Source organism: Dermacentor variabilis, chromosome 4, assembly GCF_050947875.1.
Source record: "Dermacentor variabilis isolate Ectoservices chromosome 4, ASM5094787v1, whole genome shotgun sequence".
Classification (NCBI taxonomy): Eukaryota; Metazoa; Arthropoda; class Arachnida; order Ixodida; family Ixodidae; genus Dermacentor; species Dermacentor variabilis.
This window is the reverse complement of record NC_134571.1, coordinates 197,475,683-197,547,771: the sequence shown is the minus strand read 5'-3', so window position 1 is coordinate 197,547,771 and position 72,089 is coordinate 197,475,683.

Genomic DNA, 72,089 nt, shown 5'->3' with positions numbered 1-72,089 from the left:
GTTCAACTGGTAATGTCAATGCAGCCAGCGCTTTCAAATGATGACTCGCATATTTCTTGGGAGCAACTGCTATCCTTAAAAAAATTGCACGCGTACATAATTTTGGTCCAGTCATCAGGAAGGAGGAGAATGAGAAGGCGCGAGCTAGCCTTTGTCAAAGTACAAGCAAAATTGCGGTGAAGAAATAAACAAGGACGGAAGAAGGGTGGTTTGAAAATAACATAAGACCAGAGTGGGAGTACTGGTCTGACATTCTTTCGAAAATAATAGTGAAATAACTAAGAACGTTAAGAATACTTACACGCGCGCGGCCACTGCTAAGGCAATGTGCTTCGCTATCTGACAAAGCTGGCGCTATTCATATTTCCCCTCTGGAAGGCAAACTCAAACTTCAAACAAGAACTGACACAATGCCGTCGTCAGAGGAATCGCTGTCCGAATATTCGTCTTGCTGCGCCGCCAGTATTGATTCAAGCTTATCTACCATACACTTCACAAACACCTTAACACGAAGGCTTACTTTGCCACGATTTGATAACATTAGCTGCTGCTTTTTGTACAAAATAGCAAGGATCTTGCGCAAATTCTTCTCCATCGTGTCTGCCGTGAAGACGTCTTCGCTCTGAAAATAAACACGTCTTGTCGGCTGGCACACCAAAAGCAAAGTGAGAACGAGTTCTCCGCAAAGGAAATGGAGGGGTTAAACTGTGACGAATTTTTTAGAAACGAAAGGGGGGCCAGCAAATCGCTGACATTCCTTTGTTGCCAGCGGGTGTGTGAAGCCTTTGTTGAAGTGGTTGAGAGGTGTCAGCTCCACTGCTGCTTGGTTCATGCCTGAGGAACTGAAATCGCTGGGCCTGCAAAATGACGTTTATTGCAATGCCCATAACGCGGAAGGTAATGTGCAATATTGGTCGTAATCTAGTAAAAGTGGTGTTGCTTAACTATTTTTATAGGTTAGATTGCTGATATCTGCCGCAACATTATCTCGCAAGCTCAAGTGCGACCTATCGGAACCATCAGAGCAACTATAACGTTGTGATATGTTTCATATGCAGCTGTTCATCGGAATGTACCTGCTAATACAGTTTTTTTAATTATGAAAGAAACATTCATGTCACCGTTACACTAGCCATTTTCGAATGCTGTAAGCCCTGACACGTACGCTATTAGAAACTGTCGACAGTATATAACAATGAAAACGCATGCGTGTCTCAAAACTTGAAAATAAAAAAAGAAAACTAGTAACCACGCAACATGGACACGGAAATCGAGTAGTTCAACTGGTAATGTCAATGCAGCCAGCGCTTTCAAATGAGGACTCGCATATTTCTGGGCAGCAACTGCTATCCTTAAAAAAATTGCACGCGTACATAATTTTGGTCCAGACATACGGAAGGAGGAGAATGAGCAGGCGCGAGCTAGCTTTTGTCAAAGTACAAGCAAAATAGCGCTGAAGAAATAAACAAGGACGGAAGAAGGGTGGTTTGAAAATAACATAAGACCAGAGTGGGGGTACTGGTATGACATTCTTTCGAAAATAATAGTGAAATAACTAAGAACGTTAAGAATACTTACACGCGCGCGGCCACTGCTAAGGCAATGTGCTTCGCTATCTGACAAAGCTGGCGCTATTCATATTTCCCCTCTGGAAGGCAAACTCAAACTTCAAACAAGAACTGACACAATGCCGTCGTCAGAGGAATCGCTGTCCGAATATTCGTCTTGCTGCGCCGCCAGTATTGATTCAAGCTTATCTCCCATACACTTCACAAACACCTTAACACGAAGGCTTACTTTGCCACGATTTGATAACATTAGCTGCTGCTTTTTGTACGAAATAGCAAGGATCTTGCGCAAATTCTTCTCCATCGTGTCTGCCGTGAAGACGTCTTCGCTCTGAAAATAAACACGTCTTGTCAGCTGGCACACCAAGAGCAAAGTGAGAACGAGTTATCCGCAAAGGAAATGGAGTGGTTAAACTGTGACGAATTTTTTAGAAACGAAAGGGGGGCCAGCAAATCGCTGACATTCCTTTGTTGCCAGCGGGTGGGTGAAGCCTTTGTTGAAGTGGTTGAGAGGTGTCAGCTCCACTGCTGCTTGGTTCATGTCTGAGGAACTGAAATCGCTGGGCCTGCAAAATGACGTTTATTGCAATGCTCATAACGCGGAAGGTAATGTGCAATATTGGTCGTAATCTAGTAAAAGTGGTGTTGCTTAACTATTTTTATAGGTTAGATTGCTGATATCTGCCGCAACATTATCTCGCAAGCTCAAGTGCGACCTATCGGAACCATCAGAGCAACTATAACGTTGTGATATGTTTCATATGCAGCTGTTCATCGGAATGTACCTGCTAATACAGTTTTTTTAATGATGAAAGAAACATTCATGTCACCGTTACACTAGCCATTTTCGAAGGCTGTAAGCCCTGACACGTACGCTATTAGAAACTGTCGACAGAATATAACAATGAAAACGCATGCGTGTCTCAAAACTTGAAAATAAAAAAAGAATCTAGTAACCACGCAACATGGACACGGAAATCGAGTAGTTCAACTGGTAATGTCAATGCAGCCAGCGCTTTCAAATGAGGACTCGCATATTTCTGGGGAGCAACTGCTATCCTTAAAAAAATTGCAAGCGTACATAATTTTGGTCCAGTCATACAGAAGGAGGAGAATGAGCAGGCGCGAGCTAGCTTTTGTCAAAGTACAAGCAAAATAGCGGTGAAGAAATAAACAAGGACGGAAGAAGTGTGGTTTGAAAATAACATAAGACCAGAGTGGGGGTACTGGTCTGACATTCTTTCGAAAATAATAGTGAAATAACTAAGAACGTTAAGAATACTTACACGCGCGCGGCCACTGCTAAGGTAATGTGCTTCGCTATCTGACAAAGCTGGCGCTATTCATATTTCCCCTCTGGAAGGCAAACTCAAACTTCAAACAAGAACTGACACAATGCCGTCGTGAGAGGAATCGCTGTCCGAATATTCGTCTTGCTGCGCCGCCAGTATTGATTCAAGCTTATCTACCATACACTTCACAAACACCTTAACACGAAGGCTTACTTTGCCACGATTAGATAACATTAGCTGCTGCTTTTTGTACGAAATAGCAAGGATCTTGCGCAAATTCTTCTCCATCGTGTCTGCCGTGAAGACGTCTTCGCTCTTAAAATAAACACGTCTTGTCAGCTGGCACACCAAGAGCAAAGTGAGAACGAGTTATCCGCAAAGGAAATGGAGTGGTTAAACTGTGACGAATTTTTTAGAAACGAAAGGGGGGCCAGCAAATCGCTGACATTCCTTTGTTGCCAGCGGGTGGGTGAAGCCTTTGTTGAAGTGGTTGAGAGGTGTCAGCTCCACTGCTGCTTGGTTCATGCCTGAGGAACTGAAATCGCCGGGCCTGCAAAATGACGTTTATTGCAATGCCCATAACGCGGAAAGTAATGTGCAATATTGGTCGTAATCTAGTAAAAGTGGTGTTGCTTAACTATTTTTATAGGTTAGATTGCTGATATCTGCCGCAACATTATCTCGCAAGCTCAAGTGCGACCTATCGGAACCATCAGAGCAACTATAAAGTTGTGATATGTTTCATATGCAGCTGTTCATCGGAATGTACCTGCTAATACAGTTTTTTTAATGATGAAAGAAACATTCATGTCACCGTTACACTAGCCATTTTCGAAGGCTGTAAGCTCTGACACGTACGCTATTAGAAACTGTCGACAGAATATAACAATGAAAACGCATGCGTGTCTCAAAACTTGAAAATAAAAAAAGAAAACTAGTAACCACGCAACATGGACACGGAAATCGAGTAGTTCAACTGGTAATGTCAATGCAGCCAGCGCTTTCAAATGATGACTCGCATATTTCTTGGGAGCAACTGCTATCCTTAAAAAAATTGCACGCGTACATAATTTTGGTCCAGTCATCAGGAAGGAGGAGAATGAGAAGGCGCGAGCTAGCCTTTGTCAAAGTACAAGCAAAATTGCGGTGAAGAAATAAACAAGGACGGAAGAAGGGTGGTTTGAAAATAACATAAGACCAGAGTGGGAGTACTGGTCTGACATTCTTTCGAAAATAATAGTGAAATAACTAAGAACGTTAAGAATACTTACACGCGCGCGGCCACTGCTAAGGCAATGTGCTTCGCTATCTGACAAAGCTGGCGCTATTCATATTTCCCCTCTGGAAGGCAAACTCAAACTTCAAACAAGAACTGACACAATGCCGTCGTCAGAGGAATCGCTGTCCGAATATTCGTCTTGCTGCGCCGCCAGTATTGATTCAAGCTTATCTACCATACACTTCACAAACACCTTAACACGAAGGCTTACTTTGCCACGATTTGATAACATTAGCTGCTGCTTTTTGTACAAAATAGCAAGGATCTTGCGCAAATTCTTCTCCATCGTGTCTGCCGTGAAGACGTCTTCGCTCTGAAAATAAACACGTCTTGTCGGCTGGCACACCAAAAGCAAAGTGAGAACGAGTTCTCCGCAAAGGAAATGGAGGGGTTAAACTGTGACGAATTTTTTAGAAACGAAAGGGGGGCCAGCAAATCGCTGACATTCCTTTGTTGCCAGCGGGTGTGTGAAGCCTTTGTTGAAGTGGTTGAGAGGTGTCAGCTCCACTGCTGCTTGGTTCATGCCTGAGGAACTGAAATCGCTGGGCCTGCAAAATGACGTTTATTGCAATGCCCATAACGCGGAAGGTAATGTGCAATATTGGTCGTAATCTAGTAAAAGTGGTGTTGCTTAACTATTTTTATAGGTTAGATTGCTGATATCTGCCGCAACATTATCTCGCAAGCTCAAGTGCGACCTATCGGAACCATCAGAGCAACTATAACGTTGTGATATGTTTCATATGCAGCTGTTCATCGGAATGTACCTGCTAATACAGTTTTTTTAATTATGAAAGAAACATTCATGTCACCGTTACACTAGCCATTTTCGAATGCTGTAAGCCCTGACACGTACGCTATTAGAAACTGTCGACAGTATATAACAATGAAAACGCATGCGTGTCTCAAAACTTGAAAATAAAAAAAGAAAACTAGTAACCACGCAACATGGACACGGAAATCGAGTAGTTCAACTGGTAATGTCAATGCAGCCAGCGCTTTCAAATGAGGACTCGCATATTTCTGGGCAGCAACTGCTATCCTTAAAAAAATTGCACGCGTACATAATTTTGGTCCAGACATACGGAAGGAGGAGAATGAGCAGGCGCGAGCTAGCTTTTGTCAAAGTACAAGCAAAATAGCGCTGAAGAAATAAACAAGGACGGAAGAAGGGTGGTTTGAAAATAACATAAGACCAGAGTGGGGGTACTGGTATGACATTCTTTCGAAAATAATAGTGAAATAACTAAGAACGTTAAGAATACTTACACGCGCGCGGCCACTGCTAAGGCAATGTGCTTCGCTATCTGACAAAGCTGGCGCTATTCATATTTCCCCTCTGGAAGGCAAACTCAAACTTCAAACAAGAACTGACACAATGCCGTCGTGAGAGGAATCGCTGTCCGAATATTCGTCTTGCTGCGCCGCCAGTATTGATTCAAGCTTATCTACCATACACTTCACAAACACCTTAACACGAAGGCTTACTTTGCCACGATTTGATAACATTAGCTGCTGCTTTTTCTACGAAATAGCAAGGATCTTGCGCAAATTCTTCTCCATCGTGTCTGCCGTGAAGACGTCTTCGCTCTGAAAATAAACACGTCTTGTCGGCTGGCACACCAAGAGCAAAGTGAGAACGAGTTCTCCACAAAGGAAATGGAGGGGTTAAACTGTGACGAATTTTTTAGAAACGAAAGGGGGGCCAGCAAATCGCTGACATTCCTTTGTTGCCAGCGGGTGGGTGAAGCCTTTGTTGAAGTGGTTGAGAGGTGTCAGCTCCACTGCTGCTTGGTTCATGCCTGAGGAACTGAAATCGCTGGGCCTGCAAAATGACGTTTATTGCAATGCCCATAACGCGGAAGGTAATGTGCAATATTGGTCGTAATCTAGTAAAAGTGGTGTTGCTTAACTATTTTTATAGGTTAGATTGCTGATATCTGCCGCAACATTATCTCGCAAGCTCAAGTGCGACCTATCGGAACCATCAGAGCAACTATAACGTTGTGATATGTTTCATATGCAGCTGTTCATCGGAATGTACCTGCTAATACAGTTTTTTTAATTATGAAAGAAACATTCATGTCACCGTTACACTAGCCATTTTCGAAGGCTGTAAGCCCTGACACGTACGCTATTAGAAACTGTCGACAGAATATAACAATGAAAACGCATGCGTGTCTCAAAACTTGAAAATAAAAAAAGAAAACTAGTAACCACGCAACATGGACACGGAAATCGAGTAGTTCAACTGGTAATGTCAATGCAGCCAGCGCTTTCAAATGAGGACTCGCATATTTCTGGGGAGCAACTGCTATCCTTAAAAAAATTGCACGCGTACATAATTTTGGTCCAGACATACGGAAGGAGGAGAATGAGCAGGCGCGAGCTAGGTTTTGTCAAAGTACAAGCAAAATAGCGCTGAAGAAATAAACAAGGACGGAAGAAGGGTGGTTTGAAAATAACATAAGACCAGAGTGGGGGTACTGGTCTGACATTCTTTCGAAAATAATAGTGAAATAACTAAGAACGTTAAGAATACTTACACGCGCGCGGCCACTGCTAAGGCAATGTGCTTCGCTATCTGACAAAGCTGGCGCTATTCATATTTCCCCTCTGGAAGGCAAACTCAAACTTCAAACAAGAACTGACACAATGCCGTCGTGAGAGGAATCGCTGTCCGAATATTCGTCTTGCTGCGCCGCCAGTATTGATTCAAGCTTATCTACCATACACTTCACAAACACCTTAACACGAAGGCTTACTTTGCCACGATTTGATAACATTAGCTGCTGCTTTTTGTACGAAATAGCAAGGATCTTGCGCAAATTCTTCTCCATCGTGTCTGCCGTGAAGACGTCTTCGCTCTGAAAATAAACACGTCTTGTCGGCTGGCACACCAAGAGCAAAGTGAGAACGAGTTCTCCGCAAAGGAAATGGAGGGGTTAAACTGTGACGAATTTTTTAGAAACGAAAGGGGGGCCAGCAAATCGCTGACATTCCTTTGTTGCCAGCGGGTGGGTGAAGCCTTTGTTGAAGTGGTTGAGAGGTGTCAGCTCCACTGCTGCTTGGTTCATGCCTGAGGAACTGAAATCGCTGGGCCTGCAAAATGACGTTTATTGCAATGCCCATAACGCGGAAGGTAATGTGCAATATTGGTCGTAATCTAGTAAAAGTGGTGTTGCTTAACTATTTTTATAGGTTAGATTGCTGATATCTGCCGCAACATTATCTCGCAAGCTCAAGTGCGACCTATCGGAACCATCAGAGCAACTATAACGTTGTGATATGTTTCATATGCAGCTGTTCATCGGAATGTACCTGCTAATACAGTTTTTTTAATTATGAAAGAAACATTCATGTCACCGTTTCACTAGCCATTTTCGAAGGCTGTAAGCCCTGACACGTACGCTATTAGAAACTGTCGACAGAATATAACAATGAAAACGCATGCGTGTCTCAAAACTTGAAAATAAAAAAAGAAAACTAGTAACCACGCAACATGGACACGGAAATCAAGTAGTTCAACTGGTAATGTCAATGCAGCCAGCGCTTTCAAATGAGGACTCGCATATTTCTGGGCAGCAACTGCTATCCTTAAAAAAATTGCACGCGTACATAATTTTGGTCCAGACATACGGAAGGAGGAGAATGAGCAGGCGCGAGCTAGCTTTTGTCAAAGTACAAGCAAAATAGCGCTGAAGAAATAAACAAGGACGGAAGAAGGGTGGTTTGAAAATAACATAAGACCAGAGTGGGGGTACTGGTCTGACATTCTTTCGAAAATAATAGTGAAATAACTAAGAACGTTAAGAATACTTACACGCGTGCGGCCACTGCTAAGGCAATGTGCTTCGCTATCTGACAAAGCTGGCGCTATTCATATTTCCCCTCTGGAAGGCAAACTCAAACTTCAAACAAGAACTGACACAATGCCGTCGTCAGAGGAATCGCTGTCCGAATATTCGTCTTGCTGCGTACCAGTATTGATTCAAGCTTATCTACCATACACTTCACAAACACCTTAACACGAAGGCTTACTTTGCCACGATTTGATAACATTAGCTGCTGCTTTTTGTACGAAATAGCAAGGATCTTGCGCAAATTCTTCTCCATCGTGTCTGCCGTGAAGACGTCTTCGCTCTGAAAATAAACACGTCTTGTCGGCTGGCACACCAAGAGCAAAGTGAGAACGAGTTCTCCGCAAAGGAAATGGAGGGGTTAAACTGTGACGAATTTTTTAGAAACGAAAGGGGGGCCAGCAAATCGCTGACATTCCTTTGTTGCCAGCGGGTGGGTGAAGCCTTTGTTGAAGTGGTTGAGAGATGTCAGCTCCACTGCTGCTTGGTTCATGCCTGAGGAACTGAAATCGCTGGGCCTGCGAAATGACGTTTATTGCAATGCCCATAACGCGGAAGGTAATGTGCAATATTGGTCGTAATCTAGTAAAAGTGGTGTTGCTTAACTATTTTTATAGGTTAGATTGCTGATATCTGCCGCAACATTATCTCGCAAGCTCAAGTGCGACCTATCGGAACCATCAGAGCAACTATAACGTTGTGATATGTTTCATATGCAGCTGTTCATCGGAATGTACCTGCTAATACAGTTTTTTTAATTATGAAAGAAACATTCATGTCACCGTTACACTAGCCATTTTCGAAGGCTGTAAGCCCTGACACGTACGCTATTAGAAACTGTCGACAGAATATAACAAAGAAAACGCATGCGTGTCTCAAAACTTGAAAATAAAAAAAGAAAACTAGTAACCACGCAACATGGACACGGAAATCGAGTAGTTCAACTGGTAATGTCAATGCAGCCAGCGCTTTCAAATGAGGACTCGCATATTTCTGGGCAGCAACTGCTATCCTTAAAAAAATTGCACGCGTACATAATTTTGGTCCAGACATACGGAAGGAGGAGAATGAGCAGGCGCGAGCTAGCTTTTGTCAAAGTACAAGCAAAATAGCGCTGAAGAAATAAACAAGGACGGAAGAAGGGTGGTTTGAAAATAACATAAGACCAGAGTGGGGGTACTGGTCTGACATTCTTTCGAAAATAATAGTGAAATAACTAAGAACGTTAAGAATACTTACACGCGCGCGGCCACTGCAAAGGCAATGTGCTTCGCTATCTGACAAAGCTGGCGCTATTCATATTTCCCCTCTGGAAGGCAAACTCAAACTTCAAACAAGAACTGACACAATGCCGTCGTCAGAGGAATCGCTGTGCGAATATTCGTCTTGCTGCGCCGCCAGTATTGATTCAAGCTTATCTACCATACACTTCACAAACACCTCAACACGAAGGCTTACTTTGCCACGATTTGATAACATTAGCTGCTGCTTTTTGTACGAAATAGCAAGGATCTTGCGCAAATTCTTCTCCATCGTGTCTGCCGTGAAGACGTCTTCGCTCTGAAAATAAACACGTCTTGTCAGCTGGCACACCAAGAGCAAAGTGAGAACGAGTTATCCGCAAAGGAAATGGAGTGGTTAAACTGTGACGAATTTTTTAGAAACGAAAGGGGGGCCAGCAAATCGCTGACATTCCTTTGTTGCCAGCGGGTGGGTGAAGCCTTTGTTGAAGTGGTTGAGAGGTGTCAGCTCCACTGCTGCTTGGTTCATGTCTGAGGAACTGAAATCGCTGGGCCTGCAAAATGACGTTTATTGCAATGCTCATAACGCGGAAGGTAATGTGCAATATTGGTCGTAATCTAGTAAAAGTGGTGTTGCTTAACTATTTTTATAGGTTAGATTGCTGATATCTGCCGCAACATTATCTCGCAAGCTCAAGTGCGACCTATCGGAACCATCAGAGCAACTATAACGTTGTGATATGTTTCATATGCAGCTGTTCATCGGAATGTACCTGCTAATACAGTTTTTTTAATGATGAAAGAAACATTCATGTCACCGTTACACTAGCCATTTTCGAAGGCTGTAAGCCCTGACACGTACGCTATTAGAAACTGTCGACAGAATATAACAATGAAAACGCATGCGTGTCTCAAAACTTGAAAATAAAAAAAGAATCTAGTAACCACGCAACATGGACACGGAAATCGAGTAGTTCAACTGGTAATGTCAATGCAGCCAGCGCTTTCAAATGAGGACTCGCATATTTCTGGGGAGCAACTGCTATCCTTAAAAAAATTGCAAGCGTACATAATTTTGGTCCAGTCATACAGAAGGAGGAGAATGAGCAGGCGCGAGCTAGCTTTTGTCAAAGTACAAGCAAAATAGCGGTGAAGAAATAAACAAGGACGGAAGAAGTGTGGTTTGAAAATAACATAAGACCAGAGTGGGGGTACTGGTCTGACATTCTTTCGAAAATAATAGTGAAATAACTAAGAACGTTAAGAATACTTACACGCGCGCGGCCACTGCTAAGGTAATGTGCTTCGCTATCTGACAAAGCTGGCGCTATTCATATTTCCCCTCTGGAAGGCAAACTCAAACTTCAAACAAGAACTGACACAATGCCGTCGTGAGAGGAATCGCTGTCCGAATATTCGTCTTGCTGCGCCGCCAGTATTGATTCAAGCTTATCTACCATACACTTCACAAACACCTTAACACGAAGGCTTACTTTGCCACGATTAGATAACATTAGCTGCTGCTTTTTGTACGAAATAGCAAGGATCTTGCGCAAATTCTTCTCCATCGTGTCTGCCGTGAAGACGTCTTCGCTCTTAAAATAAACACGTCTTGTCAGCTGGCACACCAAGAGCAAAGTGAGAACGAGTTATCCGCAAAGGAAATGGAGTGGTTAAACTGTGACGAATTTTTTAGAAACGAAAGGGGGGCCAGCAAATCGCTGACATTCCTTTGTTGCCAGCGGGTGGGTGAAGCCTTTGTTGAAGTGGTTGAGAGGTGTCAGCTCCACTGCTGCTTGGTTCATGCCTGAGGAACTGAAATCGCCGGGCCTGCAAAATGACGTTTATTGCAATGCCCATAACGCGGAAAGTAATGTGCAATATTGGTCGTAATCTAGTAAAAGTGGTGTTGCTTAACTATTTTTATAGGTTAGATTGCTGATATCTGCCGCAACATTATCTCGCAAGCTCAAGTGCGACCTATCGGAACCATCAGAGCAACTATAAAGTTGTGATATGTTTCATATGCAGCTGTTCATCGGAATGTACCTGCTAATACAGTTTTTTTAATGATGAAAGAAACATTCATGTCACCGTTACACTAGCCATTTTCGAAGGCTGTAAGCTCTGACACGTACGCTATTAGAAACTGTCGACAGAATATAACAATGAAAACGCATGCGTGTCTCAAAACTTGAAAATAAAAAAAGAAAACTAGTAACCACGCAACATGGACACGGAAATCGAGTAGTTCAACTGGTAATGTCAATGCAGCCAGCGCTTTCAAATGATGACTCGCATATTTCTTGGGAGCAACTGCTATCCTTAAAAAAATTGCACGCGTACATAATTTTGGTCCAGTCATCAGGAAGGAGGAGAATGAGAAGGCGCGAGCTAGCCTTTGTCAAAGTACAAGCAAAATTGCGGTGAAGAAATAAACAAGGACGGAAGAAGGGTGGTTTGAAAATAACATAAGACCAGAGTGGGAGTACTGGTCTGACATTCTTTCGAAAATAATAGTGAAATAACTAAGAACGTTAAGAATACTTACACGCGCGCGGCCACTGCTAAGGCAATGTGCTTCGCTATCTGACAAAGCTGGCGCTATTCATATTTCCCCTCTGGAAGGCAAACTCAAACTTCAAACAAGAACTGACACAATGCCGTCGTCAGAGGAATCGCTGTCCGAATATTCGTCTTGCTGCGCCGCCAGTATTGATTCAAGCTTATCTACCATACACTTCACAAACACCTTAACACGAAGGCTTACTTTGCCACGATTTGATAACATTAGCTGCTGCTTTTTGTACAAAATAGCAAGGATCTTGCGCAAATTCTTCTCCATCGTGTCTGCCGTGAAGACGTCTTCGCTCTGAAAATAAACACGTCTTGTCGGCTGGCACACCAAAAGCAAAGTGAGAACGAGTTCTCCGCAAAGGAAATGGAGGGGTTAAACTGTGACGAATTTTTTAGAAACGAAAGGGGGGCCAGCAAATCGCTGACATTCCTTTGTTGCCAGCGGGTGTGTGAAGCCTTTGTTGAAGTGGTTGAGAGGTGTCAGCTCCACTGCTGCTTGGTTCATGCCTGAGGAACTGAAATCGCTGGGCCTGCAAAATGACGTTTATTGCAATGCCCATAACGCGGAAGGTAATGTGCAATATTGGTCGTAATCTAGTAAAAGTGGTGTTGCTTAACTATTTTTATAGGTTAGATTGCTGATATCTGCCGCAACATTATCTCGCAAGCTCAAGTGCGACCTATCGGAACCATCAGAGCAACTATAACGTTGTGATATGTTTCATATGCAGCTGTTCATCGGAATGTACCTGCTAATACAGTTTTTTTAATTATGAAAGAAACATTCATGTCACCGTTACACTAGCCATTTTCGAATGCTGTAAGCCCTGACACGTACGCTATTAGAAACTGTCGACAGTATATAACAATGAAAACGCATGCGTGTCTCAAAACTTGAAAATAAAAAAAGAAAACTAGTAACCACGCAACATGGACACGGAAATCGAGTAGTTCAACTGGTAATGTCAATGCAGCCAGCGCTTTCAAATGAGGACTCGCATATTTCTGGGCAGCAACTGCTATCCTTAAAAAAATTGCACGCGTACATAATTTTGGTCCAGACATACGGAAGGAGGAGAATGAGCAGGCGCGAGCTAGCTTTTGTCAAAGTACAAGCAAAATAGCGCTGAAGAAATAAACAAGGACGGAAGAAGGGTGGTTTGAAAATAACATAAGACCAGAGTGGGGGTACTGGTATGACATTCTTTCGAAAATAATAGTGAAATAACTAAGAACGTTAAGAATACTTACACGCGCGCGGCCACTGCTAAGGCAATGTGCTTCGCTATCTGACAAAGCTGGCGCTATTCATATTTCCCCTCTGGAAGGCAAACTCAAACTTCAAACAAGAACTGACACAATGCCGTCGTGAGAGGAATCGCTGTCCGAATATTCGTCTTGCTGCGCCGCCAGTATTGATTCAAGCTTATCTACCATACACTTCACAAACACCTTAACACGAAGGCTTACTTTGCCACGATTTGATAACATTAGCTGCTGCTTTTTCTACGAAATAGCAAGGATCTTGCGCAAATTCTTCTCCATCGTGTCTGCCGTGAAGACGTCTTCGCTCTGAAAATAAACACGTCTTGTCGGCTGGCACACCAAGAGCAAAGTGAGAACGAGTTCTCCACAAAGGAAATGGAGGGGTTAAACTGTGACGAATTTTTTAGAAACGAAAGGGGGGCCAGCAAATCGCTGACATTCCTTTGTTGCCAGCGGGTGGGTGAAGCCTTTGTTGAAGTGGTTGAGAGGTGTCAGCTCCACTGCTGCTTGGTTCATGCCTGAGGAACTGAAATCGCTGGGCCTGCAAAATGACGTTTATTGCAATGCCCATAACGCGGAAGGTAATGTGCAATATTGGTCGTAATCTAGTAAAAGTGGTGTTGCTTAACTATTTTTATAGGTTAGATTGCTGATATCTGCCGCAACATTATCTCGCAAGCTCAAGTGCGACCTATCGGAACCATCAGAGCAACTATAACGTTGTGATATGTTTCATATGCAGCTGTTCATCGGAATGTACCTGCTAATACAGTTTTTTTAATTATGAAAGAAACATTCATGTCACCGTTACACTAGCCATTTTCGAAGGCTGTAAGCCCTGACACGTACGCTATTAGAAACTGTCGACAGAATATAACAAAGAAAACGCATGCGTGTCTCAAAACTTGAAAATAAAAAAAGAAAACTAGTAACCACGCAACATGGACACGGAAATCGAGTAGTTCAACTGGTAATGTCAATGCAGCCAGCGCTTTCAAATGAGGACTCGCATATTTCTGGGCAGCAACTGCTATCCTTAAAAAAATTGCACGCGTACATAATTTTGGTCCAGACATACGGAAGGAGGAGAATGAGCAGGCGCGAGCTAGCTTTTGTCAAAGTACAAGCAAAATAGCGCTGAAGAAATAAACAAGGACGGAAGAAGGGTGGTTTGAAAATAACATAAGACCAGAGTGGGGGTACTGGTCTGACATTCTTTCGAAAATAATAGTGAAATAACTAAGAACGTTAAGAATACTTACACGCGCGCGGCCACTGCAAAGGCAATGTGCTTCGCTATCTGACAAAGCTGGCGCTATTCATATTTCCCCTCTGGAAGGCAAACTCAAACTTCAAACAAGAACTGACACAATGCCGTCGTCAGAGGAATCGCTGTGCGAATATTCGTCTTGCTGCGCCGCCAGTATTGATTCAAGCTTATCTACCATACACTTCACAAACACCTCAACACGAAGGCTTACTTTGCCACGATTTGATAACATTAGCTGCTGCTTTTTGTACGAAATAGCAAGGATCTTGCGCAAATTCTTCTCCATCGTGTCTGCCGTGAAGACGTCTTCGCTCTGAAAATAAACACGTCTTGTCAGCTGGCACACCAAGAGCAAAGTGAGAACGAGTTATCCGCAAAGGAAATGGAGTGGTTAAACTGTGACGAATTTTTTAGAAACGAAAGGGGGGCCAGCAAATCGCTGACATTCCTTTGTTGCCAGCGGGTGGGTGAAGCCTTTGTTGAAGTGGTTGAGAGGTGTCAGCTCCACTGCTGCTTGGTTCATGTCTGAGGAACTGAAATCGCTGGGCCTGCAAAATGACGTTTATTGCAATGCTCATAACGCGGAAGGTAATGTGCAATATTGGTCGTAATCTAGTAAAAGTGGTGTTGCTTAACTATTTTTATAGGTTAGATTGCTGATATCTGCCGCAACATTATCTCGCAAGCTCAAGTGCGACCTATCGGAACCATCAGAGCAACTATAACGTTGTGATATGTTTCATATGCAGCTGTTCATCGGAATGTACCTGCTAATACAGTTTTTTTAATGATGAAAGAAACATTCATGTCACCGTTACACTAGCCATTTTCGAAGGCTGTAAGCCCTGACACGTACGCTATTAGAAACTGTCGACAGAATATAACAATGAAAACGCATGCGTGTCTCAAAACTTGAAAATAAAAAAAGAATCTAGTAACCACGCAACATGGACACGGAAATCGAGTAGTTCAACTGGTAATGTCAATGCAGCCAGCGCTTTCAAATGAGGACTCGCATATTTCTGGGGAGCAACTGCTATCCTTAAAAAAATTGCACGCGTACATAATTTTGGTCCAGTCATAAGGAAGGAGGAGAATGAGCAGGCCCGAGCTAGCCTTTGTCAAAGTACAAGCAAGATAGCGGTGAAGAAGTAAACAAGGACGGAAGAAGGGTGGTTTGAAAATAACATAAGACCAGAGTGGGGGTACTGGTCTGACATTCTTTCGAAAGTAATAGTGAAATAACTAAGAACGTTAAGAATACTTAAACGCGCGCGGCCACTGCTAAGGCAATGTGCTTCGCTATCTGACAAAGCTGGCGCTATTCATATTTCCCCTCTGGAAGGCAAACTCAAACTTCAAACAAGAACTGACACAATGCCGTCGTCAGAGGAATCGCTGTCCGAATATTCGTCTTGCTGCGCCGCCAGTATTGATTCAAGATTATCTACCATACACTTCACAAACACCTTAACACGAAGGCTTACTTTGCCACGATTTGATAACATTAGCTGCTGCTTTTTGTACGAAATAGCAAGGATCTTGCGCAAATTCTTCTCCATCGTGTCTGCCGTGAAGACGTCTTCGCTCTGAAAATAAACACGTCTTCTCAGCTGGCACACCAAGAGCAAAGTGAGAACGAGTTCTCCGCAAAGGAAAGGGAGGGGTTAAACTGTGACGAATTTTTTAGAAACGAAAGGGGGGCCAGCAAATCGCTGACATTCCTTTGTTGCCAGCGGGTGGGTGAAGCCTTTGTTGAAGTGGTTGAGAGGTGTCAGCTCCACTGCTGCTTGGTTCATGCCTGAGGAACTGAAATCGCTGGGCCTGCAAAATGACGTTTATTGTAATGCCCATAACGCGGAAGGTAATGTGCAATATTGGTCGTAATCTAGTGAAAGTGGTGTTGCTTAACTATTTTTATAGGTTAGATTGCTGATATCTGCCGCAACATTATCTCGCAAGCTCAAGTGCGACCTATCGGAACCATCAGAGCAACTATAATGTTGTGATATGTTTGATATGCAGCTGTTCATCGGAATGTACCTGCTAATACAGTTTTTTTAATGATGAAAGGAACATTCATGTCACCGTTACACTAGCCATTTTCGAAGGCTTTAAGCCCTGACACGTACGCTATTAGAAACTGTCGACAGAATATAACAAAGAAAACGCATGCGTGTCTCAAAACTTGAAAATAAAAAAAGAAAACTAGTAACCACGCAACATGGACACGGAAATCGAGTAGTTCAACTGGTAATGTCAATGCAGCCAGCGCTTTCAAATGAGGACTCGCATATTTCTGGGCAGCAACTGCTATCCTTAAAAAAATTGCACGCGTACATAATTTTGGTCCAGACATACGGAAGGAGGAGAATGAGCAGGCGCGAGCTAGCTTTTGTCAAAGTACAAGCAAAATAGCGCTGAAGAAATAAACAAGGACGGAAGAAGGGTGGTTTGAAAATAACATAAGACCAGAGTGGGGGTACTGGTCTGACATTCTTTCGAAAATAATAGTGAAATAACTAAGAACGTTAAGAATACTTACACGCGCGCGGCCACTGCAAAGGCAATGTGCTTCGCTATCTGACAAAGCTGGCGCTATTCATATTTCCCCTCTGGAAGGCAAACTCAAACTTCAAACAAGAACTGACACAATGCCGTCGTCAGAGGAATCGCTGTGCGAATATTCGTCTTGCTGCGCCGCCAGTATTGATTCAAGCTTATCTACCATACACTTCACAAACACCTCAACACGAAGGCTTACTTTGCCACGATTTGATAACATTAGCTGCTGCTTTTTGTACGAAATAGCAAGGATCTTGCGCAAATTCTTCTCCATCGTGTCTGCCGTGAAGACGTCTTCGCTCTGAAAACAAACACGTCTTGTCAGCTGGCACACCAAGAGCAAAGTGAGAACGAGTTCTCCACAATGGAAAGGGAGGGGTTAAACTGTGACGAATTTTTTAGAAACGAAAGGGGGGCCAGCAAATCCCTGACATTCCTTTGTTGCCAGCGGGTGGGTGAAGCCTTTGTTGAAGTGGTTGAGAGGTGTCGGCTCCACTGCTGCTTGGTTCATGCCTGAGGAACTGAAATCGCTGGGCCTGCAAAATGACGTTTATTGCAATGCCCATAACGCGGAAGGTAATGTGCAATATTGGTCGTAATCTAGTAAAAGTGGTGTTGCTTAACTATTTTTATAGGTTAGATTGCTGATATCTGCCGCAACATTATCTCGCAAGCTCAAGTGCGACCTATCGGAACCATCAGAGCAACTATAATGTTGTGATATGTTTCATATGCAGCTGTTCATCGGAATGTACCTGCTAATACAGTTTTTTTAATGATGAAAGAAACATTCATGTCACCGTTACACTAGCCATTTTCGAAGGCTGTAAGCCCTGACACGTACGCTATTAGAAACTGTCGACAGAACATAACAATGAAAACGCATGCGTGTCTCAAAACTTGAAAATAAAAAAAGAAAACTAGTAACCACGCAACATGGACACGGAAATCGAGTAGTTCAACTGGTAATGTCAATGCAGCCAGCGCTTTCAAATGAGGACTCGCATATTTCTGGGGAGCAACTGCTATCCTTAAAAAAATTGCACGCGTACATAATTTTGGTCCAGTCATAAGGAAGGAGGAGAATGAGCAGGCCCGAGCTAGCCTTTGTCAAAGTACAAGCAAAATAGCGGTGAAGAAGTAAACAAGGACGGAAGAAGGGTGGTTTGAAAATAACATAAGACCAGAGTGGGGGTACTGGTCTGACATTCTTTCGAAAGTAATAGTGAAATAACTAAGAACGTTAAGAATACTTAAACGCGCGCGGCCACTGCTAAGGCAATGTGCTTCGCTATCTGACAAAGCTGGCGCTATTCATATTTCCCCTCTGGAAGGCAAACTCAAACTTCAAACAAGAACTGACACAATGCCGTCGTCAGAGGAATCGCTGTCCGAATATTCGTCTTGCTGCGCCGCCAGTATTGATTCAAGATTATCTACCATACACTTCACAAACACCTTAACACGAAGGCTTACTTTGCCACGATTTGATAACATTAGCTGCTGCTTTTTGTACGAAATAGCAAGGATCTTGCGCAAATTCTTCTCCATCGTGTCTGCCGTGAAGACGTCTTCGCTCTGAAAATAAACACGTCTTCTCAGCTGGCACACCAAGAGCAAAGTGAGAACGAGTTCTCCGCAAAGGAAAGGGAGGGGTTAAACTGTGACGAATTTTTTAGAAACGAAAGGGGGGCCAGCAAATCGCTGACATTCCTTTGTTGCCAGCGGGTGGGTGAAGCCTTTGTTGAAGTGGTTGAGAGGTGTCAGCTCCACTGCTGCTTGGTTCATGCCTGAGGAACAGAAATCGCTGGGCCTGCAAAATGACGTTTATTGTAATGCCCATAACGCGGAAGGTAATGTGCAATATTGGTCGTAATCTAGTGAAAGTGGTGTTGCTTAACTATTTTTATAGGTTAGATTGCTGATATCTGCCGCAACATTATCTCGCAAGCTCAAGTGCGACCTATCGGAACCATCAGAGCAACTATAATGTTGTGATATGTTTGATATGCAGCTGTTCATCGGAATGTACCTGCTAATACAGTTTTTTTAATGATGAAAGGAACATTCATGTCACCGTTACACTAGCCATTTTCGAAGGCTTTAAGCCCTGACACGTACGCTATTAGAAACTGTCGACAGAATACAACAATGTAAACGCATGCGTGTCTCAAAACTTGAAAATAAAAAAAGAAAACTAGTAACCACGCAACATGGACACGGAAATCGAGTAGTTCAACTGGTAATGTCAATGCAGCCAGCGCTTTCAAATGATGACTCGCATATTTCTGGGGAGCAACTGCTATCCTTAAAAAAATTGCACGCGTACATAATTTTGGTCCAGTCATAAGGAAGGAGGAGAATGAGCAGGCGCGAGCTAGCCTTTGTCAAAGTACAAGCAAAATAGCGGTGAAGAAATAAACAAGGACGGAAGACGGGTGGTTTGAAAATAACATAAGACCAGAGTGGGGGTACTGGTCTGACATTCTTTCGAAAATAATAGTGAAATAACTAAGAACGTTAAGAATACTTACACGCGCGCGGCCACTGCTAATGCAATGTGCTTCGCTATCTGACAAAGCTGGCGCTATTCATATTTCTCCTCTGGAAGGCAAACTCAAACTTCAAACAAGAACTGACACAATGCCGTCGTCAGAGGAATCGCTGTCCGAATATTCGTCTTGCTGCGCCGCCAGTATTGATTCAAGCTTATCTCCCATACACTTCACAAACACCTTAACCTGAAGGCTTACTTTGCCACGATTTGATAACATTAGCTGCTGCTTTTTGTACGAAATAGCAAGGATCTTGCGCAAATTCTTCTCCATCGTGTCTGCCGTGAAGACGTCTTCGCTCTGAAAATAAACACGTCTTGTCAGCTGGCACACCAAGAGCAAAGTGAGAACGAGTTCTCCACAAAGGAAAGGGAGGGGTTAAACTGTGACGAATTTTTTAGAAACGAAAGGGGGGCCAGCAAATCGCTGACATTCCTTTGTTGCCAGCGGGTGGGTGAAGCGTTTGTTGAAGTGGTTGAGAGGTGTCAGCTCCACTGCTGCTTGGTTCATGTCTGAGGAACTGAAATCGCTGGGCCTGCAAAATGACGTTTATTGCAATGCCCATAACGCGGAAGGTAATGTGCAATATTGGTCGTAATCTAGTAAAAGTGGTGTTGCATAACTATTTTTATAGGTTAGATTGCTGATATCTGCCGCAACATTATCTCGCAAGCTCAAGTGCGACCTATCGGAACCATCAGAGCAATTATAACGTTGTGATATGTTTCATATGCAGCTGTTCATCGGAATGTACCTGCTAATACAGTTTTTTTAATGATGAAAGAAACATTCATGTCACCGTTACACTAGCCATTTTCGAAGGCTGTAAGCCCTGACACGTACGCTATTAGAAACTGTCGACAGAATATAACAATGAAAACGCATGCGTGTCTCAAAACTTGAAAATAAAAAAAGAATCTAGTAACCACGCAACATGGACACGGAAATCGAGTAGTTCAACTGGTAATGTCAATGCAGCCAGCGCTTTCAAATGAGGACTCGCATATTTCTGGGGAGCAACTGCTATCCTTAAAAAAATTGCACGCGTACATAATTTTGGTCCAGTCATACAGAAGGAGGAGAATGAGCAGGCGCGAGCTAGCTTTTGTCAAAGTACAAGCAAAATAGCGGTGAAGAAATAAACAAGGACGGAAGAAGTGTGGTTTGAAAATAACATAAGACCAGAGTGGGGGTACTGGTCTGACATTCTTTCGAAAATAATAGTGAAATAACTAAGAACGTTAAGAATACTTACACGCGCGCGGCCACTGCTAAGGTAATGTGCTTCGCTATCTGACAAAGCTGGCGCTATTCATATTTCCCCTCTGGAAGGCAAACTCAAACTTCAAACAAGAACTGACACAATGCCGTCGTGAGAGGAATCGCTGTCCGAATATTCGTCTTGCTGCGCCGCCAGTATTGATTCAAGCTTATCTACCATACACTTCACAAACACCTTAACACGAAGGCTTACTTTGCCACGATTTGATAACATTAGCTGCTGCTTTTTGTACGAAATAGCAAGGATCTTGCGCAAATTCTTCTCCATCGTGTCTGCCGTGAAGACGTCTTCGCTCTGAAAATAAACACGTCTTGTCAGCTGGCACACCAAGAGCAAAGTGAGAACGAGTTATCCGCAAAGGAAATGGAGTGGTTAAACTGTGACGAATTTTTTAGAAACGAAAGGGGGGCCAGCAAATCGCTGACATTCCTTTGTTGCCAGCGGGTGGGTGAAGCCTTTGTTGAAGTGGTTGAGAGGTGTCAGCTCCACTGCTGCTTGGTTCATGCCTGAGGAACTGAAATCGCTGGGCCTGCAAAATGACGTTTATTGCAATGCCCATAACGCGGAAAGTAATGTGCAATATTGGTCATAATCTAGTAAAAGTGGTGTTGCTTAACTATTTTTATAGGTTAGATTGCTGATATCTGCCGCAACATTATCTCGCAAGCTCAAGTGCGACCTATCGGAACCATCAGAGCAACTATAAAGTTGTGATATGTTTCATATGCAGCTGTTCATCGGAATGTACCTGCTAATACAGTTTTTTTAATGATGAAAGAAACATTCATGTCACCGTTACACTAGCCATTTTCGAAGGCTGTAAGCTCTGACACGTACGCTATTAGAAACTGTCGACAGAATATAACAATGAAAACGCATGCGTGTCTCAAAACTTGAAAATAAAAAAAGAAAACTAGTAACCACGCAACATGGACACGGAAATCGAGTAGTTCAACTGGTAATGTCAATGCAGCCAGCGCTTTCAAATGATGACTCGCATATTTCTTGGGAGCAACTGCTATCCTTAAAAAAATTGCACGCGTACATAATTTTGGTCCAGTCATCAGTAAGGAGGAGAATGAGAAGGCGCGAGCTAGCCTTTGTCAAAGTACAAGCAAAATTGCGGTGAAGAAATAAACAAGGACGGAAGAAGGGTGGTTTGAAAATAACATAAGACCAGAGTGGGAGTACTGGTCTGACATTCTTTCGAAAATAATAGTGAAATAACTAAGAACGTTAAGAATACTTACACGCGCGCGGCCACTGCTAAGGCAATGTGCTTCGCTATCTGACAAAGCTGGCGCTATTCATATTTCCCCTCTGGAAGGCAAACTCAAACTTCAAACAAGAACTGACACAATGCCGTCGTCAGAGGAATCGCTGTCCGAATATTCGTCTTGCTGCGCCGCCAGTATTGATTCAAGCTTATCTACCATACACTTCACAAACACCTTAACACGAAGGCTTACTTTGCCACGATTTGATAACATTAGCTGCTGCTTTTTGTACGAAATAGCAAGGATCTTGCGCAAATTCTTCTCCATCGTGTCTGCCGTGAAGACGTCTTCGCTCTGAAAATAAACACGTCTTGTCGGCTGGCACACCAAAAGCAAAGTGAGAACGAGTTCTCCGCAAAGGAAATGGAGTGGTTAAACTGTGACGAATTTTTTAGAAACGAAAGGGGGGCCAGCAAATCGCTGACATTCCTTTGTTGCCAGCGGGTGGGTGAAGCCTTTGTTGAAGTGGTTGAGAGGTGTCAGCTCCACTGCTGCTTGGTTCATGCCTGAGGAACTAAAATCGCTGGGCCTGCAAAATGACGTTTATTGCAATGCCCATAACGCGGAAGGTAATGTGCAATATTGGTCGTAATCTAGTAAAAGTGGTGTTGCTTAACTATTTTTATAGGTTAGATTGCTGATATCTGCCGCAACATTATCTCGCAAGCTCAAGTGCGACCTATCGGAACCATCAGAGCAACTATAACGTTGTGATATGTTTCATATGCAGCTGTTCATCGGAATCTACCTGCTAATACAGTTTTTTTAATTATGAAAGAAACATTCATGTCACCGTTACACTAGCCATTTTCGAAGGCTGTAAGCCCTGACACGTACGCTATTAGAAACTGTCGACAGTATATAACAATGAAAACGCATGCGTGTCTCAAAACTTGAAAATAAAAAAAGAAAACTAGTAACCACGCAACATGGACACGGAAATCGAGTAGTTCAACTGGTAATGTCAATGCAGCCAGCGCTTTCAAATGAGGACTCGCATATTTCTGGGCAGCAACTGCTATCCTTAAAAAAATTGCACGCGTACATAATTTTGGTCCAGACATACGTAAGGAGGAGAATGAGCAGGCGCGAGCTAGCTTTTGTCAAAGTACAAGCAAAATAGCGGTGAAGAAATAAACAAGGACGGAAGAAGGGTGGTTTGAAAATAACATAAGACCAGAGTGGGGGTACTGGTCTGACATTCTTTCGAAAATAATAGTGAAATAACTAAGAACGTTAAGAATACTTACACGCGCGCGGCCACTGCTAAGGCAATGTGCTTCGCTATCTGACAAAGCTGGCGCTATTCATACTTCCCCTCTGGAAGGCAAACTCAAACTTCAAACAAGAACTGACACAATGCCGTCGTCAGAGGAATCGCTGTCCGAATATTCGTCTTGCTGCGCCGCCAGTATTGATTCAAGCTTATCTACCATACACTTCACAAACACCTTAACACGAAGGCTTACTTTGCCACGATTTGATAACATTAGCTGCTGCTTTTTGTACGAAATAGCAAGGATCTTGCGCAAATTCTTCTCCATCGTGTCTGCCGTGAAGACGTCTTCGCTCTGAAAACAAACACGTCTTGTCAGCTGGCACACCAAGAGCAAAGTGAGAACGAGTTCTCCACAAAGGAAAGGGAGGGGTTAAACTGTGACGAATTTTTTAGAAACGAAAGGGGGGCCAGCAAATCGCTGACATTCCTTTGTTGCCAGCGGGTGGGTGAAGCCTTTGTTGAAGTGATTGAGAGGTGTCAGCTCCACTGCTGCTTGGTTCATGCCTGAGGAACTGAAATCGCTGGGCCTGCAAAATGACGTTTATTGCAATGCCCATAACGCGGAAGGTAATGTGCAATATTGGTCGTAATCTAGTAAAAGTGGTGTTGCTTAACTATTTTTATAGGTTAGATTGCTGATATCTGCCGCAACATTATCTCGCAAGCTCAAGTGCGACCTATCGGAACCATCAGAGCAACTATAACGTTGTGATATGTTTCATATGCAGCTGTTCATCGGAATGTACCTGCTAATACAGTTTTTTTAATGATGAAAGAAACATTCATGTCACCGTTACACTAGCCATTTTCGAAGGCTGTAAGCCCTGACACGTACGCTATTAGAAACTGTCGACAGAATATAACAATGAAAACGCATGCGTGTCTCAAAACTTGAAAATAAAAAAAGAAAACTAGTAACCACGCAACATGGACACGGAAATCGAGTAGTTCAACTGGTAATGTCAATGCAGCCAGCGCTTTCAAATGATGACTCGCATATTTCTTGGGAGCAACTGCTATCCTTAAAAAAATTGCACGCGTACATAATTTTGGTCCAGTCATAAGGAAGGAGGAGAATGAGAAGGCGCGAGCTAGCCTTTGTCAAAGTACAAGCAAAATTGCGGTGAAGAAATAAACAAGGACGGAAGAAGGGTGGTTTGAAAATAACATAAGACCAGAGTGGGGGTACTGGTCTGACATTCTTTCGAAAATAATAGTGAAATAACTAAGAACGTTAAGAATACTTACACGCGCGCGGCCACTGCTAAGGCAATGTGCTTCGCTATCTGACAAAGCTGGCGCTATTCATATTTCCCCTCTGGAAGGCAAACTCAAACTTCAAACAAGAACTGACACAATGCCGTCGTGAGAGGACTCGCTGTCCGAATATTCGTCTTGCGCGCCGCCAGTATTGATTCAAGCTTATCTACCATACACTTCACAAACACCTTAACACGAAGGCTTACTTTGCCACGATTTGATAACATTAGCTGCTGCTTTTTGTACGAAATAGCAAGGATCTTGCGCAAATTCTTCTCCATCGTGTCTGCCGTGAAGACGTCTTCGCTCTGAAAATAAACACGTCTTGTCAGCTGGCACACCAAGAGCAAAGTGAGAACGAGTTCTCCGCAAAGGAAAGGGAGGGGTTAAACTGTGACGAATTTTTTAGAAACGAAAGGGGGGCCAGCAAATCGCTGACATTCCTTTGTTGCCAGCGGGTGGGTGAAGCCTTTGTTGAAGTGGTTGAGAGATGTCAGCTCCACTGCTGCTTGGTTCATGCCTGAGGAACTGAAATCGCTGGGCCTGCGAAATGACGTTTATTGCAATGCCCATAACGCGGAAGGTAATGTGCAATATTGGTCGTAATCTAGTAAAAGTGGTGTTGCTTAACTATTTTTATAGGTTAGATTGCTGATATCTGCCGCAACATTATCTCGCAAGCTCAAGTGCGACCTATCGGAACCATCAGAGCAACTATAACGTTGTGATATGTTTCATATGCAGCTGTTCATCGGAATGTACCTGCTAATACAGTTTTTTTAATTATGAAAGAAACATTCATGTCACCGTTACACTAGCCATTTTCGAAGGCTGTAAGCCCTGACACGTACGCTATTAGAAACTGTCGACAGAATATAACAAAGAAAACGCATGCGTGTCTCAAAACTTGAAAATAAAAAAAGAAAACTAGTAACCACGCAACATGGATACGGAAATCGAGTAGTTCAACTGGTAATGTCAATGCAGCCAGCGCTTTCAAATGAGGACTCGCATATTTCTGGGCAGCAACTGCTATCCTTAAAAAAATTGCACGCGTACATAATTTTGGTCCAGACATACGGAAGGAGGAGAATGAGCAGGCGCGAGCTAGCTTTTGTCAAAGTACAAGCAAAATAGCGCTGAAGAAATAAACAAGGACGGAAGAAGGGTGGTTTGAAAATAACATAAGACCAGAGTGGGGGTACTGGTCTGACATTCTTTCGAAAATAATAGTGAAATAACTAAGAACGTTAAGAATACTTACACGCGCGCGGCCACTGCAAAGGCAATGTGCTTCGCTATCTGACAAAGCTGGCGCTATTCATATTTCCCCTCTGGAAGGCAAACTCAAACTTCAAACAAGAACTGACACAATGCCGTCGTCAGAGGAATCGCTGTGCGAATATTCGTCTTGCTGCGCCGCCAGTATTGATTCAAGCTTATCTACCATACACTTCACAAACACCTCAACACGAAGGCTTACTTTGCCACGATTTGATGACATTAGCTGCTGCTTTTTGTACGAAATAGCAAGGATCTTGCGCAAATTCTTCTCCATCGTGTCTGCCGTGAAGACGTCTTCGCTCTGAAAACAAACACGTCTTGTCAGCTGGCACACCAAGAGCAAAGTGAGAACGAGTTCTCCACAATGGAAAGGGAGGAGTTAAACTGTGACGAATTTTTTAGAAACGAAAGGGGGGCCAGCAAATCCCTGACATTCCTTTGTTGCCAGCGGGTGGGTGAAGCCTTTGTTGAAGTGGTTGAGAGGTGTCGGCTCCACTGCTGCTTGGTTCATGCCTGAGGAACTGAAATCGCTGGGCCTGCAAAATGACGTTTATTGCAATGCCCATAACGCGGAAGGTAATGTGCAATATTGGTCGTAATATAGTAAAAGTGGTGTTGCTTAACTATTTTTATAGGTTAGATTGCTGATATCTGCCGCAACATTATCTCGCAAGCTCAAGTGCGACCTATCGGAACCATCAGAGCAACTATAATGTTGTGATATGTTTCATATGCAGCTGTTCATCGGAATGTACCTGCTAATACAGTTTTTTTAATGATGAAAGAAACATTCATGTCACCGTTACACTAGCCATTTTCGAAGGCTGTAAGCCCTGACACGTACGCTATTAGAAACTGTCGACAGAACATAACAATGAAAACGCATGCGTGTCTCAAAACTTGAAAATAAAAAAAGAAAACTAGTAACCACGCAACATGGACACGGAAATCGAGTAGTTCAACTGGTAATGTCAATGCAGCCAGCGCTTTCAAATGAGGACTCGCATATTTCTGGGGAGCAACTGCTATCCTTAAAAAAATTGCACGCGTACATAATTTTGGTCCAGTCATAAGGAAGGAGGAGAATGAGCAGGCCCGAGCTAGCCTTTGTCAAAGTACAAGCAAAATAGCGGTGAAGAAGTAAACAAGGACGGAAGAAGGGTGGTTTGAAAATAACATAAGACCAGAGTGGGGGTACTGGTCTGACATTCTTTCGAAAGTAATAGTGAAATAACTAAGAACGTTAAGAATACTTAAACGCGCGCGGCCACTGCTAAGGCAATGTGCTTCGCTATCTGACAAAGCTGGCGCTATTCATATTTCCCCTCTGGAAGGCAAACTCAAACTTCAAACAAGAACTGACACAATGCCGTCGTCAGAGGAATCGCTGTCCGAATATTCGTCTTGCTGCGCCGCCAGTATTGATTCAAGATTATCTACCATACACTTCACAAACACCTTAACACGAAGGCTTACTTTGCCACGATTTGATAACATTAGCTGCTGCTTTTTGTACGAAATAGCAAGGATCTTGCGCAAATTCTTCTCCATCGTGTCTGCCGTGAAGACGTCTTCGCTCTGAAAATAAACACGTCTTCTCAGCTGGCACACCAAGAGCAAAGTGAGAACGAGTTCTCCGCAAAGGAAAGGGAGGGGTTAAACTGTGACGAATTTTTTAGAAACGAAAGGGGGGCCAGCAAATCGCTGACATTCCTTTGTTGCCAGCGGGTGGGTGAAGCCTTTGTTGAAGTGGTTGAGAGGTGTCAGCTCCAGTGCTGCTTGGTTCATGCCTGAGGAACTGAAATCGCTGGGCCTGCAAAATGACGTTTATTGTAATGCCCATAACGCGGAAGGTAATGTGCAATATTGGTCGTAATCTAGTGAAAGTGGTGTTGCTTAACTATTTTTATAGGTTAGATTGCTGATATCTGCCGCAACATTATCTCGCAAGCTCAAGTGCGACCTATCGGAACCATCAGAGCAACTATAATGTTGTGATATGTTTGATATGCAGCTGTTCATCGGAATGTACCTGCTAATACAGTTTTTTTAATGATGAAAGGAACATTCATGTCACCGTTACACTAGCCATTTTCGAAGGCTTTAAGCCCTGACACGTACGCTATTAGAAACTGTCGACAGAATACAACAATGTAAACGCATGCGTGTCTCAAAACTTGAAAATAAAAAAAGAAAACTAGTAACCACGCAACATGGACACGGAAATCGAGTAGTTCAACTGGTAATGTCAATGCAGCCAGCGCTTTCAAATGATGACTCGCATATTTCTGGGGAGCAACTGCTATCCTTAAAAAAATTGCACGCGTACATAATTTTGGTCCAGTCATAAGGAAGGAGGAGAATGAGCAGGCGCGAGCTAGCCTTTGTCAAAGTACAAGCAAAATAGCGGTGAAGAAATAAACAAGGACGGAAGAAGGGTGGTTTGAAAATAACATAAGACCAGAGTGGGGGTACTGGTCTGACATTCTTTCGAAAATAATAGTGAAATAACTAAGAACGTTAAGAATACTAACACGCGCGCGGCCACTGCTAATGCAATGTGCTTCGCTATCTGACAAAGCTGGCGCTATTCATATTTCTCCTCTGGAAGGCAAACTCAAACTTCAAACAAGAACTGACACAATGCCGTCGTCAGAGGAATCGCTGTCCGAATATTCGTCTTGCTGCGCCGCCAGTATTGATTCAAGCTTATCTCCCATACACTTCACAAACACCTTAACCTGAAGGCTTACTTTGCCACGATTTGATAACATTAGCTGCTGCTTTTTGTACGAAATAGCAAGGATCTTGCGCAAATTCTTCTCCATCGTGTCTGCCGTGAAGACGTCTTCGCTCTGAAAATAAACACGTCTTGTCAGCTGGCACACCAAGAGCAAAGTGAGAACGAGTTCTCCGCAAAGGAAAGGGAGGGGTTAAACTGTGACGAATTTTTTAGAAACGAAAGGGGGGCCAATAAATCGCTGACATTCCTTTGTTGCCAGCGGGTGGGTGAAGCGTTTGTTGAAGTGGTTGAGAGGTGTCAGCTCCACTGCTGCTTGGTTCATGTCTGAGGAACTGAAATCGCTGGGCCTGCAAAATGACGTTTATTGCAATGCCCATAACGCGGAAGGTAATGTGCAATATTGGTCGTAATCTAGTAAAAGTGGTGTTGCATAACTATTTTTATAGGTTAGATTGCTGATATCTGCCGCAACATTATCTCGCAAGCTCAAATGCGACCTATCGGAACCATCAGAGCAATTATAACGTTGTGATATGTTTCATATGCAGCTGTTCATCGGAATGTACCTGCTAATACAGTTTTTTTAATGATGAAAGAAACATTCATGTCACCGTTACACTAGCCATTTTCGAAGGCTGTAAGCCCTGACACGTACGCTATTAGAAACTGTCGACAGAATATAACAATGAAAACGCATGCGTGTCTCAAAACTTGAAAATAAAAAAAGAATCTAGTAACCACGCAACATGGACACGGAAATCGAGTAGTTCAACTGGTAATGTCAATGCAGCCAGCGCTTTCAAATGAGGACTCGCATATTTCTGGGGAGCAACTGCTATCCTTAAAAAAATTGCACGCGTACATAATTTTGGTCCAGTCATACAGAAGGAGGAGAATGAGCAGGCGCGAGCTAGCTTTTGTCAAAGTACAAGCAAAATAGCGGTGAAGAAATAAACAAGGACGGAAGAAGTGTGGTTTGAAAATAACATAAGACCAGAGTGGAGGTACTGGTCTGACATTCTTTCGAAAATAATAGTGAAATAACTAAGAACGTTAAGAATACTTACACGCGCGCGGCCACTGCTAAGGCAATGTGCTTCGCTATCTGACAAAGCTGGCGCTATTCATATTTCTCCTCTGGAAGGCAAACTCAAACTTCAAACAAGAACTGACACAATGCCGTCGTCAGAGGAATCGCTGTCCGAATATTCGTCTTGCTGCGCCGCCAGTATTGATTCAAGCTTATCTCCCATACACTTCACAAACACCTTAACACGAAGGCTTACTTTGCCACGATTTGATAACATTAGCTGCTGCTTTTTGTACGAAATAGCAAGGATCTTGCGCAAATTCTTCTCCATCGTGTCTGCCGTGAAGACGTCTTCGCTCTGAAAATAAACACGTCTTGTCAGCTGGCACACCAAGAGCAAAGTGAGAACGAGTTATCCGCAAAGGAAATGGAGTGGTTAAACTGTGACGAATTTTTTAGAAACGAAAGGGGGGCCAGCAAATCGCTGACATTCCTTTGTTGCCAGCGGGTGGGTGAAGCCTTTGTTGAAGTGGTTGAGAGGTGTCAGCTCCACTGCTGCTTGGTTCATGTCTGAGGAACTGAAATCGCTGGGCCTGCAAAATGACGTTTATTGCAATGCTCATAACGCGGAAGGTAATGTGCAATATTGGTCGTAATCTAGTAAAAGTGGTGTTGCTTAACTATTTTTATAGGTTAGATTGCTGATATCTGCCGCAACATTATCTCGCAAGCTCAAGTGCGACCTATCGGAACCATCAGAGCAACTATAACGTTGTGATATGTTTCATATGCAGCTGTTCATCGGAATGTACCTGCTAATACAGTTTTTTTAATGATGAAAGAAACATTCATGTCACCGTTACACTAGCCATTTTCGAAGGCTGTAAGCCCTGACACGTACGCTATTAGAAACTGTCGACAGAATATAACAATGAAAACGCATGCGTGTCTCAAAACTTGAAAATAAAAAAAGAATCTAGTAACCACGCAACATGGACACGGAAATCGAGTAGTTCAACTGGTAATGTCAATGCAGCCAGCGCTTTCAAATGAGGACTCGCATATTTCTGGGGAGCAACTGCTATCCTTAAAAAAATTGCAAGCGTACATAATTTTGGTCCAGTCATACAGAAGGAGGAGAATGAGCAGGCGCGAGCTAGCTTTTGTCAAAGTACAAGCAAAATAGCGGTGAAGAAATAAACAAGGACGGAAGAAGTGTGGTTTGAAAATAACATAAGACCAGAGTGGGGGTACTGGTCTGACATTCTTTCGAAAATAATAGTGAAATAACTAAGAACGTTAAGAATACTTACACGCGCGCGGCCACTGCTAAGGTAATGTGCTTCGCTATCTGACAAAGCTGGCGCTATTCATATTTCCCCTCTGGAAGGCAAACTCAAACTTCAAACAAGAACTGACACAATGCCGTCGTGAGAGGAATCGCTGTCCGAATATTCGTCTTGCTGCGCCGCCAGTATTGATTCAAGCTTATCTACCATACACTTCACAAACACCTTAACACGAAGGCTTACTTTGCCACGATTTGATAACATTAGCTGCTGCTTTTTGTACGAAATAGCAAGGATCTTGCGCAAATTCTTCTCCATCGTGTCTGCCGTGAAGACGTCTTCGCTCTGAAAATAAACACGTCTTGTCAGCTGGCACACCAAGAGCAAAGTGAGAACCAGTTATCCGCAAAGGAAATGGAGTGGTTAAACTGTGACGAATTTTTTAGAAACGAAAGGGGGGCCAGCAAATCGCTGACATTCCTTTGTTGCCAGCGGGTGGGTGAAGCCTTTGTTGAAGTGGTTGAGAGGTGTCAGCTCCACTGCTGCTTGGTTCATGCCTGAGGAACTGAAATCGCTGGGCCTGCAAAATGACGTTTATTGCAATTCCCATAACGCGGAAAGTAATGTGCAATATTGGTCATAATCTAGTAAAAGTGGTGTTGCTTAACTATTTTTATAGGTTAGATTGCTGATATCTGCCGCAACATTATCTCGCAAGCTCAAGTGCGACCTATCGGAACCATCAGAGCAACTATAACGTTGTGATATGTTTCATATGCAGCTGTTCATCGGAATGTACCTGCTAATACAGTTTTTTTAATGATGAAAGAAACATTCATGTCACCGTTACACTAGCCATTTTCGAAGGCTGTAAGCTCTGACACGTACGCTATTAGAAACTGTCGACAGAATATAACAATGAAAACGCATGCGTGTCTCAAAACTTGAAAATAAAAAAAGAAAACTAGTAACCACGCAACATGGACACGGAAATCGAGTAGTTCAACTGGTAATGTCAATGCAGCCAGCGCTTTCAAATGATGACTCGCATATTTCTTGGGAGCAACTGCTATCCTTAAAAAAATTGCACGCGTACATAATTTTGGTCCAGTCATCAGTAAGGAGGAGAATGAGAAGGCGCGAGCTAGCCTTTGTCAAAGTACAAGCAAAATTGCGGTGAAGAAATAAACAAGGACGGAAGAAGGGTGGTTTGAAAATAACATAAGACCAGAGTGGGAGTACTGGTCTGACATTCTTTCGAAAATAATAGTGAAATAACTAAGAACGTTAAGAATACTTACACGCGCGCGGCCACTGCTAAGGCAATGTGCTTCGCTATCTGACAAAGCTGGCGCTATTCATATTTCCCCTCTGGAAGGCAAACTCAAACTTCAAACAAGAACTGACACAATGCCGTCGTCAGAGGAATCGCTGTCCGAATATTCGTCTTGCTGCGCCGCCAGTATTGATTCAAGCTTATCTACCATACACTTCACAAACACCTTAACACGAAGGCTTACTTTGCCACGATTTGATAACATTAGCTGCTGCTTTTTGTACGAAATAGCAAGGATCTTGCGCAAATTCTTCTCCATCGTGTCTGCCGTGAAGACGTCTTCGCTCTGAAAATAAACACGTCTTGTCGGCTGGCACACCAAAAGCAAAGTGAGAACGAGTTCTCCGCAAAGGAAATGGAGGGGTTAAACTGTGACGAATTTTTTAGAAACGAAAGGGGGGCCAGCAAATCGCTGACATTCCTTTATTGCCAGCGGGTGGGTGAAGCCTTTGTTGAAGTGGTTGAGAGGTGTCAGCTCCACTGCTGCTTGGTTCATGCCTGAGGAACTGAAATCGCTGGGCCTGCAAAATGACGTTTATTGCAATGCCCATAACGCGGAAGGTAATGTGCAATATTGGTCGTAATCTAGTAAAAGTGGTGTTGCTTAACTATTTTTATAGGTTAGATTGCTGATATCTGCCGCAACATTATCTCGCAAGCTCAAGTGCGACCTATCGGAACCATCAGAGCAACTATAACGTTGTGATATGTTTCATATGCAGCTGTTCATCGGAATGTACCTGCTAATACAGTTTTTTTAATGATGAAAGAAACATTCATGTCACCGTTACACTAGCCATTTTCGAAGGCTGTAAGCCCTGACACGTACGCTATTAGAAACTGTCGACAGTATATAACAATGAAAACGCATGCGTGTCTCAAAAATTGAAAATAAAAAAAGAAAACTAGTAACCACGCAACATGGACACGGAAATCGAGTAGTTCAACTGGTAATGTCAATGCAGCCAGCGCTTTCAAATGAGGACTCGCATATTTCTGGGCAGCAACTGCTATCCTTAAAAAAATTGCACGCGTACATAATTTTGGTCCAGACATACGTAAGGAGGAGAATGAGCAGGCGCGAGCTAGCTTTTGTCAAAGTACAAGCAAAATAGCGCTGAAGAAATAAACAAGGACGGAAGAAGGGTGGTTTGAAAATAACATAAGACCAGAGTGGGGGTACTGGTCTGACATTCTTTCGAAAATAATAGTGAAATAACTAAGAACGTTAAGAATACTTACACGCGCGCGGCCACTGCTAAGGCAATGTGCTTCGCTATCTGACAAAGCTGGCGCTATTCATATTTCCCCTCTGGAAGGCAAACTCAAACTTCAAACAAGAACTGACACAATGCCGTCGTCAGAGGAATCGCTGTCCGAATATTCGTCTTGCTGCGCCGCCAGTATTGATTCAAGCTTATCTACCATACACTTCACAAACACCTTAACACGAAGGCTTACTTTGCCACGATTTGATAACATTAGCTGCTGCTTTTTGTACGAAATAGCAAGGATCTTGCGCAAATTCTTCTCCATCGTGTCTGCCGTGAAGACGTCTTCGCTCTGAAAATAAACACGTCTTGTCAGCTGGCACACCAAGAGCAAAGTGAGAACGAGTTCTCCGCAATGGAAAGGGAGGGGTTAAACTGTGACGAATTTTTTAGAAACGAAAGGGGGGCCAGCAAATCCCTGACATTCCTTTGTTGCCAGCGGGTGGGTGAAGCCTTTGTTGAAGTGGTTGAGAGGTGTCAGCTCCACTGCTGCTTGGTTCATGCCTGAGGAACTGAAATCGCTGGGTCTGCAAAATGACGTTTATTGCAATGCCCATAACGCGGAAGGTAATGTGCAATATTGGTCGTAATCTAGTAAAAGTGGTGTTGCTTAACTATTTTTATAGGTTAGATTGCTGATATCTGCCGCAACATTATCTCGCAAGCTCAAGTGCGACCTATCGGAACCATCAGAGCAATTATAACGTTGTGATATGTTTCATATGCAGCTGTTCATCGGAATGTACCTGCTAATACAGTTTTTTTAATGATGAAAGAAACATTCATGTCACCGTTACACTAGCCATTTTCGAAGGCTGTAAGCCCTGACACGTACGCTATTAGAAACTGTCGACAGAATATAACAATGAAAACGCATGCGTGTCTCAAAACTTGAAAATAAAAAAAGAAAACTAGTAACCACGCAACATGGACACGGAAATCGAGTAGTTCAACTGGTAATGTCAATGCAGCCAGCGCTTTCAAATGAGGACTCGCATATTTCTGGGGAGCAACTGCTATCCTTAAAAAAATTGCACGCGTACATAATTTTGGTCCAGTCATAAGGAAGGAGGAGAATGAGCAGGCCCGAGCTAGCCTTTGTCAAAGTACAAGCAAAATAGCGGTGAAGAAATAAACAAGGACGGAAGAAGGGTGGTTTGAAAATAACATAAGACCAGAGTGGGGGTACTGGTCTGACATTCTTTCGAAAATAATAGTGAAATAACTAAGAACGTTAAGAATACTTACACGCGCGCGGCCACTGCTAAGGCAATGTGCTTCGCTATCTGACAAAGCTGGCGCTATTCATACTTCCCCTCTGGAAGGCAAACTCAAACTTCAAACAAGAACTGACACAATGCCGTCGTCAGAGGAATCGCTGTCCGAATATTCATCTTGCTGCGCCGCCAGTATTGATTCAAGCTTATCTACCATACACTTCACAAACACCTTAACACGAAGGCTTACTTTGCCACGATTTGATAACATTAGCTGCTGCTTTTTGTACGAAATAGCAAGGATCTTGCGCAAATTCTTCTCCATCGTGTCTGCCGTGAAGACGTCTTCGCTCTGAAAACAAACACGTCTTGTCAGCTGGCACACCAAGAGCAAAGTGAGAACGAGTTCTCCACAAAGGAAAGGGAGGGGTTAAACTGTGACGAATTTTTTAGAAACGAAAGGGGGGCCAGCAAATCGCTGACATTCCTTTGTTGCCAGCGGGTGGGTGAAGCCTTTGTTGAAGTGATTGAGAGGTGTCAGCTCCACTGCTGCTTGGTTCATGCCTGAGGAACTGAAATCGCTGGGCCTGCAAAATGACGTTTATTGCAATGCCCATAACGCGGAAGGTAATGTGCAATATTGGTCGTAATCTAGTAAAAGTGGTGTTGCTTAACTATTTTTATAGGTTAGATTGCTGATATCTGCCGCAACATTATCTCGCAAGCTCAAGTGCGACCTATCGGAACCATCAGAGCAACTATAACGTTGTGATATGTTTCATATGCAGCTGTTCATCGGAATGTACCTGCTAATACAGTTTTTTTAATGATGAAAGAAACATTCATGTCACCGTTACACTAGCCATTTTCGAAGGCTGTAAGCCCTGACACGTACGCTATTAGAAACTGTCGACAGAATATAACAATGAAAACGCATGCGTGTCTCAAAACTTGAAAATAAAAAAAGAAAACTAGTAACCACGCAACATGGACACGGAAATCGAGTAGTTCAACTGGTAATGTCAATGCAGCCAGCGCTTTCAAATGATGACTCGCATATTTCTTGGGAGCAACTGCTATCCTTAAAAAAATTGCACGCGTACATAATTTTGGTCCAGTCATAAGGAAGGAGGAGAATGAGAAGGCGCGAGCTAGCCTTTGTCAAAGTACAAGCAAAATTGCGGTGAAGAAATAAACAAGGACGGAAGAAGGGTGGTTTGAAAATAACATAAGACCAGAGTGGGGGTACTGGTCTGACATTCTTTCGAAAATAATAGTGAAATAACTAAGAACGTTAAGAATACTTACACGCGCGCGGCCACTGCTAAGGCAATGTGCTTCGCTATCTGACAAAGCTGGCGCTATTCATATTTCCCCTCTGGAAGGCAAACTCAAACTTCAAACAAGAACTGACACAATGCCGTCGTGAGAGGAATCGCTGTCCGAATATTCGTCTTGCTGCGCCGCCAGTATTGATTCAAGCTTATCTACCATACACTTCACAAACACCTTAACACGAAGGCTTACTTTGCCACGATTTGATAACATTAGCTGCTGCTTTTTGTACGAAATAGCAAGGATCTTGCGCAAATTCTTCTCCATCGTGTCTGCCGTGAAGATGTCTTCGCTCTGAAAATAAACACGTCTTGTCAGCTGGCACACCAAGAGCAAAGTGAGAACGAGTTCTCCGCAAAGGAAAGGGAGGGGTTAAACTGTGACGAATTTTTTAGAAACGAAAGGGGGGCCAGCAAATCGCTGACATTCCTTTGTTGCCAGCGGGTGGGTGAAGATATTGTTGAAGTGGTTGAGAGGTGTCAGCTCCACTGCTGCTTGGTTCATGCCTGAGGAACTGAAATCGCTGGGCCTGCAAAATGACGTTTATTGCAATGCCCATAACGCGGAAGGTAATGTGCAATATTGGTCGTAATCTAGTAAAAGTGGTGTTGCTTAACTATTTTTATAGGTTAGATTGCTGATATCTGCCGCAACATTATCTCGCAAGCTCAAGTGCGACCTATCGGAACCATCAGAGCAACTATAACGTTGTGATATGTTTCATATGCAGCTGTTCATCGGAATGTACCTGCTAATACAGTTTTTTTAATGATGAAAGAAACATTCATGTCACCGTTACACTAGCCATTTTCGAAGGCTTTAAGCCCTGACACGTACGCTATTAGAAACTGTCGACAGAATACAACAATGTAAACGCATGCGTGTCTCAAAACTTGAAAATAAAAAAAGAAAACTAGTAACCACGCAACATGGACACGGAAATCGAGTAGTTCAACTGGTAATGTCAATGCAGCCAGCGCTTTCAAATGATGACTCGCATATTTCTTGGGAGCAACTGCTATCCTTAAAAAAATTGCACGCGTACATAATTTTGGTCCAGTCATAAGGAAGGAGGAGAATGAGAAGGCGCGAGCTAGCCTTTGTCAAAGTACAAGCAAAAGAGCGGTGAAGAAATAAACAAGGATGGAAGAAGGGTGGTTTGAAAATAACATAAGACCAGAGTGGGGGTACTGGTCTGACATTCTTTCGAAAATAATAGTGAAATAACTAAGAACGTTAAGAATACTTACACGCGCGCGGCCACTGCTAAGGCAATGTGCTTCGCTATCTGACAAAGCTGGCGCTATTCATATTTCCCCTCTGGAAGGCAAACTCAAACTTCAAACAAGAACTGACACAATGCCGTCGTGAGAGGAATCGCTGTCCGAATATTCGTCTTGCTGCGCCGCCAGTATTGATTCAAGCTTATCTACCATACACTTCACAAACACCTTAACACGAAGGCTTACTTTGCCACGATTTGATAACATTAGCTGCTGCTTTTTGTACGAAATAGCAAGGATCTTGCGCAAATTCTTCTCCATCGTGTCTGCCGTGAAGACGTCTTCGCTCTGAAAATAAACACGTCTTGTCGGCTGGCACACCAAGAGCAAAGTGAGAACGAGTTCTCCGCAAAGGAAATGGAGGGGTTAAACTGTGACGAATTTTTTAGAAACGAAAGGGGGGCCAGCAAATCGCTGACATTCCTTTGTTGCCAGCGGGTGGGTGAAGCCTTTGTTGAAGTGGTTGAGAGGTGTCAGCTCCACTGCTGCTTGGTTCATGCCTGAGGAACTGAAATCGCTGGGCCTGCAAAATGACGTTTATTGCAATGCCCATAACGCGGAAGGTAATGTGCAATATTGGTCGTAATCTAGTAAAAGTGGTGTTGCTTAACTATTTTTATAGGTTAGATTGCTGATATCTGCCGCAACATTATCTCGCAAGCTCAAGTGCGACCTATCGGAACCATCAGAGCAACTATAACGTTGTGATATGTTTCATATGCAGCTGTACATCGGAATGTACCTGCTAATAGTTTTTTTAATTATGAAAGAAACATTCATGTCACCGTTACACTAGCCATTTTCGAAGGCTGTAAGCCCTGACACGTACGCTATTAGAAACTGTCGACAGAATATAACAATGAAAACGCATGCGTGTCTCAAAACTTGAAAATAAAAAAAGAAAACTAGTAACCACGCAACATGGACACGGAAATCGAGTAGTTCAACTGGTAATGTCAATGCAGCCAGCGCTTTCAAATAAGGACTCGCATATTTCTGGGGAGCAACTGCTATCCTTAAAAAAATTGCACGCGTACATAATTTTGGTCCAGTCATAAGGAAGGAGGAGAATGAGCAGGCCCGAGCTAGCCTTTGTCAAAGTACAAGCAAAATAGCGGTGAAGAAATAAACAAGGACGGAAGAAGGGTGGTTTGAAAATAACATAAGACCAGAGTGGGGGTACTGGTCTGACATTCTTTCGAAAATAATAGTGAAATAACTAAGAACGTTAAGAATACTTACACGCGCGCGGCCACTGCTAAGGCAATGTGCTTCGCTATCTGACAAAGCTGGCGCTATTCATACTTCCCCTCTGGAAGGCAAACTCAAACTTCAAACAAGAACTGACACAATGCCGTCGTCAGAGGAATCGCTGTCCGAATATTCGTCTTGCTGCGCCGCCAGTATTGATTCAAGCTTATCTACCATACACTTCACAAACACCTTAACACGAAGGCTTACTTTGCCACGATTTGATAACATTAGCTGCTGCTTTTTGTACGAAATAGCAAGGATCTTGCGCAAATTCTTCTCCATCGTGTCTGCCGTGAAGACGTCTTCGCTCTGAAAACAAACACGTCTTGTCAGCTGGCACACCAAGAGCAAAGTGAGAACGAGTTCTCCGCAAAGGAAAGGGAGGGGTTAAACTGTGACGAATTTTTTAGAAACGAAAGGGGGGCCAGCAAATCGCTGACATTCCTTTGTTGCCAGCGGGTGGGTGAAGCCTTTGTTGAAGTGATTGAGAGGTGTCAGCTCCACTGCTGCTTGGTTCATGCCTGAGGAACTGAAATCGCTGGGCCTGCAAAATGACGTTTATTGCAATGCCCATAACGCGGAAGGTAATGTGCAATATTGGTCGTAATCTAGTAAAAGTGGTGTTGCTTAACTATTTTTATAGGTTAGATTGCTGATATCTGCCGCAACATTATCTCGCAAGCTCAAGTGCGACCTATCGGAACCATCAGAGCAACTATAACGTTGTGATATGTTTCATATGCAGCTGTTCATCGGAATGTACCTGCTAATACAGTTTTTTTAATGATGAAAGAAACATTCATGTCACCGTTACACTAGCCATTTTCGAAGGCTGTAAGCCCTGACACGTACGCTATTAGAAACTGTCGACAGAATATAACAATGAAAACGCATGCGTGTCTCAAAACTTGAAAATAAAAAAAGAAAACTAGCAACCACGCAACATGGACACGGAAATCGAGTAGTTCAACTGGTAATGTCAATGCAGCCAGCGCTTTCAAATGATGACTCGCATATTTCTTGGGAGCAACTGCTATCCTTAAAAAAATTGCACGCGTACATAATTTTGGTCCAGTCATAAGGAAGGAGGAGAATGAGAAGGCGCGAGCTAGCCTTTGTCAATGTACAAGCAAAATTGCGGTGAAGAAATAAACAAGGACGGAAGAAGGGTGGTTTGAAAATAACATAAGACCAGAGTGGGGGTACTGGTCTGACATTCTTTCGAAAATAATAGTGAAATAACTAAGAACGTTAAGAATACTTACACGCGCGCGGCCACTGCTAAGGCAATGTGCTTCGCTATCTGACAAAGCTGGCGCTATTCATATTTCCCCTCTGGAAGGCAAACTCAAACTTCAAACAAGAACTAACACAATGCCGTCGTGAGAGGAATCGCTGTCCGAATATTCGTTTTGCTGCGCCGCCAGTATTGATTCAAGCTTATCTACCATACACTTCACAAACACCTTAACACGAAGGCTTACTTTGCCACGATTTGATAACATTAGCTGCTGCTTTTTGTACGAAATAGCAAGGATCTTGCGCAAATTCTTCTCCATCGTGTCTGCCGTGAAGACGTCTTCGCTCTGAAAATAAACACGTCTTGTCAGCTGGCACACCAAGAGCAAAGTGAGAACGAGTTCTCCGCAAAGGAAAGGGAGGGGTTAAACTGTGACGAATTTTTTAGAAACGAAAGGGGGGCCAGCAAATCGCTGACATTCCTTTGTTGCCAGCGGGTGGGTGAAGATATTGTTGAAGTGGTTGAGAGGTGTCAGCTCCACTGCTGCTTGGTTCATGCCTGAGGAACTGAAATCGCTGGGCCTGCAAAATGACGTTTATTGCAATGCCCATAACGCGGAAGGTAATGTGCAATATTGGTCGTAATCTAGTAAAAGTGGTGTTGCTTAACTATTTTTATAGGTTAGATTGCTGATATCTGCCGCAACATTATCTCGCAAGCTCAAGTGCGACCTATCGGAACCATCAGAGCAAAGATAACGTTGTGATATGTTTCATATGCAGCTGTTCATCGGAATGTACCTGCTAATACAGTTTTTTTAATGATGAAAGAAACATTCATGTCACCGTTACACTAGCCATTTTCGAAGGCTTTAAGCCCTGACACGTACGCTATTAGAAACTGTCGACAGAATACAACAATGTAAACGCATGCGTGTCTCAAAACTTGAAAATAAAAAAAGAAAACTAGTAACCACGCAACATGGACACGGAAATCGAGTAGTTCAACTGGTAATGTCAATGCAGCCAGCGCTTTCAAATGATGACTCGCATATTTCTTGGGAGCAACTGCTATCCTTAAAAAAATTGCACGCGTACATAATTTTGGTCCAGTCATAAGGAAGGAGGAGAATGAGAAGGCGCGAGCTAGCCTTTGTCAAAGTACAAGCAAAATAGCGGTGAAGAAATAAACAAGGATGGAAGAAGGGTGGTTTGAAAATAACATAAGACCAGAGTGGGGGTACTGGTCTGACATTCTTTCGAAAATAATAGTGAAATAACTAAGAACGTTAAGAATACTTACACGCGCGCGGCCACTGCTAAGGCAATGTGCTTCGCTATCTGACAAAGCTGGCGCTATTCATATTTCCCCTCTGGAAGGCAAACTCAAACTTCAAACAAGAACTGACACAATGCCGTCGTGAGAGGAATCGCTGTCCGAATATTCGTCTTGCTGCGCCGCCAGTATTGATTCAAGCTTATCTACCATACACTTCACAAACACCTTAACACGAAGGCTTACTTTGCCACGATTTGATAACATTAGCTGCTGCTTTTTGTACGAAATAGCAAGGATCTTGCGCAAATTCTTCTCCATCGTGTCTGCCGTGAAGACGTCTTCGCTCTGAGAATAAACACGTCTTGTCGGCTGGCACACCAAGAGCAAAGTGAGAACGAGTTCTCCGCAAAGGAAATGGAGGGGTTAAACTGTGACGAATTTTTTAGAAACGAAAGGGGGGCCAGCAAATCGCTGACATTCCTTTGTTGCCAGCGGGTGGGTGAAGCCTTTGTTGAAGTGGTTGAGAGGTGTCAGCTCCACTGCTGCTTGGTTCATGCCTGAGGAACTGAAATCGCTGGGCCTGCAAAATGACGTTTATTGCAATGCCCATAACGCGGAAGGTAATGTGCAATATTGGTCGTAATCTAGTAAAAGTGGTGTTGCTTAACTATTTTTATAGGTTAGATTGCTGATATCTGCCGCAACATTATCTCGCAAGCTCAAGTGCGACCTATCGGAACCATCAGAGCAACTATAACGTTGTGATATGTTTCATATGCAGCTGTTCATCGGAATGTACCTGCTAATAGTTTTTTTAATTATGAAAGAAACATTCATGTCACCGTTACACTAGCCATTTTCGAAGGCTGTAAGCCCTGACACGTACGCTATTAGAAACTGTCGACAGAATATAACAATGAAAACGCATGCGTGTCTCAAAACTTGAAAATAAAGAAAGAAAACTAGTAACCACGCAACATGGACACGGAAATCGAGTAGTTCAACTGGTAATGTCAATGCAGCCAGCGCTTTCAAATGAGGACTCGCATATTTCTGGGGAGCAACTGCTATCCTTAAAAAAATTGCACGCGTACATAATTTTGGTCCAGACATACGGAAGGAGGAGAATGAGCAGGCGCGAGCTAGCTTTTGTCAAAGTACAAGCAAAATAGCGCTGAAGAAATAAACAAGGACGGAAGAAGGGTGGTTTGAAAATAACATAAGACCAGAGTGGGGGTACTGGTCTGACATTCTTTCGAAAATAATAGTGAAATAACTAAGAACGTTAAGAATACTTACACGCTCGCGGCCACTGCTAAGGCAATGTGCTTCGCTATCTGACAAAGCTGGCGCTATTCATATTTCCCCTCTGGAAGGCAAACTCAAACTTCAAACAAGAACTGACACAATGCCGTCGTGAGAGGAATTGCTGTCCGAATATTCGTCTTGCTGCGCCGCCAGTATTGATTCAAGCTTATCTACCATACACTTCACAAACACCTTAACACGAAGGCTTACTTTGCGACGATTTGATAACATTAGCTGCTGCTTTTTGTACGAAATAGCAAGGATCTTGCGCAAATTCTTCTCCATCGTGTCTGCCGTGAAGACGTCTTCGCTCTGAAAATAAACACGTCTTGTCGGCTGGCACACCAAGAGCAAAGTGAGAACGAGTTTTCCGCAAAGGAAATGGAGGGGTTAAACTGTGACGAATTTTTTAGAAACGAAAGGGGGGCCAGCAAATCGCTGACATTCCTTTGTTGCCAGCGGGTGGGTGAAGCCTTTGTTGAAGTGGTTGAGAGATGTCAGCTCCACTGCTGCTTGGTTCATGCCTGAGGAACTGAAATCGCTGGGCCTGCGAAATGACGTTTATTGCAATGCCCATAACGCGGAAGGTAATGTGCAATATTGGTCGTAATCTAGTAAAAGTGGTGTTGCTTAACTATTTTTATAGGTTAGATTGCTGATATCTGCCGCAACATTATCTCGCAAGCTCAAGTGCGACCTATCGGAACCATCAGAGCAACTATAACGTTGTGATATGTTTCATATGCAGCTGTTCATCGGAATGTACCTGCTAATACAGTTTTTTTAATTATGAAAGAAACATTCATGTCACCGTTACACTAGCCATTTTCGAAGGCTGTAAGCCCTGACACGTACGCTATTAGAAACTGTCGACAGAATATAACAAAGAAAACGCATGCGTGTCTCAAAACTTGAAAATAAAAAAAGAAAACTAGTAACCACGCAACATGGACACGGAAATCGAGTAGTTCAACTGGTAATGTCAATGCAGCCAGCGCTTTCAAATGAGGACTCGCATATTTCTGGGGAGCAACTGCTATCCTTAAAAAAATTGCACGCGTACATAATTTTGGTCCAGTCATAAGGAAGGAGGAGAATGAGCAGGCCCGAGCTAGCCTTTGTCAAAGTACAAGCAAAATAGCGGTGAAGAAGTAAACAAGGACGGAAGAAGGGTGGTTTGAAAATAACATAAGACCAGAGTGGGGGTACTGGTATGACATTCTTTCGAAAGTAATAGTGAAATAACTAAGAACGTTAAGAATACTTAAACGCGCGCGGCCACTGCTAAGGCAATGTGCTTCGCTATCTGACAAAGCTGGCGCTATTCATATTTCCCCTCTGGAAGGCAAACTCAAACTTCAAACAAGAACTGACACAATGCCGTCGTCAGAGGAATCGCTGTCCGAATATTCGTCTTGCTGCGCCGCCAGTATTGATTCAAGATTATCTACCATACACTTCACAAACACCTTAACACGAAGGCTTACTTTGCCACGATTTGATAACATTAGCTGCTGCTTTTTGTACGAAATAGCAAGGATCTTGCGCAAATTCTTCTCCATCGTGTCTGCCGTGAAGACGTCTTCGCTCTGAAAATAAACACGTCTTCTCAGCTGGCACACCAAGAGCAAAGTGAGAACGAGTTCTCCACAATGGAAAGGGAGGGGTTAAACTGTGACGAATTCTTTAGAAACGAAAGGGGGGCCAGCAAATCCCTGACATTCCTTTGTTGCCAGCGGGTGGGTGAAGCCTTTGTTGAAGTGGTTGAGAGGTGTCAGCTCCACTGCTGCTTGGTTCATGCCTGAGGAACTGAAATCGCTGGGCCTGCAAAATGACGTTTATTGCAATGCCCATAACGCGGAAGGTAATGTGCAATATTGGTCGTAATCTAGTAAAAGTGGTGTTGCTTAACTATTTTTATAGGTTAGATTGCTGATATCTGCCGCAACATTATCTCGCAAGCTCAAGTGCGACCTATCGGAACCATCAGAGCAATTATAACGTTGTGATATGTTTCATATGCAGCTGTTCATCGGAATGTACCTGCTAATACAGTTTTTTTAATGATGAAAGAAACATTCATGTCACCGTTACACTAGCCATTTTCGAAGGCTGTAAGCCCTGACACGTACGCTATTAGAAACTGTCGACAGAATATAACAATGAAAACGCATGCGTGTCTCAAAACTTGAAAATAAAAAAAGAAAACTAGAAACCACGCAACATGGACACGGAAATCGAGTAGTTCAACTGGTAATGTCAATGCAGCCAGCGCTTTCAAATGATGACTCGCATATTTCTTGGGAGCAACTGCTATCCTTAAAATATTGCACGCGTACATAATTTTGGTCCAGTCATAAGGAAGGAGGAGAATGAGAAGGCGCGAGCTAGCCTTTGTCAAAGTACAAGCAAAATTGCGGTGAAGAAATAAACAAGGACGGAAGAAGGGTGGTTTGAAAATAACATAAGACCAGAGTGGGGGTACTGGTCTGACATTCTTTCGAAAATAATAGTTAAATAACTAAGAACGTTAAGAATACTTACACGCGCGCGGCCACTGCTAAGGCAATGTGCTTCGCTATCTGACAAAGCTGGCGCTATTCATATTTCCCCTCTGGAAGGCAAACTCAAACTTCAAACAAGAACTGACACAATGCCGTCGTGAGAGGAATCGCTGTCCGAATATTCGTCTTGCTGCGCCGCCAGTATTGATTCAAGCTTATCTACCATACACTTCACAAACTCCTTAACACGAAGGCTTACTTTGCCACGATTTGATAACATTAGCTGCTGCTTTTTGTACGAAATAGCAAGGATCTTGCGCAAATTCTTCTCCATCGTGTCTGCCGTGAAGACGTCTTCGCTCTGAAAATAAACACGTCTTGTCGGCTGGCACACCAAGAGCAAAGTGAGAACGAGTTCTCCGCAAAGGAAATGGAGGGGTTAAACTGTGACGAATTTTTTAGAAACGAAAGGGGGGCCAGCAAATCGCTGACATTCCTTTGTTGCCAGCGGGTGGGTGAAGCCTTTGTTGAAGTGGTTGAGAGGTGTCAGCTCCACTGCTGCTTGGTTCATGCCTGAGGAACTGAAATCGCTGGGCCTGCAAAATGACGTTTATTGCAATGCCCATAACGCGGAAGGTAATGTGCAATATTGGTCGTAATCTAGTAAAAGTGGTGTTGCTTAACTATTTTTATAGGTTAGATTGCTGATATCTGCCGCAACATTATCTCGCAAGCTCAAGTGCGACCTATCGGAACCATCAGAGCAACTATAACGTTGTGATATGTTTCATATGCAGCTGTTCATCGGAATGTACCTGCTAATACAGTTTTTTTAATTATGAAAGAAACATTCATGTCACCGTTACACTAGCCATTTTCGAAGGCTGTAAGCCCTGACACGTACGCTATTAGAAACTGTCGACAGAATATAACAATGAAAACGCATGCGTGTCTCAAAACTTGAAAATAAAAAAAGAAAACTAGTAACCACGCAACATGGACACGGAAATCGAGTAGTTCAACTGGTAATGTCAATGCAGCCAGCGCTTTCAAATGAGGACTCGCATATTTCTGGGCAGCAACTGCTATCCTTAAAAAAATTGCACGCGTACATAATTTTGGTCCAGACATAGGGAAGGAGGAGAATGAGCAGGCGCGAGCTAGCTTTTGTCAAAGCACAAGCAAAATAGCGCTGAAGAAATAAACAAGGACGGAAGAAGGGTGGTTTGAAAATAACATAAGACCAGAGTGGGGGTACTGGTCTGACATTCTTTCGAAAATAATAGTGAAATAACTAAGAACGTTAAGAATACTTACACGCGCGCGGCCACTGCTAAGGCAATGTGCTTCGCTATCTGACAAAGCTGGCGCTATTCATATTTCCCCTCTGGAAGGCAAACTCAAACTTCAAACAAGAACTGACACAATGCCGTCGTCAGAGGAATCGCTGTCCGAATATTCGTCTTGCTGCGCCGCCAGTATTGATTCAAGCTTATCTACCATACACTTCACAAACACCTTAACACGAAGGCTTACTTTGCCACGATTTGATAACATTAGCTGCTGCTTTTTGTACGAAATAGCAAGGATCTTGCGCAAATTCTTCTCCATCGTGTCTGCCGTGAAGACGTCTTCGCTCTGAAAATAAACACGTCTTGTCAGCTGGCACACCAAGAGCAAAGTGAGAACGAGTTCTCCGCAATGGAAAGGGAGGGGTTAAACTGTGTCGAATTTTTTAGAAACGAAAGGGGGGCCAGCAAATCCCTGACATTCCTTTGTTGCCAGCGGGTGGGTGAAGCCTTTGTTGAAGTGGTTGAGAGGTGTCAGCTCCACTGCTGCTTGGTTCATGCCTGAGGAACTGAAATCGCTGGGCCTGCAAAATGACGTTTATTGCAATGCCCATAACGCGGAAGGTAATGTGCAATATTGGTCGTAATCTAGTAAAAGTGGTGTTGCTTAACTATTTGTATTGGTTAGATTGCTGATATCTGCCGCAACATTATCTCGCAAGCTCAAGTGCGACCTATCGGAACCATCAGAGCAATTATAACGTTGTGATATGTTTCATATGCAGCTGTTCATCGGAATGTACCTGCTAATACAGTTTTTTTAATGATGAAAGAAACATTCATGTCACCGTTACACTAGCCATTTTCGAAGGCTGTAAGCCCTGACACGTACGCTATTAGAAACTGTCGACAGAATATAACAATGAAAACGCATGCGTGTCTCAAAACTTGAAAATAAAAAAAGAAAACTAGTAACCACGCAACATGGACACGGAAATCGAGTAGTTCAACTGGTAATGTCAATGCAGCCAGCGCTTTCAAATGAGGACTCGCATATTTCTGGGGAGCAACTGCTATCCTTAAAAAAATTGCACGCGTACATAATTTTGGTCCAGTCATAAGGAAGGAGGAGAATGAGCAGGCCCGAGCTAGCCTTTGTCAAAGTACAAGCAAAACAGCGGTGAAGAAATAAACAAGGACGGAAGAAGGGTGGTTTGAAAATAACATAAGACCAGAGTGGGGGTACTGGTCTGACATTCTTTCGAAAATAATAGTGAAATAACTAAGAACGTTAAGAATACTTACACGCGCGCGGCCACTGCTAAGGTAATGTGCTTCGCTATCTGACAAAGCTGGCGCTATTCATATTTCCCCTCTGGAAGGCAAACTCAAACTTCAAACAAGAACTGACACAATGCCGTCGTCAGAGGAATCGCTGTCCGAATATTCGTCTTGCTGCGCCGCCAGTATTGATTCAAGCTTATCTACCATACACTTCACAAACACCTTAACACGAAGGCTTACTTTGCCACGATTTGATAACATTAGCTGCTGCTTTTTGTACGAAATAGCAAGGATCTTGCGCAAATTCTTCTCCATCGTGTCTGCCGTGAAGACGTCTTCGCTCTGAAAATAAACACGTCTTGTCAGCTGGCACACCAAGAGCAAAGTGAGAACGAGTTCTCCGCAAAGGAAAGGGAGGGGTTAAACTGTGACGAATTTTTTAGAAACGAAAGGGGGGCCAGCAAATCGCTGACATTCCTTTGTTGCCAGCGGGTGGGTGAAGCCTTTGTTGAAGTGGTTGAGAGGTGTCAGCTCCACTGCTGCTTGGTTCATGCCTGAGGAACTGAAATCGCTGGGCCTGCAAAATGACGTTTATTGTAATGCCCATAACGCGGAAGGTAATGTGCAATATTGGTCGTAATCTAGTAAAAGTGGTGTTGCTTAACTATTTTTATAGGTTAGATTGCTGATATCTGCCGCAACATTATCTCGCAAGCTCAAGTGCGACCTATCGGAACCATCAGAGCAACTATAACGTTGTGATATGTTTCATATGCAGCTGTTCATCGGAATGTACATGCTAATACAGTTTTTTAATGATGAAAGGAACATTCATGTCACCGTTACACTAGCCATTTTCGAAGGCTTTAAGCCCTGACACGTACGCTATTAGAAACTGTCGACAGAATACAACAATGTAAACGCATGCGTGTCTCAAAACTTGAAAATAAAAAAAGAAAACTAGTAACCACGCAACATGGACACGGAAATCGAGTAGTTCAACTGGTAATGTCAATGCAGCCAGCGCTTTCAAATGATGACTCGCATATTTCTGGGGAGCAACTGCTATCCTTAAAAAAATTGCACGCGTACATAATTTTGGTCCAGTCATAAGGAAGGAGGAGAATGAGCAGGCGCGAGCTAGCCTTTGTCAAAGTACAAGCAAAATAGCGGTGAAGAAATAAACAAGGACGGAAGAAGGGTGGTTTGAAAATAACATAAGACCAGAGTGGGGGTACTGGTCTGACATTCTTTCGAAAATAATAGTGAAATAACTAAGAACGTTAAGAATACTTACACGCGCGCGGCCACTGCTAAGGCAATGTGCTTCGCTATCTGACAAAGCTGGCGCTATTCATATTTCTCCTCTGGAAGGCAAACTCAAACTTCAAACAAGAACTGACACAATGCCGTCGTCAGAGGAATCGCTGTCCGAATATTCGTCTTGCTGCGCCACCAGTATTGATTCAAGCTTATCTCCCATACACTTCACAAACACCTTAACACGAAGGCTTACTTTGCCACGATTTGATAACATTAGCTGCTGCTTTTTGTACGAAATAGCAAGGATCTTGCGCAAATTCTTCTCCATCGTGTCTGCCGTGAAGACGTCTTCGCTCTGAAAATAAACACGTCTTGTCAGCTGGCACACCAAGAGCAAAGTGAGAACGAGTTCTCCGCAAAGGAAAGGGAGGGGTTAAACTGTGACGAATTTTTTAGAAACGAAAGGGGGGCCAGCAAATCGCTGACATTCCTTTGTTGCCAGCGGGTGGGTGAAGCCTTTGTTGAAGTGGTTGAGAGGTGTCAGCTGCACTGCTGCTTGGTTCATGTCTGAGGAACTGAAATCGCTGGGCCTGCAAAATGACGTTTATTGCAATGCCCATAACGCGGAAGGTAATGTGCAATATTGGTCGTAATCTAGTAAAAGTGGTGTTGCATAACTATTTTTATAGGTTAGATTGCTGATATCTGCCGCAACATTATCTCGCAAGCTCAAGTGCGACCTATCGGAACCATTAGAGCAATTATAACGTTGTGATATGTTTCATATGCAGCTGTTCATCGGAATGTACCTGCTAATACAGTTTTTTTAATGATGATAGAAACATTCATGTCACCGTTACACTAGCCATTTTCGAAGGCTGTAAGCCCTGACACGTACGCTATTAGAAACTGTCGACAGAATATAACAATGAAAACGCATGCGTGTCTCAAAACTTGAAAATAAAAAAAGAAAACTAGTAACCACGCAACATGGACACGGAAATCGAGTAGTTCAACTGGTAATGTCAATGCAGCCAGCGCTTTCAAATGATGACTCGCATATTTCTGGGGAGCAACTGCTATCCTTGAAAAAATTGCACGCGTACATAATTTTGGTCCAGTCATAAGGAAGGAGGAGAATGAGCAGGCGCGAGCTAGCCTTTGTCAAAGTACAAGCAAAATAGCGGTGAAGAAATAAACAAGGACGGAAGAAGGGTGGTTTGAAAATAACATAACCCTTACAAAAATTTTTAGTAACATTTTATAAACCGTCTTTAGACAAATGTTACTAGAACCTATCGACATTCTATAAACCGTCTTTAGACACCGTAACAACTTCCTAGTAACCTCCTACCGACTATTGGCCACCGATATTGAATTGAAAGTATAGATATAAAATGTCGATAGAATTCTTACCGACTGCTTATTATCTTATGTCGGTAGAAAGTGTCAACTGTGAAGCGACTTTTTATTGACTACCTTTATACATCCTAACAACATGCTAGTAACATCCTGTCGACTATTCGCCACAAATAGTTGACAGGATGTTACTAGGAAGTCGTTAGGATGTATAAAGGTGGTTAATAAAAAGTCGCTTCACAGTTTTTAGAAAGTACATAAAAATGTTATTCAGAGGTAATTACTTTTGCAATTATATATTGCAAAAATAAGCTTTAATTATCTCTGAATAAAATCTTTATGTACTTCCTAAAAGCTGTGCAGTGACTATTTATTAACCACCTTTATATATCCTAACGACTTGCTAGTAACATCCTGTCAACTATCTGTTTGTGGCGAATAGCGATTGCCAAGTGGCTAGGTGTGACATGCAACAGAAGAAGACAGGTTTACATTTGTGCTTGAACATATCCATTTAATACCCCCGGGCTAGTAATGAGGACGAGTTCTCCAGCTGCCCTGGAAGTAGGCTGAAATGTTGCGTTATGTAGTCTAGAAAAGAGAAGAAAAAAGGCAATATATTAGTTTTGCTACAGTGACATTGCAACACACCATGCATCTGTTTCTTAAAAAGGAAGTGCACAAGACAAGTTTTCAACCCTGTGAGCTCTAAACATCTCCACCCGTTTTTTGCAAAGTCCTAAAATGCATGAAATGACTGAATTACTGCATTAGCGCTGGGAGCGTGATGAATGTGCGTAACACCAACAGATGCATGACACATAAGCTCTATCATACCAATTGTCATCTACTAACAAAAGCTGTAAATCAACTTCAGTTTAATGAACTTCGATATTCGTATTGTGACCAGTACATGGAAGTTTCATGTGTGAATTATCTTAGCAAGGCAAGGTGCCACTCAGAACTGTGCTGCAGCTTTGCTTGGGCACAGGTACATAGAAGAGTTGACTTTTGTGTTGCACTTAAGAACCACGAAATGATACAAGCAACATGTAAGCAGCTGAACAGGCATTATGGACGTTCTACAGCAAGATTAGAAAATGCCTTTGCTGTGCAGGCAGACAATGTCAAAGCGAGCTTGTTACTAAACATGTTAGCTTTCCACAAGACAGGATATTATATTATCAGTGCATTCATATGACCAGGGCCTCTATCACAAAAATACATATGCCAACAGTAATGACAATTTTCTAGTTATGGTGGCAAAGCTTGCATTATAATATGCTATTATAATCAGGTTAATAGCTATTTTAGCTGGAAAGAAAGGAGTATACCCTAATATAGCACTGAAATTGCCATGAAAGGAGTTTTGTTGAAAACTGCACAAAGAATATTAGGATGCTTCTTTGTGACACACATACTTAGTGTGGTGTTGACCTTCTTGGAATCCAACGGATCCTTCTGTGGAAGGCATTTGACAGCCGCCCAAAGAAGCACCTCCCTTCAACGTCTTCTATTGAAAAAGGGGCTTTAAGGAGGCCCTCCGTGAAGTGAAAGCCTGAGTTGTTAGCATCCAGGCACAGCCTCTTCAGCAGGTCCTTTTCAACATGTACACCGCCACCGATGTCTACCTGTGAAACAATACAAGCACAGATTCATTTTATACACGTATGATCAAGGAATGGTTAGGAAATAGGGTAAGGTTTGCAAAACAGAAGTAGCTGCTCTTGTTGATTCGGTTTAAAAACCAAAGCAGCCTTACGTATACCATACATGCATTGTACTGAGCTGTGTACTTTTACGTAAGACTAGAAAGTATTGGGAACTTCAATGCGAAAGAAAGACATGCATCTGCCTAGAACTAAGCAAATGTGTGCCACCCCTTGACACAGAGTGAGATCTGGTGCTGTTTTAGTGATTAGCAGACATTGAAAGCTTCAAGCCTCATCGAGTATTGGGCCAAGCTGTGCTCGAGAACTATCAAACAAGATGCAGTTGTCTTCACATACAATTCTGACTTCCCTTTGCAGACATACAGTTTTCAATTTACTGACTGCACTTGGGTGTAAAGATTTTGTCTGACAGAGCGAATAAACCACATACACGAGCAGCATTTTCATAGTTAGCATAGTCTTTAATAGGTACTGATACCTTCAATTTAGAAAGCCCTGTATATTGGGCCTCATCAAACTAATTTCATAAAAGGTTTGTCAAGGTAGAAGCATAGAACTTTATAGTCATTAGAAGACAGGTGAAAGGAGTTAATTATTGCAATTATTACTGAAAATTAAATTTTAGACAGCTCATCCCAATGAGAAATTGATGCAAGCAGTTTGTACATGACATGTCACATAAACATTTAGATATCAAAAATAGGGATTAGAGAAAACCTTCCCTTAGAGGTTCATTAGTGCAAGCAGCCATGCCCTCCAGGAGACATAACTTCTTTTCCTGTAGGCAGAAAGAGGCTCGAGTATTTTATTGACACATATATGTGCCCATGCATATGTGTTATCTCTGTTGTAAACTTTCTTTTCATGTACATGCAAGATGTGTTTATAATATCTCATTGTGCACAAAATTTGCGTAATAATTTAAAGACCGCGACTTTGTAGCGATGCTATTCCTTTTCGCTATTCGTTAGTAGTCTGACCGACGCCCCGGCCCGTGCTACGTACTGCAACTGCCGGCCGTTAGCGGTGAGCGAGAAGAGTGATATAGAATCGCAGTCTTTAAATTATTACGCACTGCCGTAACCTACGATTGCAAGAGCTGACATCTCGTTATTAAGATTTGGTTGGTCTGTGTTTCTTAAGGGCCGACGTCTGATTGAAATGTCTAGATTAAAAATAAACCTCGTTATTGTAATATCGGCCTATATACGCTCTGTAACATAGAAGACAAATACGCGAAGACACTCAAGAACATAAATACACACAGGTTCTCGCGACGCGGACCTCCAAACCGAACTGTATACATACAAAAACCTTCATACAAGCTTCTATCTGCTTAAGCGTCAAACATAGCAATCGTGTGTCAACGCGCGAAGACCATGATACATCGACGTATACATTGCAGATGTACTGTACTTGCGGGAATGCCTATATAGCGAATAACTTCTTGCCAGGAAACTACCGAACGAACACCAACTTTCAATGTGTTTTCATAATTGTGTGCCCATTCAGGCATAGCAATCAAGGCGGGTAGCAGAATGCAAGTACGCTGTAACATCAGAGGAAGCTTTCGTGAAATTGCTTGCTAAATGTGCACAGCAACATGGCTAACATACGATAGGAAAGCGCTTTGCTCTAGCTAGTTACACAACGCTCATTACGTAAATCATAAGCTTCAAGAATGCGCGCAAGCGCCAAACTTGCTTACCTTTCAAGACTTGGCAAACGCTCCTTCGTCTAACAGGTACAGAGGCACCGACGTTTCTCTGGCGCAAGCACTTTAGAACTTCCGATGAACTCCAGCTCCACAAAAGCACAACCTTCAACAGTCTTCCATACGCTACGATTCGAAGCCCCAGTACCACACTTTTTCACGAGAGCGCGGGCAGGCAGAGGCAGCTCGGCAGAACAAAGGCAGCTCGGACGGGCGCTGTACTAGGGCACTCACTGTCGACACTGGTGGATCGCTCGAAACACACGGCGAACTAATGGCGTTACACGAGTCCGGAGGGTTCGGTATGGCTACTGCACACGACAAGGAGCACATTTAGTCTAGGCACTTCTAAAATATAACTCAAAGACCACCTAAATGCAAGGAGCATTCACTACAACCACCGTGGTGTGTCGACCAAACAAATACTACCGTAGCGCCACTCTGCGGTTTTTAGAAAAATGTATCTTAAATGAAAAAATTGCGTGTTTTTTCCTAAAAACATTTCGTAGGGTCTTTTAATAGATTTTTTGGGTCCAAAAGTGTGTATATTGTACTTTGTGATACGAAGTTTAAGGAAATGTATATATAATACAAACGAAGAGGATGTTGCCTTCAAGATTCGCAATTGCTTCAGGTGCATGCAGCTTGCAAAAGCACGGCCTTCGAGATCAGACTTTGTCACTCAAAGGAAGCCGTAGCTGGGAGGCGGACAGGCATTTAGGCCCCAATCGTTGGGTTTACAGTGTCTAGGTAGGCTTCCTTATTTATAAAGAATATACGGGGACTTAAGCCGAACCATGAGCGAGCTATACAGACACACGCGGTACGATTCGGTGTCCGATCCGACGTGCGGCGCTGCATGCTCCGGCGATTCGGAGGGGGGGGGGCACACGTTGCGTGCACATGTGCAATGTGCACATGGCGATTGAGCGGCGCGTGAGCTCCGCCCACATCCAGCTCCCCAGCTTGAGTTCATATCCACGTCGAGAAACGCAATATAAACAGCTCTGCACAACACTGCTTCGCTTTACGCGAACACTGTCGATAAAATTATCGCCCTGCGAGTGACAGAACACTTCACGACGGCGCCTTGTCCACTGACGGCTCCACTAAAGGCAGCGATAGGGCCGGTAGGCATAGCTAGGCGGACGCTGCGGCCGACGGCGCTTGCGATCCAGCCCGAGCTCGTCGAAGAGTGCTTATTTTTGCCAAAACAATTAACACTGTACACATTAGGTCGGTCGTAATTAAATACAATTGGTTTACTCGACGCAGTCGTTGCGAAGGGCAAACGTGCAAGCGAAGCGAGCGGCCTCGCTCAGACGGTCGGTGTGTGATGTCTGCCCGCGAAATGCCCTCGCGTTGCGCCTCCCGATCTCGCCAGTCGTCCGTTCCCGCGCTTCGGCACGGCAAAACACCTCGATTCGGGCTGCCGTTTCGGCGCGTCGGACGCCGGGTCGGACACCGAATCGGACCGTGTGTCTCCCGCTTTGGTTGGCGAACACGAGCCGATCAGCGCGCTGTCTGTGCAGCTCCGTCTGCTTGCAATGGTGCATGGCCTACGGACTTCTTTGACACCTACTGAGCACGAATTCATGATCACCGCTCATATGCACGCTTGCCATGGCGCTAGCTGTTGTGTTTTCGAGAATACGTGCCCTCATGTTGAATTGGTGGGACCATATTTCCTCTTAGCGTCCGGTATTAGAAGCACTTTTTTTCTATGAACATTCTTCTATCATCTGTTACTAGGAAGTTGATTAAAAATTAGGAAAACAGTTACTGTGCAAAAAAGGATTTTTTTAAAGCAGCCAGTCTTTGCATATTCATTTATAGTTGAGATTATGTTATCTGTTCATTTCTCACTAAATCATATTTAACAACTTTCTAGTAACCAGTGTTACTAGAAAGTTGATTGAAAATTGAGGAAATTTACACCTGTGCATGAAACAAGACTGTCTTGCACCAGCCATGTTCACTGAATAATTATAACTTTATTTAATAATATTCATGCATGTTTTGTAACTTGGGTTATGTACTTTAAGAACATAATTATTTTTATTGACTTCCTATTGAATGGTGTTTCTAACAAGTTAAAATAGTGTGTCTTAACTTTCTAGTAACTTTCTTTTTACATACTGAAGTTAAAAAAGAAGCAACCAACTTTCTTTTGACAAACGTTACTAAAAAGTAAAAGTCAATAGGATGTTACTAAAGTTGATAGGAAGTTGATAAAAGTTCTAAAGAAAGTAAGGAAACATTTTTGTATGGGAAGACCAGAGTGGGGGTACTGGTCTGACATTCTTTCGAAAATAATAGTGAAATAACTAAGAACGTTAAGAATACTTACACGCGCGCGGCCACTGCTAAGGCAATGTGCTTCGCTATCTGACAAAGCTGGCGCTATTCATATTTCCCCTCTGGAAGGCAAACTCAAACTTCAAACAAGAACTGACACAATGCCGTCGTCAGAGGAATCGCTGTCCGAATATTCGTCTTGCTGCGCCGCCAGTATTGATTCAAGCTTATCTACCATACACTTCACAAACACCTTAACACGAAGGCTTACTTTGCCACGATTTGATAACATTAGCTGCTGCTTTTTGTACGAAATAGCAAGGATCTTGCGCAAATTCTTCTCCATCGTGTCTGCCGTGAAGACGTCTTCGCTCTGAAAATAAACACGTCTTGTCAGCTGGCACACCAAGAGCAAAGTGAGAACGAGTTCTCCGCAAAGGAAAGGGAGGGGTTAAACTGTGACGAATTTTTTAGAAACGAAAGGGGGGCCAGCAAATCGCTGACATTCCTTTGTTGCCAGCGGGTGGGTGAAGATATTGTTGAAGTGGTTGAGAGGTGTCAGCTCCACTGCTGCTTGGTTCATGCCTGAGGAACTGAAATCGCTGGGCCTGCAAAATGACGTTTATTGCAATGCCCATAACGCGGAAGGTAATGTGCAATATTGGTCGTAATCTAGTAAAAGTGGTGTTGCTTAACTATTTTTATAGGTTAGATTGCTGATATCTGCCGCAACATTATCTCGCAAGCTCAAGTGCGACCTTTCGGAACCATCAGAGCAACTATAACGTTGTGATATGTTTCATATGCAGCTGTTCATCGGAATGTACCTGCTAATACAGTTTTTTAATGATGAAAGAAACATTCATGTCACCGTTACACTAGCCATTTTCGAAGGCTTTAAGCCCTGACACGTACGCTATTAGAAACTGTCGACAGAATACAACAATGTAAACGCATGCGTGTCTCAAAACTTGAAAATAAAAAAAGAAAACTAGTAACCACGCAACATGGACACGGAAATCGAGTAGTTCAACTGGTAATGTCAATGCAGCCAGCGCTTTCAAATGATGACTCGCATATTTCTTGGGAGCAACTGCAATCCTTAAAAAAATTGCACGCGTACATAATTTTGGTCCAGTCATAAGGAAGGAGGAGAATCAGAAGGCGCGAGCTAGCCTTTGTCAAAGTACAAGCAAAATAGCGCTGAAGAAATAAACAAGGACGGAAGAAGGGTGGTTTGAAAATAACATAAGACCAGAGTGGGGGTACTGGTCTGACATTCTTTCGAAAATAATAGTGAAATAACTAAGAACGTTAAGAATACTTACACGCGCGCGGCCACTGCTAAGGCAATGTGCTTCGCTATCTGACAAAGCTGGCGCTATTCATATTTCCCCTCTGGAAGGCAAACTCAAACTTCAAACAAGAACTGACACAATGCCGTCGTCAGAGGAATCGCTGTCCGAATATTCGTCTTGCTGCGCCGCCAGTATTGATTCAAGCTTATCTACCATACACTTCACAAACACCTTAACACGAAGGCTTACTTTGCCACGATTTGATAACATTAGCTGCTGCTTTTTGTACGAAATAGCAAGGATCTTGCGCAAATTCTTCTCCATCGTGTCTGCCGTGAAGACGTCTTCGCTCTGAAAATAAACACGTCTTGTCAGCTGGCACACCAAGAGCAAAGTGAGAACGAGTTCTCCGCAATGGAAAGGGAGGGGTTAAACTGTGACGAATTTTTTAGAAACGAAAGGGGGGCCAGCAAATCCCTGACATTCCTTTGTTGCCAGCGGGTGGGTGAAGCCTTTGTTGAAGTGGTTGAGAGGTGTCAGCTCCACTGCTGCTTGGTTCATGCCTGAGGAACTGAAATCGCTGGGCCTGCAAAATGACGTTTATTGCAATGCCCATAACGCGGAAGGTAATGTGCAATATTGGTCGTAATCTAGTAAAAGTGGTGTTGCTTAACTATTTTTATAGGTTAGATTGCTGATATCTGCCGCAACATTATCTCGCAAGCTCAAGTGCGACCTATCGGAACCATCAGAGCAACTATAATGTTGTGATATGTTTCATATGCAGCTGTTCATCGGAATGTACCTGCTAATACAGTTTTTTTAATGATGAAAGAAACATTCATGTCACCGTTACACTAGCCATTTTCGAAGGCTGTAAGCCCTGACACGTACGCTATTAGAAACTGTCGACAGAACATAACAATGAAAACGCATGCGTGTCTCAAAACTTGAAAATAAAAAAAGAAAACTAGTAACCACGCAACATGGACACGGAAATCGAGTAGTTCAACTGGTAATGTCAATGCAGCCAGCGCTTTCAAATGAGGACTCGCATATTTCTGGGGAGCAACTGCTATCCTTAAAAAAATTGCACGCGTACATAATTTTGGTCCAGTCATAAGGAAGGAGGAGAATGAGCAGGCCCGAGCTAGCCTTTGTCAAAGTACAAGCAAAATAGCGGTGAAGAAATAAACAAGGACGGAAGAAGGGTGGTTTGAAAATAACATAAGACCAGAGTGGGGGTACTGGTCTGACATTCTTTCGAAAATAATAGTGAAATAACTAAGAACGTTAAGAATACTTACACGCGCGCGGCCACTGCTAAGGCAATGTGCTTCGCTATCTGACAAAGCTGGCGCTATTCATATTTCCCCTCTGGAAGGCAAACTCAAACTTCAAACAAGAACTGACACAATGCCGTCGTGACAGGAATCGCTGTCCGAATATTCGTCTTGCTGCGCCGCCAGTATTGATTCAAGCTTATCTACCATACACTTCACAAACACCTTAACACGAAGGCTTACTTTGCCACGATTTGATAACATTAGCTGCTGCTTTTTGTACGAAATAGCAAGGATCTTGCGCAAATTCTTCTCCATCGTGTCTGCCGTGAAGACGTCTTCGCTCTGAAAATAAACACGTCTTGTCGGCTGGCACACCAAGAGCAAAGTGAGAACGAGTTCTCCACAAAGGAAATGGAGGGGTTAAACTGTGACGAATTTTTTAGAAACGAAAGGGGGGCCAGCAAATCGCTGACATTCCTTTGTTGCCAGCGGGTGGGTGAAGCCTTTGTTGAAGTGGTTGAGAGGTGTCAGCTCCACTGCTGCTTGGTTCATGCCTGAGGAACTGAAATCGCTGGGCCTGCAAAATGACGTTTATTGCAATGCCCATAACGCGGAAGGTAATGTGCAATATTGGTCGTAATCTAGTAAAAGTGGTGTTGCTTAACTATTTTTATAGGTTAGATTGCTGATATCTGCCGCAACATTATCTCGCAAGCTCAAGTGCGACCTATCGGAACCATCAGAGCAACTATAACGTTGTGATATGTTTCATATGCAGCTGTTCATCGGAATGTACCTGCTAATACAGTTTTTTTAATTATGAAAGAAACATTCATGTCACCGTTACACTAGCCATTTTCGAAGGCTGTAAGCCCTGACACGTACGCTATTAGAAACTGTCGACAGAATATAACAATGAAAACGCATGCGTGTCTCAAAACTTGAAAATAAAAAAAGAAAACTAGTAACCACGCAACATGGACACGGAAATCGAGTAGTTCAACTGGTAATGTCAATGCAGCCAGCGCTTTCAAATGAGGACTCGCATATTTCTGGGGAGCAACTGCTATCCTTAAAAAAATTGCACGCGTACATAATTTTGGTCCAGACATACGGAAGGAGGAGAATGAGCAGGCGCGAGCAAGCTTTTGTCAAAGTACAAGCAAAATAGCGCTGAAGAAATAAACAAGGACGGAAGAAGGGTGGTTTGAAAATAACATAAGACCAGAGTGGGGGTACTGGTCTGACATTCTTTCGAAAATAATAGTGAAATAACTAAGAACGTTAAGAATACTTACACGCGCGCGGCCACTGCTAAGGCAATGTGCTTCGCTATCTGACAACGCTGGCGCTATTCATATTTCCCCTCTGGAAGGCAAACTCAAACTTCAAACAAGAACTGACACAATGCCGTCGTCAGAGGAATCGCTGTCCGAATATTCGTCTTGCTGCGCCGCCAGTATTGATTCAAGCTTATCTACCATACACTTCACAAACACCTTAACACGAAGGCTTACTTTGCCACGATTTGATAACATTAGCTGCTGCTTTTTGTACGAAATAGCAAGGATCTTGCGCAAATTCTTCTCCATCGTGTCTGCCGTGAAGACGTCTTCGCTCTGAAAATAAACACGTCTTGTCAGCTGGCACACCAAGAGCAAAGTGAGAACGAGTTCTCCGCAATGGAAAGGGAGGGGTTAAACTGTGACGAATTTTTTAGAAACGAAAGGGGGGCCAGCAAATCCCTGACATTCCTTTGTTGCCAGCGGGTGGGTGAAGCCTTTGTTGAAGTGGTTGAGAGGTGTCAGCTCCACTGCTGCTTGGTTCATGCCTGAGGAACTGAAATCGCTGGGCCTGCAAAATGACGTTTATTGCAATGCCCATAACGCGGAAGGTAATGTGCAATATTGGTCGTAATCTAGTAAAAGTGGTGTTGCTTAACTATTTTTATAGGTTAGATTGCTGATATCTGCCGCAACATTATCTCGCAAGCTCAAGTGCGACCTATCGGAACCATCAGAGCAACTATAATGTTGTGATATGTTTCATATGCAGCTGTTCATCGGAATGTACCTGCTAATACAGTTTTTTTAATGATGAAAGAAACATTCATGTCACCGTTACACTAGCCATTTTCGAAGGCTGTAAGCCCTGACACGTACGCTATTAGAAACTGTCGACAGAACATAACAATGAAAACGCATGCGTGTCTCAAAACTTGAAAATAAAAAAAGAAAACTAGTAACCACGCAACATGGACACGGAAATCGAGTAGTTCAACTGGTAATGTCAATGCAGCCAGCGCTTTCAAATGAGGACTCGCATATTTCTGGGGAGCAACTGCTATCCTTAAAAAAATTGCACGCGTACATAATTTTGGTCCAGTCATAAGGAAGGAGGAGAATGAGCAGGCCCGAGCTAGCCTTTGTCAAAGTACAAGCAAAATAGCGGTGAAGAAATAAACAAGGACGGAAGAAGGGTGGTTTGAAAATAACATAAGACCAGAGTGGGGGTACTGGTCTGACATTCTTTCGAAAATAATAGTGAAATAACTAAGAACGTTAAGAATACTTACACGCGCGCGGCCACTGCTAAGGCAATGTGCTTCGCTATCTGACAAAGCTGGCGCTATTCATATTTCCCCTCTGGAAGGCAAACTCAAACTTCAAACAAGAACTGACACAATGCCGTCGTGACAGGAATCGCTGTCCGAATATTCGTCTTGCTGCGCCGCCAGTATTGATTCAAGCTTATCTACCATACACTTCACAAACACCTTAACACGAAGGCTTACTTTGCCACGATTTGATAACATTAGCTGCTGCTTTTTGTACGAAATAGCAAGGATCTTGCGCAAATTCTTCTCCATCGTGTCTGCCGTGAAGACGTCTTCGCTCTGAAAATAAACACGTCTTGTCGGCTGGCACACCAAGAGCAAAGTGAGAACGAGTTCTCCACAAAGGAAATGGAGGGGTTAAACTGTGACGAATTTTTTAGAAACGAAAGGGGGGCCAGCAAATCGCTGACATTCCTTTGTTGCCAGCGGGTGGGTGAAGCCTTTGTTGAAGTGGTTGAGAGGTGTCAGCTCCACTGCTGCTTGGTTCATGCCTGAGGAACTGAAATCGCTGGGCCTGCAAAATGACGTTTATTGCAATGCCCATAACGCGGAAGGTAATGTGCAATATTGGTCGTAATCTAGTAAAAGTGGTGTTGCTTAACTATTTTTATAGGTTAGATTGCTGATATCTGCCGCAACATTATCTCGCAAGCTCAAGTGCGACCTATCGGAACCATCAGAGCAACTATAACGTTGTGATATGTTTCATATGCAGCTGTTCATCGGAATGTACCTGCTAATACAGTTTTTTTAATTATGAAAGAAACATTCATGTCACCGTTACACTAGCCATTTTCGAAGGCTGTAAGCCCTGACACGTACGCTATTAGAAACTGTCGACAGAATATAACAATGAAAACGCATGCGTGTCTCAAAACTTGAAAATAAAAAAAGAAAACTAGTAACCACGCAACATGGACACGGAAATCGAGTAGTTCAACTGGTAATGTCAATGCAGCCAGCGCTTTCAAATGAGGACTCGCATATTTCTGGGGAGCAACTGCTATCCTTAAAAAAATTGCACGCGTACATAATTTTGGTCCAGACATACGGAAGGAGGAGAATGAGCAGGCGCGAGCAAGCTTTTGTCAAAGTACAAGCAAAATAGCGCTGAAGAAATAAACAAGGACGGAAGAAGGGTGGTTTGAAAATAACATAAGACCAGAGTGGGGGTACTGGTCTGACATTCTTTCGAAAATAATAGTGAAATAACTAAGAACGTTAAGAATACTTACACGCGCGCGGCCACTGCTAAGGCAATGTGCTTCGCTATCTGACAACGCTGGCGCTATTCATATTTCCCCTCTGGAAGGCAAACTCAAACTTCAAACAAGAACTGACACAATGCCGTCGTCAGAGGAATCGCTGTCCGAATATTCGTCTTGCTGCGCCGCCAGTATTGATTCAAGCTTATCTACCATACACTTCACAAACACCTTAACACGAAGGCTTACTTTGCCACGATTTGATAACATTAGCTGCTGCTTTTTGTACGAAATAGCAAGGATCTTGCGCAAATTCTTCTCCATCGTGTCTGCCGTGAAGACGTCTTCGCTCTGAAAATAAACACGTCTTGTCAGCTGGCACACCAAGAGCAAAGTGAGAACGAGTTCTCCGCAATGGAAAGGGAGGGGTTAAACTGTGACGAATTTTTTAGAAACGAAAGGGGGGCCAGCAAATCCCTGACATTCCTTTGTTGCCAGCGGGTGGGTGAAGCCTTTGTTGAAGTGGTTGAGAGGTGTCAGCTCCACTGCTGCTTGGTTCATGCCTGAGGAACTGAAATCGCTGGGCCTGCAAAATGACGTTTATTGCAATGCCCATAACGCGGAAGGTAATGTGCAATATTGGTCGTAATCTAGTAAAAGTGGTGTTGCTTAACTATTTTTATAGGTTAGATTGCTGATATCTGCCGCAACATTATCTCGCAAGCTCAAGTGCGACCTATCGGAACCATCAGAGCAACTATAATGTTGTGATATGTTTCATATGCAGCTGTTCATCGGAATGTACCTGCTAATACAGTTTTTTTAATGATGAAAGAAACATTCATGTCACCGTTACACTAGCCATTTTCGAAGGCTGTAAGCCCTGACACGTACGCTATTAGAAACTGTCGACAGAACATAACAATGAAAACGCATGCGTGTCTCAAAACTTGAAAATAAAAAAAGAAAACTAGTAACCACGCAACATGGACACGGAAATCGAGTAGTTCAACTGGTAATGTCAATGCAGCCAGCGCTTTCAAATGAGGACTCGCATATTTCTGGGGAGCAACTGCTATCCTTAAAAAAATTGCACGCGTACATAATTTTGGTCCAGTCATAAGGAAGGAGGAGAATGAGCAGGCCCGAGCTAGCCTTTGTCAAAGTACAAGCAAAATAGCGGTGAAGAAATAAACAAGGACGGAAGAAGGGTGGTTTGAAAATAACATAAGACCAGAGTGGGGGTACTGGTCTGACATTCTTTCGAAAATAATAGTGAAATAACTAAGAACGTTAAGAATACTTACACGCGCGCGGCCACTGCTAAGGCAATGTGCTTCGCTATCTGACAAAGCTGGCGCTATTCATATTTCCCCTCTGGAAGGCAAACTCAAACTTCAAACAAGAACTGACACAATGCCGTCGTGAGAGGAATCGCTGTCCGAATATTCGTCTTGCTGCGCCGCCAGTATTGTTTCAAGCTTATCTACCATACACTTCACAAACACCTTAACACGAAGGCTTACTTTGCCACGATTTGATAACATTAGCTGCTGCTTTTTGTACGAAATAGCAAGGATCTTGCGCAAATTCTTCTCCATCGTGTCGGCCGTGAAGACGTCTTCGCTCTGAAAATAAAAACGTCTTGTCAGCTGGCACACCAAGAGCAAAGTGAGAACGAGTTCTCCGCAAAGGAAAGGCAGGGGTTAAACTGTGACGAATTTTTTAGAAACGAAAGGGGGGCCAGCAAATCGCTGACATTCCTTTGTTGCCAGCGGGTGGGTGAAGCCTTTGTTGAAGTGGTTGAGAGGTGTCAGCTCCACTGCTGCTTGGTTCATGTCTGAGGAACTGAAATCGCTGGGCCTGCAAAATGACGTTTATTGCAATGCCCATAACGCGGAAGGTAATGTGCAATATTGGTCGTAATCTAGTAAAAGTGGTGTTGCATAACTATTTTTATAGGTTAGATTGCTGATATCTGCCGCAACATTATCTCGCAAGCTCAAGTGCGACCTATCGGAACCATCAGAGCAATTATAACGTTGTGATATGTTTCATATGCAGCTGTTCATCGGAATGTACCTGCTAATACAGTTTTTTTAATGATGATAGAAACATTCATGTCACCGTTACACTAGCCATTTTCGAAGGCTGTAAGCCCTGACACGTACGCTATTAGAAACTGTCGACAGAATATAACAATGAAAACGCATGCGTGTCTCAAAACTTGAAAATAAAAAAAGAAAACTAGTAACCACGCAACATGGACACGGAAATCGAATAGTTCAACTGGTAATGTCAATGCAGCCAGCGCTTTCAAATGAGGACTCGCATATTTCTGGGGAGCAACTGCTATCCTTAAAAAAATTGCACGCGTACATAATTTTGGTCCAGTCATAAGGAAGGAGGAGAATGAGCAGGCCCGAGCTAGCCTTTGTCAAAGTACAAGCAAAATAGCGGTGAAGAAATAAACAAGGACGGAAGAAGGGTGGTTTGAAAATAACATAAGACCAGAGTGGGGGTACTGGTCTGACATTCTTTCGAAAATAATAGTGAAATAACTAAGAACGTTAAGAATACTTACACGCGCGCGGCCACTGCTAAGGCAATGTGCTTCGTTTCTGACAAAGCTGGCGCTATTCATATTTCCCCTCTGGAAGGCAAACTCAAACTTCAAACAAGAACTGACACAATGCCGTCGTCAGAGGAATCGCTGTCCGAATATTCGTCTTGCTGCGCCGCCAGTATTGATTCAAGCTTATCTACCATACACTTCACAAACACCTTAACACGAAGGCTTACTTTGCCACGATTTGATAACATTAGCTGCTGCTTTTTGTACGAAATAGCAAGGATCTTGCGCAAATTCTTCTCCATCGTGTCTGCCGTGAAGACGTCTTCGCTCTGAAAACAAACACGTCTTGTCAGCTGGCACACCAAGAGCAAAGTGAGAACGAGTTCTCCGCAAAGGAAAGGGAGGGGTTAGACTGTGACGAATTTTTTAGAAACGAAAGGGGGGCCAGCAAATCGCTGACATTCCTTTGTTGCCAGCGGGTGGGTGAAGCCTTTGTTGAAGTGGTTGAGAGGTGTCAGCTCCACTGCTGCTTGGTTCATGCCTGAGGAACTGAAATCGCTGGGCCTGCAAAATGACGTTTATTGCAATGCCCATAACGCGGAAGGTAATGTGCAATATTGGTCGTAATCTAGTAAAAGTGGTGTTGCTTAACTATTTTTATAGGTTAGATTGCTGATATCTGCCGCAACATTATCTCGCAAGCTCAAGTGCGACCTATCGGAACCATCAGAGCAACTATAACGTTGTGATATGTTTCATATGCAGCTGTTCATCGGAATGTACCTGCTAATACAGTTTTTTTAATTATGAAAGAAACATTCATGTCACCGTTACACTAGCCATTTTCGAAGGCTGTAAGCCCTGACACGTACGCTATTAGAAACTGTCGACAGAATATAACAATGAAAACGCATGCGTGTCTCAAAACTTGAAAATAAAAAAAGAAAACTAGTAACCACGCAACATGGACACGGAAATCGAGTAGTTCAACTGGTAATGTCAATGCAGCCAGCGCTTTCAAATGAGGACTCGCATATTTCTGGGGAGCAACTGCTATCCTTAAAAAAATTGCACGCGTACATAATTTTGGTCCAGACATACGGAAGGAGGAGAATGAGCAGGCGCGAGCAAGCTTTTGTCAAAGTACAAGCAAAATAGCGCTGAAGAAATAAACAAGGACGGAAGAAGGGTGGTTTGAAAATAACATAAGACCAGAGTGGGGGTACTGGTCTGACATTCTTTCGAAAATAATAGTGAAATAACTAAGAACGTTAAGAATACTTACACGCGCGCGGCCACTGCTAAGGCAATGTGCTTCGCTATCTGACAACGCTGGCGCTATTCATATTTCCCCTCTGGAAGGCAAACTCAAACTTCAAACAAGAACTGACACAATGCCGTCGTCAGAGGAATCGCTGTCCGAATATTCGTCTTGCTGCGCCGCCAGTATTGATTCAAGCTTATCTACCATACACTTCACAAACACCTTAACACGAAGGCTTACTTTGCCACGATTTGATAACATTAGCTGCTGCTTTTTGTACGAAATAGCAAGGATCTTGCGCAAATTCTTCTCCATCGTGTCTGCCGTGAAGACGTCTTCGCTCTGAAAATAAACACGTCTTGTCAGCTGGCACACCAAGAGCAAAGTGAGAACGAGTTCTCCGCAATGGAAAGGGAGGGGTTAAACTGTGACGAATTTTTTAGAAACGAAAGGGGGGCCAGCAAATCCCTGACATTCCTTTGTTGCCAGCGGGTGGGTGAAGCCTTTGTTGAAGTGGTTGAGAGGTGTCAGCTCCACTGCTGCTTGGTTCATGCCTGAGGAACTGAAATCGCTGGGCCTGCAAAATGACGTTTATTGCAATGCCCATAACGCGGAAGGTAATGTGCAATATTGGTCGTAATCTAGTAAAAGTGGTGTTGCTTAACTATTTTTATAGGTTAGATTGCTGATATCTGCCGCAACATTATCTCGCAAGCTCAAGTGCGACCTATCGGAACCATCAGAGCAACTATAATGTTGTGATATGTTTCATATGCAGCTGTTCATCGGAATGTACCTGCTAATACAGTTTTTTTAATGATGAAAGAAACATTCATGTCACCGTTACACTAGCCATTTTCGAAGGCTGTAAGCCCTGACACGTACGCTATTAGAAACTGTCGACAGAACATAACAATGAAAACGCATGCGTGTCTCAAAACTTGAAAATAAAAAAAGAAAACTAGTAACCACGCAACATGGACACGGAAATCGAGTAGTTCAACTGGTAATGTCAATGCAGCCAGCGCTTTCAAATGAGGACTCGCATATTTCTGGGGAGCAACTGCTATCCTTAAAAAAATTGCACGCGTACATAATTTTGGTCCAGTCATAAGGAAGGAGGAGAATGAGCAGGCCCGAGCTAGCCTTTGTCAAAGTACAAGCAAAATAGCGGTGAAGAAATAAACAAGGACGGAAGAAGGGTGGTTTGAAAATAACATAAGACCAGAGTGGGGGTACTGGTCTGACATTCTTTCGAAAATAATAGTGAAATAACTAAGAACGTTAAGAATACTTACACGCGCGCGGCCACTGCTAAGGCAATGTGCTTCGCTATCTGACAAAGCTGGCGCTATTCATATTTCCCCTCTGGAAGGCAAACTCAAACTTCAAACAAGAACTGACACAATGCCGTCGTGAGAGGAATCGCTGTCCGAATATTCGTCTTGCTGCGCCGCCAGTATTGTTTCAAGCTTATCTACCATACACTTCACAAACACCTTAACACGAAGGCTTACTTTGCCACGATTTGATAACATTAGCTGCTGCTTTTTGTACGAAATAGCAAGGATCTTGCGCAAATTCTTCTCCATCGTGTCGGCCGTGAAGACGTCTTCGCTCTGAAAATAAAAACGTCTTGTCAGCTGGCACACCAAGAGCAAAGTGAGAACGAGTTCTCCGCAAAGGAAAGGCAGGGGTTAAACTGTGACGAATTTTTTAGAAACGAAAGGGGGGCCAGCAAATCGCTGACATTCCTTTGTTGCCAGCGGGTGGGTGAAGCCTTTGTTGAAGTGGTTGAGAGGTGTCAGCTCCACTGCTGCTTGGTTCATGTCTGAGGAACTGAAATCGCTGGGCCTGCAAAATGACGTTTATTGCAATGCCCATAACGCGGAAGGTAATGTGCAATATTGGTCGTAATCTAGTAAAAGTGGTGTTGCATAACTATTTTTATAGGTTAGATTGCTGATATCTGCCGCAACATTATCTCGCAAGCTCAAGTGCGACCTATCGGAACCATCAGAGCAATTATAACGTTGTGATATGTTTCATATGCAGCTGTTCATCGGAATGTACCTGCTAATACAGTTTTTTTAATGATGATAGAAACATTCATGTCACCGTTACACTAGCCATTTTCGAAGGCTGTAAGCCCTGACACGTACGCTATTAGAAACTGTCGACAGAATATAACAATGAAAACGCATGCGTGTCTCAAAACTTGAAAATAAAAAAAGAAAACTAGTAACCACGCAACATGGACACGGAAATCGAGTAGTTCAACTGGTAATGTCAATGCAGCCAGCGCTTTCAAATGAGGACTCGCATATTTCTGGGGAGCAACTGCTATCCTTAAAAAAATTGCACGCGTACATAATTTTGGTCCAGTCATAAGGAAGGAGGAGAATGAGCAGGCCCGAGCTAGCCTTTGTCAAAGTACAAGCAAAATAGCGGTGAAGAAATAAACAAGGACGGAAGAAGGGTGGTTTGAAAATAACATAAGACCAGAGTGGGGGTACTGGTCTGACATTCTTTCGAAAATAATAGTGAAATAACTAAGAACGTTAAGAATACTTACACGCGCGCGGCCACTGCTAAGGCAATGTGCTTCGTTTCTGACAAAGCTGGCGCTATTCATATTTCCCCTCTGGAAGGCAAACTCAAACTTCAAACAAGAACTGACACAATGCCGTCGTCAGAGGAATCGCTGTCCGAATATTCGTCTTGCTGCGCCGCCAGTATTGATTCAAGCTTATCTACCATACACTTCACAAACACCTTAACACGAAGGCTTACTTTGCCACGATTTGATAACATTAGCTGCTGCTTTTTGTACGAAATAGCAAGGATCTTGCGCAAATTCTTCTCCATCGTGTCTGCCGTGAAGACGTCTTCGCTCTGAAAACAAACACGTCTTGTCAGCTGGCACACCAAGAGCAAAGTGAGAACGAGTTCTCCGCAAAGGAAAGGGAGGGGTTAAACTGTGACGAATTTTTTAGAAACGAAAGGGGGGCCAGCAAATCGCTGACATTCCTTTGTTGCCAGCGGGTGGGTGAAGCCTTTGTTGAAGTGGTTGAGAGGTGTCAGCTCCACTGCTGCTTGGTTCATGCCTGAGGAACTGAAATCGCTGGGCCTGCAAAATGACGTTTATTGCAATGCCCATAACGCGGAAGGTAATGTGCAATATTGGTCGTAATCTAGTAAAAGTGGTGCTGCTTAACTATTTTTATAGGTTAGATTGCTGATATCTGCCGCAACATTATCTCGCAAGCTCAAGTGCGACCTATCGGAACCATCAGAGCAACTATAACGTTGTGATATGTTTCATATGCAGCTGTTCATCGGAATGTACCTGCTAATACAGTTTTTTTAATGATGAAAGAAACATTCATGGCACCGTTACACTAGCCATTTTCGAAGGCTGTAAGCCCTGACACGTACGCTATTAGAAACTGTCGACAGAATATAACAATGAAAACGCATGCGTGTCTCAAAACTTGAAAATAAAAAAAGAATCTAGTAACCACGCAACATGGACACGGAAATCGAGTAGTTCAACTGGTAATGTCAATGCAGCCAGCGCTTTCAAATGAGGACTCGCATATTTCTGGGGAGCAACTGCTATCCTTAAAAAAATTGCACGCGTACATAATTTTGGTCCAGTCATAAGGAAGGAGGAGAATGAGCAGGCCCGAGCTAGCCTTTGTCAAAGTACAAGCAAAATAGCGGTGAAGAAATAAACAAGGACGGAAGAAGGGTGGTTTGAAAATAACATAAGACCAGAGTGGGGGTACTGGTCTGACATTCTTTCGAAAATAATAGTGAAATAACTAAGAACGTTAAGAATACTTACACGCGCGCGGCCACTGCTAAGGCAATGTGCTTCGCTATCTGACAAAGCTGGCGCTATTCATATTTCCCCTCTGGAAGGCAAACTCAAACTTCAAACAAGAACTGACACAATGCCGTCGTCAGAGGAATCGCTGTCCGAATATTCGTCTTGCTGCGCCGCCAGTATTGATTCAAGCTTATCTACCATACACTTCACAAACACCTTAACACGAAGGCTTACTTTGCCACGATTTGATAACATTAGCTGCTGCTTTTTGTACGAAATAGCAAGGATCTTGCGCAAATTCTTCTCCATCGTGTCTGCCGTGAAGACGTCTTCGCTCTGAAAACAAACACGTCTTGTCAGCTGGCACACCAAGAGCAAAGTGAGAACGAGTTCTCCGCAAAGGAAAGGGAGGGGTTAAACTGTGACGAATTTTTTAGAAACGAAAGGGGGGCCAGCAAATCGCTGACATTCCTTTGTTGCCAGCGGGTGGGTGAAGCCTTTGTTGAAGTGGTTGAGAGGTGTCAGCTCCACTGCTGCTTGGTTCATGCCTGAGGAACTGAAATCGCTGGGCCTGCAAAATGACGTTTATTGCAATGCCCATAACGCGGAAGGTAATGTGCAATATTGGTCGTAATCTAGTAAAAGTGGTGCTGCTTAACTATTTTTATAGGTTAGATTGCTGATATCTGCCGCAACATTATCTCGCAAGCTCAAGTGCGACCTATCGGAACCATCAGAGCAACTATAACGTTGTGATATGTTTCATATGCAGCTGTTCATCGGAATGTACCTGCTAATACAGTTTTTTTAATGATGAAAGAAACATTCATGGCACCGTTACACTAGCCATTTTCGAAGGCTGTAAGCCCTGACACGTACGCTATTAGAAACTGTCGACAGAATATAACAATGAAAACGCATGCGTGTCTCAAAACTTGAAAATAAAAAAAGAATCTAGTAACCACGCAACATGGACACGGAAATCGAGTAGTTCAACTGGTAATGTCAATGCAGCCAGCGCTTTCAAATGAGGACTCGCATATTTCTGGGGAGCAACTGCTATCCTTAAAAAAATTGCACGCGTACATAATTTTGGTCCAGTCATACAGAAGGAGGAGAATGAGCAAGCGCGAGCTAGCTTTTGTCAAAGTACAAGCAAAATAGCGGTGAAGAAATAAACAAGGACGGAAGAAGTGTGGTTTGAAAATAACATAAGACCAGAGTGGGGGTACTGGTCTGACATTCTTTCGAAAATAATAGTGAAATAACTAAGAACGTTAAGAATACTTACACGCGCGCGGCCACTGCTAAGGTAATGTGCTTCGCTATCTGACAAAGCTGGCGCTATTCATATTTCCCCTCTTTGAAGGCAAACTCAAACTTCAAACAAGAACTGACACAATGCCGTCGTCAGAGGAATCGCTGTCCGAATATTCGTCTTGCTGCGCCGCCAGTATTGATTCAAGCTTATCTACCATACACTTCACAAACACCTTAACACGAAGGCTTACTTTGCCACGATTTGATAACATTAGCTGCTGCTTTTTGTACGAAATAGCAAGGATCTTGCGCAAATTCTTCTCCATCGTGTCTGCCGTGAAGACGTCTTCGCTCTGAAAATAAACACGTCTTGTCAGCTGGCACACCAAGAGCAAAGTGAGAACGAGTTCTCCGCAAAGGAAAGGGAGGGGTTAAACTGTGACGAATTTTTTAGAAACGAAAGGGGGGCCAGCAAATCGCTGACATTCCTTTGTTGCCAGCGGGTGGGTGAAGCCTTTGTTGAAGTGGTTGAGAGGTGTCAGCTCCACTGCTCCTTGGTTCATGCCTGAGGAACTGAAATCGCTGGGCCTGCAAAATGACGTTTATTGCAATGCCCATAACGCGGAAAGTTATGTGCAATATTGGTCGTAGTCTAGTAAAAGTGGTGTTGCTTAACTATTTTTATAGGTTAGATTGCTGATATCTGCCGCAACATTATCTCGCAAGCTCAAGTGCGACCTATCGGAACCATCAGAGCAACTATAACGTTGTGATATGTTTCATATGCAGCTGTTCATCGGAATGTACCTGCTAATACAGTTTTTTTAATGATGAAAGAAACATTCATATCACCGTTACACTAGCCATTTTGGAAGGCTGTAAGCCCTGACACGTACGCTATTAGAAACTGTCGACAGAATATAACA